The following is a 72,089-nucleotide window of genomic DNA, read 5'->3' on the forward strand; positions in this document are numbered from 1 at the left end:
GACGGGAACGAGAAATACATTCATGGTCCCCATTCCCCGCCCTACGTCATTTTTTTATATATTTATATATGTATATAGACACAATAAAATAATTATATTATCCTCTTTATATATAAGCGTACTAAAAAAATCACGTATATAATTTTCTCTACCCACCCACCTAATATATATATATGAGAGAATTAGACCTTAGAATTTAGCAATTAAATAAAAAAATTTTAAGAAAAAAAATTTATTGAAAGATAATTTAAAAATTAAAAAAGGAATTGGGGAAAAAATTTTCCCCGTAGGGAACTCGATCCCCACAAATTCTCTGCGGGAATGGGGACGAGGAAACCTTCCCCGTCCTCGCTCCGCTCCATGAACATCCGTACGAAGAATTTCATTAGGCTACATAGTAGAAGAACTTCATCAAACTTCACAGCCGAAGAACTTCATCAAGCTACATAACTAAAAACTTCAACAAACCTAAGAACTTCATCAACCAGCAAAAGTCTTCAACATGCTTAAAGTTGAATACCTTAAAAATCCTTCAACAAATTAGAAGTCGAAGGCGCCAATCTAGCTCCTGATTCAATAACAAGCTCATAAATCCTTAAATTAAAGTTTATATCTGAGAGAAATCATCAGATAATCATACATTGGAGATTACAAATACGAGGGTTCATGAAATTCGAGTTTCTTATTCACCGAAATTAAGCCATCGATTGATACATCATTTAGATCATATGAAAAAACAGTTTCTAATACAAATCTGTCAAACTCATTTCATAATAAATCTGAAAACAAGAAAAAACACAAGTCCAATGGCAGACTAAATAGTCCTTAAGATTTCAATCAACAAAATTAAGCCAACAATTCTCTCTGTGAAAGTTGGTCAAAAGATAACTTTTCCTTGTTAGTCATAAAATAACAATTAGAAACGTTTCAGGTCACAAAAATGTGGGTGATTAGGAGTCTTTGCTTTTATTATGAAATGGTATAGAACTTTAGTTAATTCTCTACCATCCATTAACTTAAGGCTAGGGGCAAAAATGTCATCTGGTCTTTTATCTAAAATCCAAGTTCAAATCTAATTTTTCTCTCTAAATTTTTATATTCATTTCATTTTGATCCCAAACTTTTAAATATTTTCTTTTAATCTCTAGATTTGCAACAAAATAATGTATTTCTTAACTTTTTTATAAATTATTTAAGAGAAACTTGAGATATATGTATGTAGTGTTTTAATTTCTTTTAGTCTCTATATTTGCATAAAAATCATGTATTTATGAAATTTACTATAAATTATTTAAGAGAAACTTGAGATATATGTTAGTTTTTTAATTTAATTATGCGATGAATAGATGTCTAGGTTAGACAAATGCTAAAAAAAATTTAGTAAAACAATTGGTGTATAGGAATTTGAACATCTGATCTCAAAAGAAGTAGATATCATCTATTGTATCTCAGGATAGCGATAAACGTTTCATTCATATGTAGTAGGTCCAATTGATTCATAAACTTTCAATTCTGTGTTATATAATTAGTTTCTTGAATTTTAAAAGTGTTTAATAGGTCCAATTTCCAATTTGTGTCTAATAGATTTATGACATATATTCGACATTTTCTAAAAAAATTCACATGCCTAGAGTTTGGTGTTTACTAGCTAGGACACAACTCCGATATTTTAATTTTGGGTCTAATACATCTTTAAATTTTAAAAAACATATAATAAATGTGAGACCTTATTTTGACAAAAAATTGAAATTTTAAGAAAATATTTATATTTTTTATTTCATAAATCTATTAGATATAAAATTGAAAGTTTAATTTATTAGATATTTTTAAAATTAAAAAACCTATTTCACAAAACTTTAAGAGTTGAGTAACTGAACCTTTAATTTAACCTAAAATATATTTGAAGATTCTAGAGTAGTTTTTAATTGAGAGAGAATTTTTAAAATTGCCTTTTAACTTGGAAAGAATCTTTAGATATTTTCTAAAGAGCAGGGAAAGCAAGTGTATAATAATCCTCCATGCATAGTTGTTAAATTATATTTATAATAAAACTTTGACCCATAACTTTCAACTTTTATACTTTTCTTTTTAATAATTTAGTTGTGTATTTCTTAAATAAATGAAATGATAAGTCTTTAACATTAAAAGTTTCATAGAAAATTTTATTAGGAGGTAATTTATGTGTATTGTTATGGGGTAAAAACGACATGCCACATGTTGAAAGGCTAATTAGGTCGCCTAGGCCGAGTTAGGAAACCAACTTGCGATGATTGAGTGCACCAGAAAGAATTCGAGCGTACTGGAAATAGAGTCGAACGCTCCTAATTAAGGATCTCGTATGATGGACAGCCAGTGAGTAGGGTGTTGTGGCATTGTATCCAAACTATTACGCTCCTTTGGGGACAACTCAGAATACCGTCATGCCCCTTTAATTTACTTGCGCAACGAAGAGAGACAAAGGATGCGGTGGTTCATGTGAACTCCTAGCGCAACATGCCCATCCCCAGTGGACGTCCATGGAAGTCGAGATCTCCCACTCAAATCATATTCATCCCATATATAAAGAAATAGTCAACACTAAAAAAAGGCAAGCTGCATTTTCCTAGACACAACTCCTTGTGATTCGGTAGACTCTCAAGTAGACTCTTACCTTCGAGATTCCTGCTCTCTCGCTCTATATCTATTTGACTCTACTTCAGTTCTAATTAGAGTGTCATTCGACAGGTATCAAATTAGTGGACGAAGACATGCGTGGCACCTATGTAGATCTCACCCAGAAATTGATCTCAACACAATATGTATGAAATGTGAAAAAGTAGGAAAGAAGATCGACCTTCTACGATCCAAAATCAAATGCGTGGTTTTATTATATATTATAACCCTAGCTTTAGAGGATTTAATTTTTTTCTTTTTAATTTGTGGAAAGGAAGAAAGAAAATTAAAGAAATAAATGATGGTGATGATGATGCATGATTGATTTGCATGCATGGGAAATAGAAAAATGGAAGGGTAGGTTAGGATATATCACAATCTTGAGCCATATTACCAAGGCCATATGTGGACCCATTCTCCTTCCATCATGGGGGACATACATTTCTTCCTTTGTCCTTTCCCTTTTACCCATTACCCCTTTACACACATAACATAGACACAGAGAAATACTTAAATGTGAGAGAACAAGACTTATACGTCGAGAGAGACTTATTGTTAGAGACAACGAACCTTCCATATTTCTGCCAGACAAATTTTAGGTGAACGAGTTACTCAGACGCGAGTAAATCATTGAAGATTTATATGGTTCTCGATTTCGAATATGATATGATATTATCTGCTTTGGCATAAGTGTTTATGAATTTTGCTTTTGATTTTAATTAAAAGGTCTCGTACCAACGTAGATGTTCTCATTGAGTTTCTCTTATCCAACTGGTGTGAAACTTTGGTGGTATTTTTCAATACTCATGTGAGAGAGACTTATGAAAGTGAGAGAGATAGAGACTTGTGAGAGAGAAGGATCTATAGAGAGAGAGTCCCGTTAGTGGTTTTGTTTTGTTTTGGTTTGTTTGTTTGTTTTTTTTTTTTTTTTTGAGGGTTAAATTATTTTATATCTTTTGCTTTTGATGTGGTTGGGTTGATGGAGAGAATACGCTGCCTTGCTTTTCCTTGCTTTTCTTTTTTCTTTCCTTTTCTTGTTTTTTTCCTTTCTCTCTCTAATTTTGCTTTGTCCGACCAAATTTCTTTGCCCTCAACTCTCCCTTTCCCACATCGTCCTATTCAAATCAAATCTTCAAACCACAAAACTCAAATATTCTATTCATTTACCTTTTTCTTCCTTCTCAATATTACCATTCAAATATGGATGAAACGCCTTTTAAGAAAAAGTTAATTACTTACTTACTACTTTTTTAATTCTAAGAGAAATAATTAAACTCGATTTGCCTTCCCTTCAATTTAATCAATTTCAAACTATGTGGCGTAATTATATTACGGTTATCTTATTTATTTGTGTTCAATGAACGGTACAAGAGAGTAAATCAATTATATAAAATAATAGTGCAAGTCCTCTTCATCAAACTCTCTAGCTTGGCTCACCCGTATTTTATCTACTCGACCTACTCTATTTTACCACATTAATTAAGTTCAATCATTAGTCCACTAAATATACTACTGTCAACATGATGTAGTTTACGAACCAAATTACTTGGGACCTCATGATCAATATACTAGGACAATATTTAAGTAAAAATATTCATTATCTTTTAGTACAACAATTTGAGGATATAGGGTATCAAACTTTCGACCTCGAAAGAAGAAGTACAAGTCAATTACCGCTGAACTATACTTAACAGAATTAAAATTAACATATTATAATTAAAATTTCTGAAGCGGCAATTTAACGTATATTGTAATTGTTTATTAGAGTGTGAGGCACGCGCTAGGGGGTGGGGTTTTGATAGCAATTATAGCTTTCTTTACAAGGTAAGAGGAAGAATAAAAAAAAAAGAAAATTGAGGAAATAAAGAAGAAGGATTATTATTGCAAACTTTGATGACTTAGGTGTTTGCATAAGTCAAAGAAAGATTTCTTGAGGAAGCGTCCAAACAACAAAAAGCCACCACACATTTTCTCCCTTTTTTTTCCTTTTTTTTTTTTTTTGTATGATCTTCTCCCATTTACCTTTTCCTTTTCAGATTCTATATCTGATTTTCATCTTTATTATTAAATTAACAGCAACACTCAACACACACTGTTCTTTTTCTGACCATAATGCCCCTCCTCAGTTTTGTAGCTCTTTTCCTTTTTCTTCAATATCATGCTAGGGCTTTATGGGGATATATTTTCAATTCAAATTTATAATGATAGGGATGTGTATTCGAACAATATTTGACGTTTAAGATTGATGTAAAATACGCCTTAATCAATCAACACATGCTTAAGTTGATAAGGTAGATATAGCTCTATCTGATGGTAGCTAGGGTTTCGTGGGATATATATTTATAAATTTAAATGCTAATAGTATTTTCAATTGAAAATTATAAAACCCTTTTGATTAGTGATAGTCTAAGTTAGTATGTGTTGCTCATGGAATTAAACTGATTCTCTAAATACTTTTTTTTCAATATTCCTCCGTATCTCAGCTATCATAGAATGTGAGAGGGAAAAAATTGAAGAAGTTTTGCAAGAATCCTACAAGTTTCTTTTTGTTCATTTTCTCTTGCAAATGATCATGACTTCCTCCTAGTTCAAATTTGAGAAAGGTCGTCTATTAGAGATCAAAAATTGTTAAAGAAATAATAAGATGTTTCTTTTGTTAAAATTTGATCGGTATTTTTTTTAATAAAGAAAAAGTCTCTTCTCTCCCAATTTCTTCACGACTCGATCTCTTTATATGTCAAAACTTAACTGTGTGGTCAATAGTATATAGTGAAGAGGTAAGTATCATTCTATTTTTAGAAACTAGACAAGTGAGAACCAAACATGTTGAAATGACATGCATTGATGATTGATCTATTATGATAGTTTTCACTTGGGTGGCACATCTATGTCATAGGGATGGGAGGAATGTGACTCTTGAGTTCATTAATGTTAGGCTTAGGGCATTACATTACCTTTTTTTGTTTAATTTTTTAGCCCTAGCAAAGCTCCACAAAAACACACATATGGTATTCATAGGGACATGATGGTACTTTTACACCCCCCATTTGAAGCAAGTTCCAAATATACTTCAATGTTAAGTTTTTTTTTTCCATCTTCTTGGGTTCTAGACAATTACAAATGTGTATCAATTTCAAAACCCTCTTTTCCCCATTAACTTTTGCTGAAGCTTCTTCACCCTCTCTCTCTCTCTCTCTCTCTTTCATCTCTCTCTCTATTTGTGTTTCAAAATCTTACCATCCTCTCTCTCTCTCTATTTTCTCTGTCTCTCTCTCTTCCTCCATAGGTGTTGGTGCTGGTTCATGGATATTGAACCCTTGTGGGGTGTTGGGGGGTGGTTTCTTGTCTTAAATTGCATGGCAGCTGCTCCAAAACCATCTTCATCCCACTTTCTCACTCCTAAATCCATTCTCTTTCTCTCTCTCCTCCTCTCCTCCCTCCTCCTTCTAACCCTCATTTCAACCCCTCCCTCCATGGCGGCCACCAACCATAGGATTCTTTCCGCTACCGTCTCCACCGCCACCGCCACGTCCTTCCACCCGACGCAATCTCGACGCCGTAATTCTCCAGCCACCGCCGGAGAATTCGGAGCTGAAGCCCATGAAGTTCCCAGCGGTCCAAACCCCATATCCAACTAATGAAAAGAAACAAGCGAAAAAAAACATTTGCAGAGGTTTGATGTTTTCGTTTGTTGTCGCTGCTGCTGCTGTCTTTTTTCTTTTTCTATTTATTGTTTAGCTTTTCTCCTCTTTTGTTGGGTTATTTTAATTGTATAGCGACACAGATACTGCAGCGTTCTTCTTCTTCTTCTTCTTCTTCTTCTTCTTCTTCTTCTTCTTCTTCTTCACTATTTGTATGTAATAGCACTCTATTTCTTGCATATATAGAAGGTAATGGTTTGGATATTATTGGATTAAATAATTTTCAGGGTGTGTTTTTAGTTGAGAATATATTAAACAATAAAATTTATCATACTCTATTAACTTAAATCTTTAATTCAAGTAGTAATTCAATAGGTAATTGGAGAAGTTAAAATTTTGAAATGTCTTTTTTCCCCTCATAATTGATGTTATCAGCCCATGTTTGGATCTCGAACCAAATTAATATTTCGAGTCCTTGAAAAACATTTTCCATGGTACAAAGCAAAAGCAAGAGATTTTAGGTTGGAATCTTGAAAATGCTATTTTTCCGAATCTTTAGTTGATATTAAAATTCATTGGATCACATATTTAAGATAAATATTCAAACAAAAAGGTAAATAGGATGTGGAGAATGGCTGTTAGATAATTAAATTTACCATAGTCCTCTATGGGAGTTCTTACTTCAAATAATTACAATAATGTCATTTCGTGATCAATTGACACTAATAGTCTATACATCGAGTCTCGTGAATTGGACAAATATATACAAGTAGTTCCAAAAGAGAGCATAAGAATATTTTTCTCCTAAATATATAGTAATGAAAGTTATGGTCACTAATTATGTAAGAAAGTTTAAAGAATTAGGGCATAAAATATACCAATTAGGGGGGATCAAAATGTTAAAAAAGAAAAAAAAAGAAGTAATTTTGCAAAGAATGACAAAAAAGTGGGGAAGGATTAGAGGGGCAGTGCTGACACAGAGAACAGAGAGGACCCCTTTTGTTTTTGGCCTTGGAAATAATTTGCACAGCTTTGGGAACTTTGGCTTTTGTCCTCTCTCCTAACACATTATCCAATAAAGGTGATACCACCATCAATATTTATTTATATATTTATATATATTTCTAGAGAGAGAGAGAGGATGTGAGAGAAACCAATGAGACCCAATAAGCCCATGATTTGATAATAATGAGGATATCATTTTACTGTTGTTGAATAAGTTGTCTGCAATCATAACTTTTATCATAGTCTTATCCAATTTTTATACATTTTCATAAACTTTATTTTCATTTTTATTTGTTTGAGTATTAATATGAGGGTGCAAATTTCAACCTACAACTTCTAAAAGAAGATATATATTTATGGGCTCGTTAGTTTTTTTCCTTATTTTTAAGGAAAATAAAATAAAGGAACTATACACAAATTTATTTAATAGAAGATCAAACCACGAAGGAAAAAGAGAATTCTGACGTCTGAGATTTTTAAGAGAGAAGCACAACAAAGTCAATACCTGTGTGCGGCTAATCAGTTCCTTTCTCTGTCGATGTGAATGAATACCTCTACCTTTCGAGTTTCAACTACAAGCCAGAGCGATTGTTACTTTGATGAATTCATTTATATCTGTAAAGTTCAGAATCTGAAAGGTTCAGAAAGTAAATAACCTCTCACGAATTAGATTTCACAGCAATCCAATGGCTTGTTAAACTTGGTCAAATTAACCATTTTATTTTGATTTTAAACTTGAATATCTATAAACTTTTGAGCTCGTTAGGATTATTTAACTAAAAAAAAGCGGTTGGGATAATCATAAGCTTATAAACAATATTTTTTTTTTACTACATGCACTATTTTCACTTATATCACTTATATGTTTCTTTATTTTATTTTTTATTTTCAGAAATATGTTGTCAAAATTCTGAAATCTTACCTAAAGTTGTTTTTGAAAATTTATTTTTGTTTATTTATTTATTTTTTAATAAAAATTATTTTTTGTTTATGGAGTCTGGCTACAATTGTTAAGGAACAAGCACAATTTTTAAAAACAGAAAACTAAAAATATATTTTAATTAGATTTGGTTAATTTTTTCCATCACTTATTTAATAATTAAAAGTTTGAATTAAAATGTTTTTTTTTAATTTACTGCAAAAAAGTGACGTTTTTGGTGGGTTTTGGTTACGTCACAATTATATTCACAAAGTAGATCCATTCAGTCAAGGTTGCATTCAAAAACACTACTATTACTTTTTTGTACCTTTTTTTTTTTTTTTTCTTTTTCGTTCTAAATAATTGGATGTTTAGAATGATATAAGGGGCAAAAGTGACTTACAATTATTTAGAAGGTTTCAATTAATGCACCCTTTAAATTTGGCCAGACATTTAAAAGTTGTTTGGTTTGTAATCATTTTCATTTTTACAGTCTTTAGAGATTAAAGGGAAGACAGGGAAAAAAAAACATTCTGTTACTTAGATATTTTAAATTCATGAAATTAATATAGAGGGAGATTTCTTAAAAGTTGGAATTATTATTTTTTTTCTATAAAAATAGTATTTCTCACTCAAATCATTTTTCATTGGACCTAAAGTCCAAAGACTGGTCCAAACCCATATTAAAGTCTGATCCAAAGTCAATATTTGATCGGCTTAACCGAATTAATCATTCTATAAAGGAAAATTATGAGTAATGACCAAATTCACGACAATCTATGAAAAATTGCCATAAATTTTATAATCTTTAATAATGGCCCACTTGTTGTCTAGAAATGGTCAAATTTCTATATTTACTCCACCCACATCTATCATCCCTTAATTATATCATGGAGACTGCTATAATATGTCACTGTTACATTTTACCCTACCCACATTACAAAAGTCACAAATGCTATTGCAAAGTCCAACTGCAAAGTTCAGTGTTGGTCAACCGTGACCTGAAGATTGCTCCAAGTCAAACATGTTTAACTTTGGAGTTCTTATGATTGAGTTACCGAAAAGGAAGGTGTGTCTTGTTGATATAGATAGTAAATTCTTTTAAATCTTTATTAACCATATTTCCATGATCTCATGATCCGTCTCATTCGGATGTGGTACTGGTTCATCCATGTACCCTTTCTCTCTACTCGAGCGTCACATAATATTACAAGACTAGAAATTAGAAAATTTTCACTTAAATGGTAGCGCTCCAAAATAAATCTCAATCGAAGTACAGACCAACCTCCAAACTTATGTACAAATTCCCTCTCTTTTCTCTGAAACCAAAAAAGAAACATAAACCCACCATATGGGCTCGAGTTGGGATTCAAGAAAAAGAGTGAAAAACCCAACAGTAAATGGTCACATAGCTCATTGTCCAGCAACAGCATAGCCAGTTGTAGCAGCTCATGCATTACCTTAACTCACATTATTTATTATATTGCCTCCAATAATCTTCTTTGATTTTGGTCCACCAAAAATCCTCTCTCAATCAGACATTAAAAGCCTCACTCGGGACAGAAATAATATAATTCAGGCAACACAGCCTCTGTATATCTTACCTTGTTTGTCTTGCTTTTTAAGGCATTAATTAGCCAATGTTTTTAATTCAAATTGATATTCTCACTTCAATTCTTTCCTTTCCAACTTTACTTCGTGCTTTACTTAATGATATTCGTGAATATTTGAACCAACTTGCACGTACTTTAACTAACATCTTGAACATTTGGTTTTTGATTTATCGAAGAACACAGCTTTAACATTCTCACTATGGGTTGATATCTCATTTCGCTAGTTAAATATATATTTTAATCCTTGATGTTAGGATATTTTTTCAATTGGTTTTATTGTCCTGAAAGTTTTCTAATTTAGTTACTTATATATGTTTTATAATAACTTTCCATTATAATCCTTACCATGGGTGAATGTTAAAATTGGCCATTGATAACTTACCGGACTTCAAATTTCTAATTCCTCCAAATTTATTTGGAAGTTGGTAGAAATTAAGACTTTCGTTTCTATAGATGGTCTAATTCGTTCTCTAACTTTTCACAAATGGTGATTCACCCAGTATCATATATCATCTAAGCTTATTATCTATCAATTTTAACACATTCCACCATAGTATATTTAGAAAGTTTTAAACATAAGTACCTAAATTGTAACTATTAGAGACAAGTAATCCTCCACATTTCTATAATCGTATGATATTTGGTCCACTTTAGGCATAAGTCTTCGTGGCTTTGTTAAGGATGAATAAATCACTACTCAACCCAAAAGCTTAAGCTGATGAATTGGATAAATTTAATTCATTTAAGGATTATCTAATCGGCTTTACTTTTGGTTTCACCCAAAAAATTTTTATACGTTCTATCACATGGTTTATGTTGGAAATGCATGCGACCAAAGTTACACATAATTTGGTCGCACGCATTTCCATAACACAAACCTCTTTTTTATTGTATGTGCCACACATTATACCTTTTCATTAATGAAGTGGTCTCTCATCTAACTATTTTTTTAAAAGTATAGGATAGAAAGATTGAATCACTGACTTTAGAGATTATAATAGTTGTCTTATCGACTTAAGCTATATTTAGATTGGTATAAATATAAATATAATATAATTTTTTAGTTCAGTTTATAAAATCAAAATCTCAAACTATATTATGGAGAGCATTGCATAAAATGTAATATAACTCTAAGTTTTATTAAGTGCATATATAAATTAATAAATTCACTCAATTATTCATATACCAATTCTTCATGCCAACTCGAACATAGTCCAATTGTTTTTTTTTTCTTTTTCATTTTAGTGTATAAACATACTTCAATTTATTAAGACAAATATTCGGACCAAAAAGTCATGGGTTCGAATCTCCCCTCCAACCACGTTAACTATAGTTGGATATGTACATCTGGTGGGGTCATGCAACAACTCTTCAATATTCCCAAACACAATCATTTTGAGTCCGCCTTGGGCATCTCTATTAAATCATTTGACCAATGAAATAAACTCACAATTAGAATGCCAAAAGTTGACCTCCACACAAAGTGGAACCGCATGTTCTATAAATAAATCAAAGGCCTACCTCGACCATAAGGACTATGTAGCAATAAAAAACACATCACTTACGGTTTATAGTATTTTGTCAATTTCGAATTATAAATTTGTTTTCATTTTAATGTTTAGTGTTTTATAGAAGCTTCGATAATTCATGTCGTATGTTCAACTTATCAAATATAGTGTTTCTAGTCTTAATATATCAAAGTGATATCGTGTGTCAATAGATTAACTTTTAGTTACTATCTAACTTAATAATCAGTAGTTAACTTAAAAATAACTCAACTAATTATGACTTATATACTTGATCAATAGGTCCAAAGTTTAGATCTCCACTCGCACGTTGAACTAAAAAATTCGATAATTAGTGTTATATAAAATATTGTTAAAAAAATATTAAGACTAAAAGAAATTAAATGAAAGGCGAAGACTGAAAATATTAAAATTAGAGTGACCAAGTATAGACTAAACTTATAAATTAATGTAAAATAAACTAATTGAATATATAAATTATAGGAATAAATTATATATTAGTTCTTTGAACTTTTGTCCTTATTAATTTTGAACTAAGCTTTCAGATATTTTTAATCTTCTTAAGTTTTGTATAAAAAACTATTTTAATTGTTATCATTTAATATAAGTTTTTTTTTAACATAAACTTAACATCGGTACACATCTTTGTTCATTTGAATAACAATTGAGCTATGTTTAGGTCGGTATTAACACAATCACTTGAATGTTAGTTAATGTCACACTCATTTTGTTTAAAAGTATTAATGTGACGCATTGATTGAACTATATCACACACGATTATTTGACATGATGCCACATATAATTTGCACCAAAAGAGTAAACCCAACTAAATAAATAAGGTTGGGAATACAAAGTTTGATGGTATAAACAGAGCGTAAAATATTTTCTAAATCGATTTTTAAGTCCAATCAAGATTGAAACTACTAAAACATGAGTAGCAACATCTTTTATGACTCATTTGATAATGTCCTTACTTCTTATTTTATTTGTTTTTTCTTTTACAATAAATTAAAAATAAAAAATTACATTGGGTAACTATTTATTGTTTCTTTTTTTCTTTATTTATTAAAATATTAAAATTTTGTAATATTATATATTTATTTTTTGATATTTATTATGCATATTAAAAAATGACTTTTACCCATTCAAATAGAAAATTTCCAAACCTCTATCCAATTTTGAAAACATTTATCTAAAGACATAAAAAACATGAACAGTTATCAAATCTATAATTTTCTCAAAAATAAAAAAACGAAAAACAAGAAATGAAGAGATTATCCAACCGCAGACAGAACCCGCACATCCAAATGGGAGATTCTTAAACATGGCATCCCTCAAAAAACATGACCTAATATGGCTCACACGTCTCTGTCTCTCTCTGTCATATCTGTGCATGAGTTGTTGGTATGCCTTTTTTTAAGTGTTGATTTTCCCATTCTACGCGGAAACACCAAAAAAAAAACTAAAAACTAAAAGCAATTCAAAAACAATAATCCCCCTTTTCTGGTTCTTCCCTCAATCCCTTCCTCTTCGCCCCTTCCTTATCCAAAACTTGTTTCTGCTTTCTTCAATTTTCCCTTTGGGAGGGTCCCTCCTCCCTCTCTCTCTCCTCTCTTCATACTTACAAATTTCCCTTCAAAATTCTCTCTCTCTCTCTCAAAGCCTGCATTCTTTTTTCTTTTTCTGAATATATATATGATTCTTTTGGAGCCCAAAGGAGGCGTTTTCTAAGGCACTTTCTTCATAAAAAAAAAACCCATCTGGGATTTTCTTTGTTTTTGTATTATATTATATTTTGATAGGAAAATACAAAATTGTGAAAGAAGAAGAGAAAAAAAAAAGAATGAGTTGCTTTCCATGTTTTTCATCTCATGGGAAAGCAGCGAAAAGAACAAAGAGCGGTAGAAAGGAACGGTCTGTTTCGTTGCATTCTCGGAGTCTCAAACAACACCAACAACAACAACCTGCTGCTCCTCCCCCTCGCCCTACGCCTACAGGTCACTAATTCCTTCACTTTTCTCTCTCTTTTTTTCCTCTCTATATTTGAGAATACGACGCGGATGGGAAGACATTCCCAACCTTGATTTAATATAAATCACTTTTTATGTATTCGCTCGGACTTCTTGAGTTGAGTGGTAGTTTAATACCTGGAATCGAAACAGGAGGTCCTTCTTATATTTGAAGGATAACTTTCACCCAAGGGTAGAGCGAAGAAGGTTGCCCCTCTTGGTTCGTCGTAGATTATATAAAAAGTCGAGATTTTAAAACTTTCTCTCTAATTTTTCCATATTCTGAAAAGTATTAGGTATATACTCTAACCTAGTTATTTAGGTTTTTGAGTTTTGTAAAATTGGAATCAAAATTGGAGGTACTCACATATTTTGAAGAGATATAAATATAAAATTATAGTAGGATGATATAAAATAATAAGTTTGTATACATTTTTAAATAGGGATGGAGAAGAGAACTTCTTCCATTGAGAGGGCGGAGATTTTAAAGCTTTCGCTCTAATTTATCCCATCTCATATACTCTAATCCTTTCATTTAGGCCTTTTGAGTTTTGTGGTGGTCTAACCTCGAATCAAAATTTTAGTAGGACGGTGGAAAATAACTTTATATTATATAGACATGTCCAGCCAAGGGGATATTTTAAAGTTTTCGCTCTAATTTGCCTTCAAATATTCAAAATTGAAATATTATAATATATAAAAAGTTTAGCTTTTAGTTTGCTTGTTAAATTATTGCTGGCTCCATTGATAAATTTTATGGGCGTGTTATTTTTAATTGATTTGGTTAAAACTAATTAATTGACAGAAAATCAAAAAGGGAACCAGCAGCAGAATGATGCAGAGAGAGAGAGAGAGAAAGAGAAAGAGGGGAGAGAGAGAGAGATTCGAGAAAAAAATAACATTGCAGCGCAGACATTCACATTCAGAGAGCTGGCCACTGCTACAAAGAATTTCCGTCAAGAGTGTCTCATTGGTGAGGGAGGGTTTGGGAGAGTTTACAAGGGCAAACTTGACAAAACCGCTCAGGTACCGTCTCGCTTTCTTAGGCCTCGTTTGATAACCATGTTTGAAGCACTTTTATGTCTTTTATACGACAAAACTTCAATTAATTTTAGATTTTAGGTTTGTTTGGTGACAATTTAACATAATATCCCTTTTGTATAATGTAAACTTTTGATTTCAAGGGCTCAATATCTTTTTAATCTTGGTGAGCCAAGTGATCTTAAAAATAGTTTTTCTTTTAATGTTTTTGAAAAACAGAATTGTTTAAAACTAGTTCAAATTTCAGGTTAAAAGTTTTTTTCACTTTAGTCCTTACAATTTTAACTTTTATTCTTTTTAGTTCCTATATTTTCAAAATATTCGTTTTGATGTTTATACTTTTAATGGTCTCTTTATTTTTATTCTCATTTTTTCTATCACAATTTCAACGGAACGTTACACCCACTATATTTATTAAATGGTAATCGTGACTTTAAATTAAATAGTTTCATGTGTAGAATTTGTGTTAAAAGTTTAAAAATAGGGACCGAAACAGCTATATATATCAAAACATCGTAAAAATCTTTACCAAATTACCAGAAACTAAAAATTGAGTACATCACTTCAAAATATGAAAATGGCTATTCTAAAAGAATATATATTATATATATGAAAATGGCTATTTCTAGAAATAGAAAAGAGAAACCACAAATTACACGGGAATATAAGTACTAATTTGTTTCAAATCCTATTTTAGTCCTGTTTTATCATTTTGGTCCTTGAAATTTTAAAAGGTGTTGTTGTAGTCTTTTTGTTTTCTTCTCTTTTTTTTTTATTTTTAATTTTACTTTGCGATTAAAATTTTAACACTTGAATAAATTTCTTGAAATATTGTCATAACTTTGTATTTATGTATCGTGTTAAGACCAAAATCTTTACATTTTAAAAATAAACCAATCAAAATAAATATTTCAAAAGTATTATGGACAAAAACTAGAGGTACCGAGATCAAAATAGTATTTAAATGTAATTTCTATTTTCTTAGTATCCAAACACAGTTTGTTATATAACAACCTAGCTAATTAATCTGACAGGTTGTAGCAGTGAAGCAGCTTGATAGAAATGGATTGCAAGGGAACAGAGAGTTTCTTGTGGAGGTTTTGATGCTAAGTCTGTTGCACCATCAAAACCTTGTCAATCTCATTGGCTATTGTGCAGATGGTGATCAAAGACTCTTGGTCTATGAGTATATGCCTTTGGGATCTTTAGAAGATCATCTACTTGGTAATCATTATCCTCAAAACCCATTTCAAAAATTTAGCTAACATTTCAAATGTGTTCTTAGACAGAGAAAACATTGATATAAGGTATATGCTATAGGTTCAATTCTTCTAACACTTCTTTCTTAAAAAATATTAGTTTGAATTCAGTCCGGTTGTCAAGAGCTTGTGGTCTCTTGGTCATACTAACTTAAAGGTCTTAAGTTCGAATTTTCCGATGAGCTTAATACCAAAAGTCTATGATGTCTCCCGAATCTTGGAGCAGGTGCGGATGCTTCTGGTCATCGATGGAGCAAAACTCTAACTCCCAGTTATTAAAATAAAAAAAAGTTTGAATCACAAAACTCAATACATGAACTTTCCAATTATCAAAATATAGAAGAGATATACTACCTTAGAATTCAAAGTACACCCCGTTAAATCACTAATAAGTTTGAAAGCTTACACTATTAAGGCTAAATGTATGTCTTTCTTCGATTTAGTCTTTCTATTTCAACAATTTTCAATTACGAATGCATTAAAACTGGTTGATGATAAGCTTAAACAGCATGATATACCTAGAGAATTGGTAGAACTTCTAAAAAGGAATTGGGCTAAGTTAAAGAGAGGAAAAGCTGAAGCTTTCCTTTGCACAAAAATAGTGCCAATTCATGATCTCTTATAATTCAATATGCATGTCATGTACTAATACGATGTTAAGGAATGCGGTACCTTCAAAGTATCTCAAAAATGGTATAATATTGTTCCCTAACGGAAATGTTATCTTTCATTTATATACATATAATCTTTCCCTTATCTAATCAATGTGAGACTTTAGTCATAATCGATATAATTATCAAATAAATGTTAAGTATATGATCCAGTAACTTGTAAAAGTTATGACTGAAAAACAGACCTTCCAGCGGAGAAAAGGGCATTGGATTGGGGGACGAGGATGAAAGTAGGGTTGGGAGCAGCAAAAGGGCTGGAATATCTACACGACAAGGCCAACCCACCAGTGATATACAGAGATTTGAAGGCATCAAACATTCTTTTGGACAGCGAATTCAACGCAAAGCTGTCAGATTTCGGGCTGGCGAAGCTCGGGCCTGTCGGGGACAAGCAGCATGTTTCCTCCAGAGTTATGGGAACCTATGGATACTGTGCTCCTGAGTACCAGAGGACTGGCCAGCTTACTCTCAAGTCTGATGTCTACAGCTTTGGCGTTGTGTTGTTGGAACTCATCACTGGCAAGAGAGTCATTGACAACACTCGCCCACCTAAACAGCAGAACTTGGTGGCTTGGGTACGTGATGAAAAATATATTTATAAGTTTTTTAACTTTCAATTATGTTTTCAACATAAATTTTGGATTATACTTCTAGTTAGGTCCTCACAGGTGAAGACCCATTTTGTGCTGATCACCGTTGAAAATGTCTAGACAATTAAAAGAAAAATGCAAAAACAGATAATTTTTTTAAAGAATATTTTTTAATGACGGTCAGCATATAGATCTGTTCTCACTAATCAGACGTAAAGATAAATTTTAACATAGTAAGGCATGATGTTTTTATTAGTTAAAAAGACTAATAGGTGCGTCGGACGAGTGTTTCAGCAATGATGGGGTAGTAGGTACTAAATAGAAATATAATCCAAAGTGGAAGAATTTAATTGAAAGTTCTTTAACATTCATGAAATGTTCAATAACATTTTTTGGGGAGTTGCCCAAACAAAATTAGTGGTTTTAAAATAGTTTTCTTTTTCTTTTTTTCTTCCTCAAAGAAAAAAATGGTTTTGTTTAGCATGTTTTTTCATGGATAGCTTTTTTTTTTCTTGTTAGATTAAATTAAATTATTCTTATCTTTAAGATCTTGAATTTGTGATTTTTACAAGGAAGAGAACTTATTTATTGTAAAAATGACTTGTTTAGTGTAAAATTGGTTTGATACGCCTCTTCTGAACTTTGTTTTCTCTTTTTACAAGATTTTACAATCAATCAAATATTCAGAATTACTTTGTAGCTTTTGTGTTATATTCTTCAAAATAAGCAACTTAAATAACCAAAACCAACCCAACAAAACCAACCTAAATTCATAAAACCAACTCCATCAACTTTCTTGTTGTAATAATATTACATGCAGGCATACCCAATTTTCAAGGAACCAAGTAGATTCATGGAGTTGGCAGATCCTCTTCTAGGAGGAGAGTTCCCTGTGAGAGCACTGAACCAAGCCGTCGCCGTCGCCGCCATGTGCCTCCACGAGGAAGCATCGGCCCGGCCATTGATGAGCGACGTCGTCACTGCCCTCAGCTTCTTGGGCGCAGAGGCTGTCAACTCGTCGACCTCCTCGAGTGACATTACTTCACCACTGTCCAATCACAATCTGATTAGTCTATCCAAATCCAACGACGATGAAAAAGAAGAAATAGCAGAGGCACGCCAGCGAGCGGTAGCAGAAGCCATCGAATGGGGCTCCCACTCGAGGCAAAATGTCGCCGCTTCGCGCCCGGGAAGTTGTTCTTCCTTGTAATTAAATAAAACACACATGGATGGATACTGATCATTCCATATATATACAATGAGAAGTATTGATATTTACATATGTAGTTGGCTCCACAATTTTCTCTCGTTTGGTTTGATGGAAAATTGGAAGGAAAATACAAAGATGAGAGAAAGAAACCTAAGGAGATACAAAAAGCAAAGCAAGAGGTAACCATGTCTCTTGCTAGCTCTTACAATCGTTGCCCATGTATGTTGGAATTTTAATTCCAATTATGTAACAATATACTAATAATAGTTGAGGCCTCATTTGATAATAGTTTTACTTGTTTAGTTTTCTGTTTTTCTTTTTTCTCTCTGTTAGTGTCTAGACCCAACTTTATCCGATAGTAATTTGAGAAATTAATTTTTAGATAGGTGGCCATCATGAATTTGAACACATTTTCAGATTCAGATTCTATTGAATCAAATGAATTAGAAATATATGTCTAGATTTATTTCTGTAAATTGTTTTTAGATGATGTGATATGTGAAAATTCTAAAAACAACAGTTTATTTCTAGATTTTAAATTTTAAATTTTAAAATACAGAATTACATTTATAAAGAAAGACAAAATAAAACTGTAATGAATATACTATTTCATGTTATAAACTCATTTTATTTTTGTTAAAATTCACTGTGGTTTATTTTTTTAAAGAGAATGAAAAAGAAAAGAGGCTACGGTTTTTGGCCACATTTTTAATCTCTATTTCATATGGCCACATTTTTTCTTATTTTCCTATATTTTATTTGTGTTGAACTATGTCGCTGCTCTTGTCGTTTTTATCACTCCAACACTACTTCATTGTTTGAGTACTCCTTTTGCTTGAGTACTGTATCTTTCATTTTTGTCGCTTGAACGCTACGTTTGAGCATTGTTTATGTCGTTCCCAATGTTTACATGCAGAAATTTTGCCTATTAAAATTACTAAATTCGGACAAAATAAAATGATTACACGTGGTGTGGTTTGAGTAAGAATTAAGTTTTGTGTGAAGCATAACAAATAATTGAGTTTTATGCGAAGCATAGTAAATAATAGAATTTTGTTGCATGCCTCAATTATATATCAAATAAATAAAAATTACTAAATATTCAAAAAGCAACAAAAATTCATTAAAAGTTTGATTTAATTTTATTTATTAAAAAATCTAATTTACATTAATTAATAATCAATAAAAAGGACATTAATTTACTTTATTAAATTAGCCATAATTTCATAATAACTTTAGTTTGCTTTAGGTTGAGTTACAAGTTTACTTTTCCCCTTTTTTTCTTTTTCCTTCGCACTAAAAAAAAGTTACAAGTTTTTCGTTTTTACTAATTAGTCATGACTTACTTGTGTTTTTTCAATTTATATCGAGTAGATCTCTAAGTTTTAAAAAGGTTCAAATTAATCTTAATTACTAAACCTATTTTATTAAACTAGTTAAGTGTAAATTATTTTACTTTATTAAACTAAACCTAATTTATTTTAATTACTAAAACTAACCATAATTTATTTTTATTTAATTAACTTAAATTTAAATACATTTACTTCATAATTAAACCTAGTTTAATCAATTCTATTAAACTAACAACCATCCCATGATATTTCTGCCCAGTTTTGGCGTATACGGATTCTGCTTGTCACCCGAGCCTTCCTCGTACTGGTTTTGGGGCTTTCGCTCAAGATAAGGACCTCAATGTCAGGTTTTTCCTATCCCGCTTTGTGGATGTCGGTTTGCCTCTGCTGCATGCTGAGTTATTCGCCATTATTGAAGCTCTGCACCTCGCACATCGGTCGGGTTTCAACAACATTCTTCTGTTGTCCGATTGTCTGGAAGCGGGGAAGCTTCTTTCATCGAATTTTGAGAGACTTGATGAAGTGGGAGTTTTGATCGCAGAGATTTGAGGGCTTATTCTCTCCTTCATGGAAGTCAAATTTGCCCGTGTCAAAAGATCTTTAAATAAAGTGACGCATATTTTGGCCAAGTAAGCTGTTTCTTCAGATCATAGCATGCTATTGAATGCTGGGTGTTCTTTCTGTGCCAACATTTGATTGGGCCCGTTTACTGCTCTAGCCTATATGAGGCATTTCTTAATTAATGCAATTCCTTTGATTTAAAAAAAATAATAATAAAACTAACAAGTAACAGCCATCATGGGTGGCATTGATCAAAAATGGCTAGGATTTATTAAAAGGAAATAAATGTATCCAAACACCATGATCGTCATCTATGCATCTTAGAAATTGCTAATTCCTATGTGTTTCTCGGCACATACATGGTTAAGTCTAGATCTAGGTTTTACTTTTTTTGAAAAAACAATCATATATGAGTTTCAATTTTTTTTTTTCAAGATATGGGTTCATATTTTCAAATCTAGGTTTCACTATTTTTTTTTTTTTTTAAGATTTGGGTTTTACATATTTTTTTTAGATTTGCATTTCACTGCTTGTTTTTCATTAGATCTCGGTGTCACATCTTTTTTCACGTCTAGGTTTCACTTCTTTCAAACCCGATAATCCAACCCGACCTGACCTGAAAATTTAAGGGTTGAGTTGGGTTGAGGTACCCATATGATTCTATTCTATCGAGTTGAATAAATGTTCAACCCGAAAAGTCGGGTTGGTCCAAAAAATCCCTTTAATCTGATCCAATCCAACCAATGTACACCCCTAAAAATAACAAACAACAAAGGGACACCACGTAATTTTCAATTAAAGCCATGAAATCATGACACAATTTCATTAACTTTTAGCCACAACTACTAAGGCATTACTTCATCGTTTCTTTCCGAGAGACTTTTTTTTTTTTTTATCAAAGAAACATGAAACAGAACCACTAAAAGTTACATCAGAAAAGTGGTGACAACGAACTATAAATATGAGCCACATAACAACTGCCCCAAAAGATAGATAAACGATTATTATACTTGGCCAATAAAACAGATTGTCTCTTCAAAGAACTAGGAATATGAACAAATTTTAGCTCACTAAACACTTTCTCCAAAGTCACAACATTTTCAACCCCATTTAATGATTTCAAGGGAGATTCATCAATAAAACAAATTGTCTGTTCAAAAAACTAGGAATATGAACAAATTTCAGCTCACTAAACACTTTCTCCAAAGTCACAACATTTTCAACCCCATTTAATGATTTCGAGGGAGATTCATCAATTAATTGAGAGATTTTGTCAATTATGGCATTCTTATTTATGATTTGAAGGGAAATAATTGTCTCCAAAGTTGCATTATTCTACACCATGATAGGTAAAGAAAGATTAGGCAAATTCCCAAAATCATGTTGGTCACGGATCTCAATACAATTAATATTGATAGCCTCCACAGATTCCAAAATGGTGTTTTAGCCAACTGCTACTGCACCTCCGTTGTCACCCACCTTCTGCTCATTATTTATCTTTGCCTCTGAACCATAGAAGTTCTCTGAACCAGAATGCAACGAAAGTGAATAATCATCCCAAGAGATCGTAGGCATTAACCCTCTCCAATTTTGTGCTTGATAACTCTTCAAAACACCTCGGTGACGAAACTATGGACCATACACAACAATGTTATGAGTTTGATTTTGTCAACCGCAACAACATTATCAGCATCCAACGGGGAGATCTCCAACATCTCACCATTGCCCGCCATCATAGAAACTAGTAGGAAAGAAGGATCCTCTTCAAAAGTCGCCTCTACAATAGCAAGATAGATCCCTATAATATCTTAGTCCATGCTACTTACTACTTGAAAAAAATCACAGAAAAACTGTAACAAAGTAGAGAGGAACGTCCTCTGAAAAAAGCTCAGCCAGAGGACTGAGTGAAAACACACACCCTTCACGGGGAGGAGAAAGAGAGGAGGGGAGTCGGCTACTAGCCACCCCTTGCTACTTTTTTCGCTCTTCTTTGAAAAAACTCATTCTTTGGGATGAGAGAAAACCCAACTCTACGGCTTAAAAAATGTAGATATTATTATAATTTTTTTTTTGAAAGGGACTTTGTTTTTTTTTTTTTCAAAGAGACTTAATTCGGGATTTAAATCCCTAGATATAGCATAAAATTATTTTATATCTTAAAGCTATGTTTAAATTGGTATTTATTAGTCTAATTGATCAATGCCCTATTTAACCCGTCACATCCATATACTTTAAATATTTCCAAAGTCACTATATTTTCAAATTAATACGTACACAATTTCAAGAAGATAAACTCTCTTTTTAGATAATAAAAAACTATTAAAAATATATTGCCATGTTAATACACAGGATCGAAAGACACATTGTCCATCTCTTACACAATAATTATGATTAAAATAATTATTTTTTTAAAGTTTAGGGATTAAAATAAATATTTCAAACAGTTTAGAGATGAAAGTAATTTTATTAAAAAAAATCTAATAACTAAAATAGATATTTTAAAAATTTTAAGGACCAAAAAATAACTTAATAGTTGAGGGCAAAAAAAAGAAAAATTACACGTTGAGCCTAAATTTAAAATCTGTTTAAATCTTATTTTGATCTGTAAATTTTCAAAATATTTATTTATATCTAATCTTTGAATTAAAATTTTTTTTTATCCACCAACTTGAGCATGACATCAACCAACATGTGGTGTGGTGAGTTCGATAAACCAAAGAAAATTAGACATTTTTGAAAATTTGGGCGAAAATGAAATTTAAACTTTATTTTTTATTTTTTAATTGAACAAAGCACATTTTAAAATGTTATTAAAAGAATATTTCAAACACAAAAAAAGTATAGAAGAATATAGTGGACTTTTCAAAGGCTTTCATATCAAGAAAGAAAGTTAATAAAGAAAAAAAAAGTGATTGGTGGAATGGTAGATTCTAGAAAGTCATAGACAATTCCAAGGGCCAATTTATTTACTAATAAATTCGATTCGCTTAACAATTTCCATTCTACGTTCTACATTTACTTGTTCTCCAGCCAAGAACAGACGCGCCGGCTTTCCCCGCTACACCTTCTTCGGGTTCGTCTCCTCTCTTTCGGATGAATTTTCTTTGTTCTTTTCTTGCATTCCACCTCTTGATTTCGAATTCGTTTTTTTTCTCCTCTTAATTTTTTTGGAATTATCTGTAAATTTTCAATTAATTTAGAATCCTGGAGTTTGTGAGGGAATTGAAATTTTCGACGATGGGATTCTTTAGAACATTATTGTTTGGTAGATTGCAATGCGGACCTTTTTCTTGTATTTGCGCTGTATTTTGGAGGAAGCCTGTGACATGGACGATATTTTTCAGTTTTTCGATGTCTTGATAATGTGTCGGGGGAGATCTGTCTCGATGCGTCGATTTCTTTGAACTATTCTATCATGCGCGATCTATTTGTGTGTTGTGATTTGTTTTTATTTGGCTGTTTACTCGACGAGATGGTGTTGATGTGCGTTTTCTTTCTCCTGATACTGAAATCTTACCGTTTTTGTTGTGATTTCCGTAGGTCATCGGTTTCTTATTGTCGGTGATCTGCTTCCTGAGCAAATAAGGATAATTACTGTTTATCAAACTTTGAGTCATGGCTGAGGTAAGGTTTTTTTTTTCCTCCAAGGCTTGATAATGTTTGAACTCCTTCCCACATTTCTTTCTTGGGCGGAGCCAAGAAGTAGTTTGCCTTAGATTCTAATAGAAAATGTATACGAATATTAAGATTTTAAAGTTTTTTCCTCTAGTTTGCCTTTAGTTTCTGGAATTGGAAGATATACAAGTTGGAATGTAAAAATTTGTCATTCCTTATATAAATTCCTGGCTCCGTCTTGAAGCTGATTCGTTTATATTTGCTTGAAATTGTGGAATGTGTGGCAGGAGGGTCACAAGGTCACCTTGAATGTTTATGATTTGAGCCAAGGTCTAGCGCGACAGCTTTCCACGGCATTCCTTGGGAGACCAATCGAGGCCATATGGTAAGCCGTTACCCCATCATGGTTAGCAGACAAAATATTGTAGCCTATTTATAATTCTGGTTCTATCATTAATGTTTTCTGCTAAATGTTTGTAATGATGCTTGCTGATGAATTAGTACTTACAAAATACCTAACCTATCTTTCCAATAGTTAGCGAAGTTGGATATTTTTGCTGAATATTGACAAGCTCTAGTATGGGTTTCTTTTAATAATTTTAGAGCATATTTTATATAGCTTTTTGCTACCACGTTATTCAATTATCTTTATTCTTTATTATCTTTGGACAATTATGAACATACACGAATCCTGGTTCTTGTTCTCTTTTGTTTCTAACTACTATAACTTTGATATTAGTACACAAAAATCTGGCAGTAGGACAAATGTGAATTTAGAAAGTATCTTAAGGGTTTTTCATATAAACTCTTTTAATTATGCGTTTGGTTATGTTTTCTTAAGAGTGTTCTAAAAAGCATTTTTGTTTGGTTGCACTACATTTCAAAGCAATTCTGTTACGTTGATCACGAATGTATTCGACACTTTTCGTATTGAAGATCTGGGATTAGAAACTAAATTTTCCTACATCTTGAACATTGTTGATTTATTTCCAAATCTCAATTCTAATGAGCTGTGAACCTTCTGCGGTTTGCTGTAATGCATGCGAATAACACAGTTTACTCCTTTGGCACTTTATTATTATACAAGCCTCATTTGATAATTGATAGAAATTTAAATTGCAAAAATCTAGAAAACTCTCCCACTTTTGGATCGAGAGGGTTCTGATTGGACAATTGACTTTGAAAGATGTGGTCAAATTTTCAATTGCTTTTTTTGGTATATGATAAATAGGCACACAGGAATTGTTGTGTATGGCAACGAATATTATTTTGGAGGAGGTATTCAACATGATCCCGCTGGAAGTACTCCATATGGAAAACCGATGCGGGTGATAGATCTAGGAACGACGCACGTTCCCAAAGATGTTTTTGAGATGTACTTGCAGGAAATCGGCCCTCGCTATACAGCCGAAACCTATAGTTTGCTCTCACATAATTGCAACAACTTCAGTAATGAAGTTGCACAGTTTTTGGTTGGTGCAACCATTCCTGATTACATTCTTGACCTCCCTAATGCAGTTATGAGCAGTCCTATGGGTGCCCTCATTAGTAAGTAACTAGTAACCACGCTTTCATTTTTTTCAATTGGGTCGTTTTTTTGTATTCGCTTAACACATATCATTTCTGCTCCAGTGCCCATGATTCAGAATCTGGAAACTACATTGAAGGCAGGTGCGGTTCCGATGGCACCACAGTTCCATCCTGCTTCAGCGGTTCAGCCAGCTCCAACAGCTAGCATCCCTAGATCGTCATCAGGGTCGTCACCTACCTCTACGACTCAGGTGGTTGTCGAAGCAAAGTCTGAGTCCAGCCGTAGTCCATCAGGTAAAAAGGAAGATGATGCCAAGCCACTTAAGAAGTCAACACCTGCAGGACCATTGAATACAAATGGGACTGCTGACCCGCTCGGGGATGCTCGTAGCAAAGTGCAGGAAGAAATCGGCCGAGAATTTGCGGCGATCATGGCAACGGGGACCCTGCGAGCAAGCGAAGCAGCAGCACTGGCAACAAAAAGAGTGATGCAGAAGTATGGGCATGCAACCCTATCACAGGGCTAGTGATTCATTTTAATTTTATACGTTTGCGGAGGAGAGGGATGTATCTCATGGGTTTAAAAGTTAAGAAACCATGCGATTTAAATCAAGTTCCATTCTATTAATGGTACTTGAAGAACTTTGGGTGGAGTCGTTTACCAAATATGAACTTGGAAGTCGGAACCCTTTGCATATGGAAATCTGATTTGTGATTTCTATGAATATATAGTTTTTCGAGGATTTTAACTCAAGTCCCTAAATTTTAGACGAAGAATTAGGCCTAAGAGAGAGGAGAGAAAAAAAAAAAAAAAAACTACTAACAAGAATTTCCCATGGGTTCAATCGATATTTGTATTATTTGATATTATATTAAAGAACTAATAATAATAAATTTTATGATTGATGGCTAATTTTTTTAATACAATTATTATATTTTATTATAGAAAAAAAATATTTAGAATCGCAATTATTATACTTAATTATAGCCAGAGAAGGCTAGATCTAGCTTACATGCCACCTTTAGTCACCTTTAGTCGAGCTCCGAAGGTCGGTCGCAGCGATTAAAATATATAATTTTAAATTAAACCCAATTAGTCTCTTAGGCAGGATATTAAATTTTCTCGACATTTACATAAACGGTAAATCAACATTTTCATATTATTAAAAAAAAACACAATTTATGAAAAATATCAACAAAATGTTACTATATACACAATCATTTTCAACTTATTTAAAAATATGAAATATTTATTTACTAGCGTAAATATTTCTTACCAATCTTTTATTTTTCAACATTTTATAAAATATCCATATATTCACATTTTCATGAAATTAAGGTTTTGAAATTTTCATGGATATCTATTTAAACCTTCCTAATTCACCATTATTGTCTAAAAGTTGACACATAGATAACCAATCGAGTGATCGACCATTTTTTTTAATTGACAAAAAAAGAAAAACAAAAAACCTTGAAATTTGACCTTATTATTATTAATAAATTAATAATTACCATTAGTATTAGTATTGTTTTAAGCAATGTCAATGTCAAAAAAGGAAAAAAAAAAAAGGGATTGTTCTTGTTCTTGGCCCTTGGGTTGATAATACCAATCAATCAAATCATCTTTGGCATTGGACAGGAAAGGAAAGGAAGCATTACAGATTTTGATTTTGGTTAGTTTTCCGTAGAGAGTAAGTACAGGTCGCCATTTCCATTTGATTATCTTCTGTTATTAATTACATGTTTCTCTCTCTCCACCGCCCTATCTTCTCTCTCTTCCGATTTTCGTCCCAATTTTGCCGAAGATTCATCTCCCTCACCTTCTCCACAAGCTCCTCAATGGCGGATGATCAGTTGCTGGACGACGTCGACTGCAACGACGTTCCTCACGCATTTCTCTGCTGCGTCTGCTTGTCGGTTCTCTCTCTTTCTTGGAATACTTGCAGTTGCAGTCGTTTATTTCAAAAGTTTTTGTAATTGTAATTTCTCTTGTGTGAAGTTTCGTATTCTAAGGTTTGGATATGTGTATGTGTGTGTCCCGTTTTGTTTTTATGTTCTATCGGTGAGGTTGGAAATTAGAATCATCGTTTGTCTCCTGACTCCTATGGTGCACAATAGCTACCCTGGTTTGATGATTTAGTTGCTTGCTGATTTCCATGGCTGGAGGACCGAGCTTGGCAAACGCAAATGATAAGAATTGATTGTTTCTTTCCGTCCATAAGCACAATATGACCAATTGAACCCATAGAGTCTCCTTATCTTTTTTTCAATGGATGGCCGTGGCCCACTAAGAGAACTGGAAGCATGAGTTGGATGTTGTTTGTTAAGGGAATTTGCCAGCAATAAGATGATAAGAGACAAGTCCAGAATTTGTAGGCGAAATAGTGACCCTGTGATTCGAAACTTCTCAGGCACATCATGCAGCAACTTGAGGATATGGCTAAGGAGGGGAGCCTTATTTTCTTTGTAATACATTTTCAGTACCGATACTATGGTGGCTTAGCTCCCAAAAGGAGAATTTAGCCTTGTCGTGATATTTATCCCTGCAAATCTTGCTGTAGAGTGCTGCGTTTTGATCCTTATTTAGGTGAGTGAGCTCCTTAGCAGAGGATTTAACTGGGAAGACATTTGTGGGGTCCGTCTTGCCAAGTCCATGTGTCATGCAAGGTATTCGAAGTGACCCACCCGTGAGAGCTTGTGGGAGAGAGAGAACCAATCAGTGACTTCATCTTGTAAACATCTATGGAATCTAATCCCAGGATAGGGAAAGTGGGGGCCAATTATATTTGGCTGTAACTGTCTTAGAGGAAGCTAGAAAGTAAAGCCTCGACTATTCAATTGATAAAGAGGTACTGTGATGTGGTTAAGTAGCTCTTCATAGCTTTTCTCGATTATTAGTTACTGTTATAGCTTTTATTTTAGTAGCTTTACTTTTACTGCACAGTAACAATAGTTACTCACGTAATTCTTAAGCTTGAAACCTCTATAAATAGGTTTCAGCCTTTTAATGAAAGGGCATTGAATCATTTCTTAAAAAAACCTTTTGAGGTGCTGCATCAAATTGGTATCAGAGCATCCCGATTTTCTGAGTTGTACGGCGGGAAAGAAGTCGATCAACATTGGTGACTCTTCTCTCGTCAACAAAGAAGTGGAGCAAGCCTCCATTCTCTCGCCACGATCATCAACCGCACGCTTGCTGTCGGTTGAAGGAGAGGTGAAAACCATCCAGCAGGATGTCGGCGAGATTAAACAAATTTTGGAGATCATCCATGACAAGCTCGAAGCAATGAGTGTACAGCAAGCTACGGTTAGAACTCCTCAAAATTCTACAAGATTGGATCAAGAAATGTGGATGGAGGATCAAAGGACTAATTACCTACCGGAGAGGTACCATACACCACCAAGAAGAGTCCAAGAAGTCAATCGGAGACCAAGAAACCTCCAAGAACAGCACCTTGTGCAGCCTAGAAGGTACCAAAATTATGTTCTTGAACCAAGAATGCTCCAAGAACTGAGAGCTGTCCGACAAGACTTCAACCAAAATCTTGGAGTTTGTACACCAAGAAGGTATCAAGAAGGTTCAAGCAACAATGTTGGAGTTTGTACGAATTTTAACAAATTAGTTTCATACAAGACTAAGGTATTTTGCCACCAAACTCCAAACAACAGCCATGAAATTTTTCTTTCTTCTTTTACAAAACTCCCAACTAGAGAAAAAACCCCAAGTGATACCTTAACCAAGATGGGAAGATTTTGCCACCAAAAGAGTGAAGACACTTCAAATGATTTCATAAGACCAACAAAAATTTCAGAGGATGCAAGAGGTAACTCAATTTTGCCTCAAGTTGCTGCCTTCGATGTTGATTTCAGAAATTGTGGAATCCAAAACTCTTCTCAGGTTGTGGCAATTGAACAAGAGGATGAGTTTTTTCTTAAGTTTGACAATTATTTTGATGGGGAAGAAGAGGTTGATGAAGAATTGATAGGAACAGATGATGATTCTACTATTTCTTTGGCTACATCGTTCTTTGAAGTGGAAATGCAATATGTTAACGGGCAAAAGAATCAACAAGAATCTTTATTGAGATGTTTGGGTCAAGAATTTCACAAGAATTGTCAAGATGAACCAATGAAGAGGGAGAATCTTTTACTGGCTTCTGATTTTTTCCAAAGAAAACTCCCTTGGATAAGTTCAAATAACATAGAGGATGAATTTCTTTTGAGTTTTGCTGATTATTTTGATGAAGGAGATGAAGATTCTCCAATTGAACTTAAGAACATCGGCTACAAGAAAATGCAAGAAAGCTCTTCCTTCCAAGTAGACTTCAAGAATGTAAATACAAGAAGAAGAAAGTGGGTAGTTTTCCGAAGGATCCCGAGGAAAAGAATGTTGATAATTTGGAACACTTTTGTCTCAACAAATTATTGCATCAAAATTTCTTGGGATTTAATTCAATTTGGTCACTTTATCGTTTTTTTGATGAGTTAAAAAAGACATTTTCGATTGGAGTATTTTTGAACCACAAGAAGAAGCGAGTTTCTAGTTTGCGGATTGTTCACCGCCTTCTAACTCCACTACTTTTCAACTCGAGGACGAGTTTCATTTTGGGGTCGGGAAAATTGATGTAGTTAAGTAGCTCTTCATAGCTTTTCTCGATTATTAGTTACTGTTATAGCTTTTATTTTAGTAACTTTACTTTTACTGCACAGTAACAATAGTTACTCATGTAATTCTTAAGCTTGAAACCTCTATAAATAGGTTTCAGCCTTTTAATGAAAAGGCATTGAATCATTTCTTAAAAAAACCTTGTGAGGTGCTGCATCATACTGGGAACCCATCTGTCATGCCAAAAACTGACTCTAGTGCCTCTGCCAATTCTGCAAATGCGTCTATCCTTGACCAGATCGATGTATTTCACAATTTGTGTCCAAGGACATTTGAATCGCTGTGGTTTAATCAAGGGCCAAAAATCAACAGTTGATTTCCAGTATTTTGCATTGGTGAGTCTTTTCCATAGCACGTTTTCTTCAGTAATATATCTCCAAATCCATTTAGCCAAAAGTTTTTTTTTTTTTAACAAGAAACAAACTTTTCATTGATAAATGAAAAGGAACAAAAATTGTTCAAAGATACAAACCCCCAAAAGGGTGAAATGAAGGGGGAGGAAGAAGAAAAAAGAAAAATAAAAATAAAGATACAAACAAATCAAACTTAGTACAAAGAATGAAAGGAAGCTTAAAAATTATACAAAAAAGCCTCCCAATTAGAACAAATCATGCTAGGAGAATAATTTGCATAGAGATTGGAGAGAGCACACCATTGTGAGGCTTTAAACTTAGCTATACTGAAGCATTCGAAAGCTGAGCGGCTTTTCCCTTCGAAAGTCCTTTGATTACGCTCAAATCACAACTCGGAAATAAGTGCTTTAAGACTGTTTACCTAAAGAAGACTTGCTTTAGGAGAAAAGAAAGGACCAAATAGCAGCTGAAAAGTTGATGAAGATACTGACTTGTCCTTTACCCAAGCTAAATTGAACATATGAAAGCAGAGATCCCAACAAACTGATGCATGAGGACAAAAGAGGAACAAATGCACTTGGTCTTCGCAATTGACAGCACACAAAACACGTATAAAAGGATGAAGGAGCATGTTAGGCAGCTTCTTTTGGAGAGTTTCTTTGATTTGATTTGGCCAAATAAGAAATATGAATCTACTCGAGCAGGACATCTTGAGAGTGTTTTTAAGGGTGAAATGAAAACTGAAGAAAAAGCTGTGATAGATGAAAGTGAAACTGTGGCCAAATAAGAAATATGAATCTACTGGAGCAGGACATCTTGAGAGTGTTTTTAAGGGTGAAATGAAAACTGTAGAAAAAGCTGTGATAGATGAAAGTGAAACTGAAACATTGGTTAGTCTAGAAATACAATTGCAGAAATGAAGGTTGCACTGAGAGCCAGTTTTTCCTATATCAACTGATGTTTACTAGGGTTAATTCCAAGATTTTATTTGAAGGAAAGATGTTGGTTTGGCACCTTATACTGTATTGCAAATTCTATTTCACATTACCTTGCTGCTATTTAAGGTTTTTTTCCCCTCTCCATCGAGTCCATCCTTTAAGGTGAATAATGATGGCTCACAGAAATTGAGAATGAAATAATTATTTGGATAGAAATTAAAAACCTCTAAGAATTACTAAGAATGAAATTGAGAATGGCTCACACAAAATGAAGTGTCGGTGCTTCTTAGCTTGTGTGCTTGGATATTTGCACAAGGCTCAACAAGTGGAGATCAATATTAAATGGGGAGGAAATGACAACATAGGGTTTTGACCACATGACCTCCTACTCCGATACGATCTTAAACGTGATTAAATCTCTAATATGAGCTGATGGGTGGTGGTATATTTAATCATTTATAGGATATCTAATATTTTGAATGCCTTTATACTCTTTTCTCTTTTCTTTCCTTGCTTCTTCTAGGAGTTTGTATCTTTGAACATTTTGTTTTTTTTCATTATTTCAATGAAAGGTTTTGTTTCTTGTAAAAAAAAAAAATGAAAAAAATATTCCAAACATTAGGACTAAAACATATATTTAGCCTTGTTACCATTATTTGTCTTCATCATCAGTTCCTTCTTACATGTGGCTAATTTAAGTTGGTTATGAATTGCAGGGATCTTCTTCACAAGCCCATAGTGCTCTGTGAGTATAGTTAGATGCTGACCCTAAATGTTTATGGGAGGTGCCATCTTTTTGTTAACTTTTGGTTTCTTTCTGTTCCAGCTTGTGGTCATATTTCATGTTTTTGGTGTGTGCACAAATCCATGAGTGGTTTTCGTGAGTCCCACTGTCCAATTTGTAGGCATCCATATTATCATTTTCCAACCATCTGTGAGATGCTTCACCTGTTGATCCTGAAGATTTTTCCCGTGGCATATAAGAAAAGGGAAAATCAAATACTAGGTGAGCTTTATATTGTATGCTGTATTTACAAGTTCAAGCATTTATTCATCAAACATGTTGCCTTACGTGATCTTATACATAACAGAAAGCGTGAACTAATGTCATGATTTCCAATTGGTGAATTATACATGCTCTTATACATAACAGAAAGCGTGAACTAATGTCATGATTTGCAATTGGTGAATTATACATGCTCTTATATCCTTTATCATATTCGAGATGAAGTGAAATGGTTTTCAGAGTGCAAAAATGAATCATAATTGGTGAAGAGGCTCTATTTGCTCTATGGAGGGCATGAATCAATGCTGACTCAAACGACTGATTTAGTTTCTTGGAAGATGGAAACAAGATCATACAATTTTTTTATTTTTTATTTTTTTTAGATAAGAAACCCAACTTTCATGGAGAAAAATGGAAAAATATACAAGGGCATAAAAAACAGTCTGACCAGAGAATAATCTCTACAGAATGGCTCCAGTCCAAAAGAAAAACACCTAATTGATAATTACAAAAACTCTTAGAAACTGATCCCCACAAGGAAGTATTAAACCTAATAAAACTCCCAAACATATTCCCTGGATCTCTCCACCCCTAGAAATTCTATTGTTCCTCTCCAACCAAATTCTCCACACATTAGCAAGGAAACAAGCTTGCCACAAGAAGCTACCACTATCTTGAAAGGGGTACAATAATACCTCCTCCATCATTGCCTGACAATCCCTATTATGAGCCAACACCTCGAAGTAATAATAAAAAAAGATCCCATAAATCCCGTGCAAACTAACAGGACCATAGAATGTGATCTAGATCTTTCGAAGCTCCTCTGCAAATTATACACCACTATAAGGGATCTTACGTGGGTTTGAGATGAGCTACTCCTCTCCTTGCCAATTGGTTTTGAGATGGAACCCCATGAATATTAATAGAGATATTTTAGTTTTCTCGTCTTTTCTTTATGGAAGGAGGTTTCAGATTCTTTACTTATTTGTTCTGGCGGTCAGTTTGTGTTAAGCGTTTGTTTTGGTATCCTCAGTAGGCAGTCTTTTCCTCCTCAGATCTTGTCTATTACTTTGTATTTTGGTTTCCATGTTTGGTTGTTTTTCTTCATTTTTTCGCTTTCTTTGGGAGCTTGTATGGTTAAACTTTTTTCTTCCTTTTCATATTATGAATGAAAAGTTTGTTTCTCGTTAAAAAAAAACTAAGAAATGATAATGATCTTTTATGTTTTTTTAGCAAATGAATAATTATTCATTGTTGATTTTTATTTGAGTTTTTTTGGTTGACTTATTCTAACCTTTTAGTTTGTTTAATCCATTTAAAATTATTCCATTTCCAGAAGAGGAAAAGATAATGGGCTACTTCTCTCCGCAATTTGATGCCCTTGCATGTGACTCACAAGCTGGTAAAAAAGTGGAACATTCAGAAGATTCTGCTAATGGCGAGCTGAAGACAAATACCAATAATGACAAAGTTGTTGCTGAACGCATATTAGAAGAAAATTCTGCAGTTGTCAGTCCTTATGGTCAAAAGACGCAAAACCATGAGAAGGTTTCAGTTGCTGACTTGCTATGTCGTGCATGCACCCAATTGCTCTTCCGACCTGTGGTTCTTAATTGTGGCCATGGTATATATAATCTCTCTCTATCTCTGTGTCGGGTTGCATGCTATTTTATCGTCAACTATAATGAAAGTTAATCTATAAGTTTGGTTTTCGAATTTTCAGAGTTGGGTCTATTTAGTCCTTTTATTTGATAGGCCCTTGAACTTTTAAGGTTGTGTATATCAGAACTTTGTACGTTAATTTTGAACTATCAAATTTGCCTAGCCGTTACTTTAACATTTAAATGACAGGGTTGCTATCTATCTATATCTATAATGTACTAACAAGCTACTATCTTTGAAAAAAAATTATTTGGATCATTTTGTCCTCCTATAAAATTTTGTGTTCACAAAATATGGCACTTACAATTAATTACCAATTATTGGTAAATTATAAATTTAATTGTTAGAATTTGAAAAGTTTTTTCTTTATCTTTTTTTTTTCTTTAAAATTTATAAGAAAGATAAAAAAAAAGTGTATTGAAAGAGGGAAAACACCCAAAAGGAGACCGCCTAAAGGCAGAGGGTAGATAAAACCCTCCCCTAAGAACTATACAATCAAAGCTTTCCAATTTTGTAGAATAAGTTGGAGGCTATAATTACAAAAAAAACTTCTTGTGGGAAATAATCCACCACGAAGCAACATGTTTTATATTCACACAAAAAGAATCCACCAAGGTCGAAATGTTCTAAAAAATACGGCTATTCCTCTCTTTCCATAAAAGCCAAAGAAGAGCTCGAGCAGCACAATTCCATAAATCACTAGCTTTTCCTTTGAGCATAGATCCCCCAAAAACCTCGGTGATAAAACATTCAATTCTCCTAGGAAGACAGAAGGAAAGATCCAGTTGAGAAACAATAAAAGACCAAGCTTTTGTAGCATAGGAATAGGAATAGTGATGGAAGAGATGGTCCACCACTTCTTCATCCCTTAAACACATGCCACAGATCGAAGGGGAGAGAACCCATGTAGGACATCTCCTGTGCAACTTATCTGCCGTATTAAGACTTCTGTAAAAAAGGTTCCAAAGGAAAAACTTAACTTTCTTTGGAACTTTGAAATGCCGAATATGATTTGCCATGGCCGAGCTTAATTTAGGAGAAGGACAAGTCAGGGCCAAAAACATGGATCTTACCAACAACATCCCAGAATTATCTGCTTTCCACCACAACCTGTCTCTGCCTTGCCCAATGACCACCCCTGCAATCTTTTCGGAAAAAATCCCCCATCTGTAAATCTCCCTTTAAAAAAGATTCCTTCTAAAACCCAAATCCCAGGTTGAAGAATCAGTCGACCAACACTCTGCTATTGAAGAACTCTAAAGTGTGTAGATGTCCGGAAAGGAGGCTGCAAGGGGAACACTATCAATCCAAGAATCGTCCCAAAAATGCACAGAACTTCCAGAAGAGACTTTGAAGAAGGAGAGCTTAGTGAAGTCCCTGCACAATCCTTGAATATCAATCCAAGGTCTCCCAACAGAAGAACCTTTAGCAAGCTTAGGCAACCAGCCAAAGGGCTCCTCTCCATAAATAGCTGCTATGACTTTACCCCAAAAACTCTCTCCGTCGTAAATCGCCAAAGCCATTTTATCAGTAAAGCCTTATTCCTCTCAGCCAACGAACCGATGCCAAGACCTCCCTTTTCGTGTGGAAGAGCTGCCCAAGTTTTTTCTATATCTCAAATGACGGAATTTCAAAAGTTTTGTTACTTTTTCATCATCTACAATTATCAAACGGCCGCCCCCGTGGGAAAATTTTCGCCAAAAGAGGTTTAAGACAAGGAGATCCTCTCTCCGCTTTCCTTTTTACTTTAGTTGGTGATTATTTTAGAATAATGGTCCATTTTTGCAGTAAAAAAAGGCTGATTAAAGGTTTTGGCGTTGGTAGACAGGAGGTGGAAGTCTCTCATTTACAATATGCCGATGACACAATGATTTTGTGCCCAAACGAGCTAGGCAAGTTGGATACTTGGTGGATGATCTTAGATATTTTCCTCAATGCGTCGGGGCTGTCTCTGAATTTAACAAAAACTGCCATTATAGGTATCCATGTCTAAGAGTATTTGCTCCAAGAAAAGGCTACGAGACTGGGTTGCAAAGTGGAAAGGCTCCCTTTTTCTTATTTGGGAATCCCTTTGGGGGGCAACTATAAGAAAAAAGTTTTTCGGGATCCCCTGATTGACAAAGTTGAACAGAAGATCGATAAATGGAAGAACCTTTTCCTCTCAAAAGGTGGTAAACTTACTCTTGCACAATCTGTGATCACAAGTCTTCCCCTCTACTTCTCGGTTTTAAAAGCTCCTTCGAAGGCTGTTAATGAAATTGAGAAGCTGACTCGAGATTTCTTTTGGAAAGGGGGAGGAAATAGTGGCCCTACTCACCTTGTGAGTTGGGAGAAGACTGCACTTCCAATGCAATTTGGAGGTCTCAAAATAGGGGCTCTTCACCAGAAAAACAATAGTTTACTTCTGATGGCTTTGGAGATTCACACAAGAAAGTAATGCGTTATGGAGGAAGGTGATTGTTAGTATCTATGGGGAAGATTCTCATGGGTGGAATACCCTTCCCCCAAAAGGCTGTCCCAAAGGAAGACCGTGGTTCAACATTTTTAAAAACAGCTCTTTTTTCTCCAAATTTCTTGCATTCAAGGTGAGTAAAGGGAGCCGGATCAAATTTTGGTCAGACACTTGGATTGGGAATGAACCTCTACAGAAAATGTTCCCAATTATGTTCAATCTTTCTACTAAGAAGGAGGCAACAGTCTTGGATTGCTGGAACGTACACGAGAATGATTGGGCTCTTGGTCTGCGTAGAGGCCTTTTCGATTGGGAGGTCGAAAGTTGGATGGGGATGATACAAGTTATCGACGTGGTGAGATTGGGGGAGGGAGAAGATCGGGTCGTGTGGTCCCTTGAAGGAAAATGTCGGTTTTCTGAAGATGGTGGAATGTAGATCTTTTTACGATCTCCCCTCATCTCGGCTATATGGTTCAAGCCCGAAGAAGATCAAAATTTTTCTTTGGTCTCTTGCTCATAGAAGCCTTAACACCCAAGAGAAATTACAGAGAAAGTGCAAAAATTGGGTGTTATCCCCATCGGTGTGTTCCCTTTGTCTGATGCATAGTGAAGATTTAGACCATTTGTTTCTTCACTGTCCTTTTGCGACCAAGAGTTGGCTTTTCCACTTAGAAACTTTTGATATCTCTATCTGCTTTCCAAAAAAGATTGATGATTGGATGAATGAGGTTCTATTTGGTTGGGATCTTCCTAAGAAAGACTACTTATGTTTGGAGATGTGCTTCAAGAGCTCTTCTTTGGAATTTTTAGCTTGAAAGGAATTCTCGCGTTTTTGAAGATAAGCCTTCTACTTTGGAGATTTTTTGTAGGACTGTACAGCACACGGCCTCTTGGTGGTGTATCAATTACAGTAAATTCTTTTGTAACTACGACCTTTCCATGTTTATGCACAATTGGAATACGGTTGGTTAGATTGTTGTTCAGTTTTTGGTGGGGTTTTCTCTACCCTAGGCTTTAGTCTGTACCTTCTTTTTCAATACAAAAATGTTTCTTATCTAAAAAAAATTATCAAAGGGGGTCTTCTTCCACCAATTTTTCACCAATAACTTGAGCTAATTTTTTTCCTTTATTTTTAGTTTCTCTTATTTCCTTACTTTTAAAGTCTCGAAAACAACTTAGGATGAAAACCCAACCTAATTAAGTAATAGTATCTATTAAATACAAAATTGAAAATTTAGGACTTACTAGAATTATTTTAGAATGTTGAGATTAAACGGAAAAAGTTTAGGAACTATTAGAGGCTTTTTAGAATATAAAGATTAAATAAACACAAGCTTGGAAGTTCGAGGGCCAAAGGTATAATTTAACCTAAAATTTAAACTCTTTTTAAAGGAAGAGCAATTTCAACTTTAATACCATTCCCAAAATATCTTGACTTTAGTGCCAAAAGCAACTAAACTTATTAGGTAAGTTATAAGTTGATCCTTGAACTTTCAATGGTGTGTCTCATAGATCTCAAAACTTTTACTATTGTGCCTAATAGGTTTTTGGTATTTTAATTTTATATCTAATAAGTACATAACTTTCAATTTTGTATCTAAAGATCACTAACTTATTAGACACTTTTTAAAGTTCAGGGACCTATTAAACTCCAAAATTGAAAGTACAAGAATCTATTAAACTTAAACCCTTTTAAAAGTTTAGGCTTGTTCGACCAAACCGTAATTTAACTGACTTATTTTTATGTTTACAGCACTTTGTGAGAGTTGTATCAACTTGCAAGTTGAGACACTCAAGTGTCAAGTTTGCGAATGTTTGCAACCAAGTGGATTTCCAAATGTCTGTCTAATGCTGGATCAGTTTTTGAAGGAACAATTTCCTGAAGAGTATAGCCTCAGAAGAGACTCTGTTCAGCTTAAACTAGCCAATATTTTTAAGCGTGAGAGTCCAACTTCTTGTACGTGTATCTACGCTTGCCTAATTTATCGTCTTTAGTGTTATGGCAGTTGTGATCCTGGAGTAATCTATTCCTTGTGCTTGTAGTGCTGTTCATTTCATTCTTATTTCCTTCTTTTTCTTTCTTAATTTCTAGTTCATATAGTTTTTGAACTTTTGTTTGTGCTTAATTTGTTTGGATTAGGAAGTTTAGCTGTCCAAACTATGTATTTGTTAGAGATGTTGTGGGAAAATTGCTTTGTGAATCATTTTGAACATCTTTGGACCTCAAGAAGTATGTTTGTATAGCTCGTTTTATCCAATGCATGCTAGACTCCGCAACACTGACTATTGCTTGCCCATATCTTAATAAAATTTTCTTATTGTAGCTCCATGTATATCTTTAACAACGACAATACTGCATTAACATGTTCATCTCAGGTCACGTCTGTTGTGTTTATACAATTTTCATCTAAACAATTGCTTGTGCACGTGCAGCATTTAGTAGACACTTGACTGAAGACCTTGTTTAATTTGATACTCTTATTCATTTTTATTTATTTATTTCCATTTTCAGAAATCATTGGACCATTTAGAATTTTTGGTTTTTCTGTAAAATCTTTGAAATGATGCAGTTTGCTTTGTTCGGTTTACCTGTGTTTTTAGGTCCATTTTATTGATAGAACTTAGAAGAGTTATTCAACTACTATTCATACCGTATTCATCTCTTTCCTATTGGTAGTTTCAGGAAACCATATTCTATACACATAAGAATTTGAAAATGTGGTGTTATTACAATTTTTTTTCTGCAATACTTTGGATTAGGTAGAAATGTACTTATAATGCTTGATGACATATGTGTGCTCAATAATGTAGTGAATTATTCATTGTGTCATTCCACTAATACAAAAATAGTCTGTGTATTATTATTTTGGTGTTGAGTTTGTTATTTGCTTTCAGGTTCCGATGAAAGGGGCAAGAAGGGTGAAGATCTTTCAAGATCGGGTGAAGTTGCTTCTAAAGTGCATTATGGAGCTGGATGCGATTCTTGTGGGGTAATTTCATTGTATTACCAACATTCCTCTCGTACTGTCTCCTGGATCTTTGTTGCTGAACTTATGAGTCAAACCACTGTTTTAAAAATGTTGCTTTTGGAGAAGCATGGTAAGGACGCCTCGCTTCTTTGAAGCAAGGTGTATTGAGGCACACACTTCTCTGTATGTTTGCACACATGTTCCAATGCACCTTGACTCATTCCTTTTTTTCTTTTCGTTTTTAATTATTTTTATACATAAATCAATCATACTTCTATAAAATGTTTAATTTTTCTCATTAATCTCTTAAAAACTGTCTAAGATTTATTTACATTTTTCAATTGTGCTTGTCACAACTAAAGTGCTTGAGCTTCGGAGCACTATTGTGCTTTAGTTTGCCTCACAATTTTAAATATATTGGTTTAAACGAAAATGTTTAATCCCATCCATCTTAAATGAGGCTGAGGACATTCTGTATGGAGACTTGCTGGTTTATTGTGCACAACTAAATTTTCTGACTGGGATTTACAACGTTTAGCAGTTGTCTGCCATTATTTGGAGATAAATAGACATTGAATTCCATTGATCAGGGACTCCTGGAAGGATTTCAAGTTGGAAATGATAGGATGTATATCTCTTCCCTTCAGTTTTTGGACGATACCATTTTATTTTGTGAGAAGGATTGAACCAAGATATAGATAACTTGTTTAGTATGTTGAAACTATTTGGATAGATCTCGGGCCTCAAAATTAATCAGGAAATATCCCTAACGTGTTTCATAAACATGGCAACAAGTGAAGTTACAAAGTTGGCTGATGAGTTGGGATGACTCAAAGTGAACTCCCTGTGTCTTGGATGAGCCATTGGAGGATAATCCCAAGAGGGTGGTGTGGGTGCTAAGAAAGCTTGGTAACTGGAAAATTTTTCGGCTATAAATGTTGGTCAATCTTACTCTTAACTAAAACAGCCTTACCTACCAACATGAGCATAGTTCAGTGGTTAAGACATCTTGCTTCATCCCTAGAGATCGGAGGTACAATCTCCCATCCCCCACATTTGTTGTACTATAAAAAGCAAGCAGCCATAGCTAACTTACATACCTAAAGAAAGAAGATAAGGAAACAGTTGAAGCCATATTGCTAAACTGAGGCATGTTATTGGAAATTCTCCATCCATCTGTTGGTAATGGAACATCGATTATTTTTGGCAAGATAGATGGGTCGGACCCAACCTTTGATGAGTGGAGTTGGATTCTTTTGAAATTACCCCTTTAGAAAATTGTACGGTCATCAAAGTGTGTGAGGACGCAAGTTGGGTAGAATCTGATGGCTAGAAGCCTAGAAGAAAACGACAGAATGGGAAGCTGAATGATTTTGAAGGTATTCTAGAACTCCTAAGTGGTGTACGGTTGAACTGGGGGATGGTAGGAGAACTAGGAATCTTCACTCTTCAGGCCATTTCAGTTGAATCATTCTTTCCTAAACTGGTTGGTAAAAAAGTCAGTTTGCATGAGGAGGTCGCTTCAGCTTTATGGAAAGCCAAGGTGTCTAAGCAAAGTAAAACTTCTTTTCTTGGACTGTTTGTAATGGAGTGATTAATATGTTAAGTATCCAAGATTGTATTCAAATATGGAAATAACAAACTTGGTGAAAATCACCATACAAAATTCTCAGCCGCTCGAGATGGCTTTAACTCTCCTCATTCTTGGTCCTTACCCAAAATGATAACTACCCTCCCTATTCACGTTCCCTCTCTATGTAACATAGGCGAACTTGCTACTAGTTGTACTTCTTCCTTTTTTACCCCTCCTAGTATAAACGTTACTCACATTAGCTCGGCTTTGTAAAGAAAATTAGGAGCCAGCTAGGTTGTCCCTTGTTTCTTTCTCCTCCTCCCACCCTGTTTCTTTCTCCTCCTCCCACCCTTTGAAATGTTGCATTTTTTCACCTATGGATTTTCAGTTGCTCTTTAAAAAATGTTGTGGATGAGTGTAATGAAATCTTTACTTGGGGTCTTTGGCTTGGAGGTAACAATAGACGTTTTAATGAAAAGGAAAGAGGATGCAAGTTTTTGACTTGACTAGTTTCATCGTGTTGCTTAGTGTTGACTTCAAATTCATTTTGTTGGTCTTCTTTTGTTAATGACTCAAATTGGAGTGTCTTTTTGCAAACTCGTGTTGGGACGACTTTGTTTCTGGTCTGTCTATCATTTCAATGAAAAATTAAAAAGAAAAGTTCTCTTATTCATTATGCCTAATAAAATAGTTGCTTTTTATACTCTGCCAACTTGATGAATATATTTATATATAGTGTTGAACAGGAAGTCTCATGTAACCCCATAGCTAATATGCCTGACAAAAATGGGTCTTGATATTTAAACTACTTTACAGTTCAGAATTTCATTGCCAAATTAGATCACTTGGCTAGTGAGTGATATTACTCTTATTGTTCACTGCAGATGTGTCCAATCGTTGGTGATAGATACAAGTGCAAGGATTGTTATGAGAAAATAGGTTTCGACCTCTGTGGCGATTGCTATAATACATGTTCGAAGCGTCCCGGTCGGTTCAATCAGCAACATAGACCAGAGCACAATTTTGAGCTTATAGGACCTAGTAATGTTATGTTTCCAAATTTGATGCTGGAGGTAGTGACAGGAATGTTAGAGGAAGGTCCTAATGACGACGGTTCAGAAACCTCAGAAGACATGGGTGGCGTTCTCGATTCATCTAGCGATGCTCATGAGAACGATGAGGTCGACTCTGATGCTAGAACCCGTGCTAACTCCAACGATAATAGAACGGATCAATTTGACTCTAATCCTACTTAAAATGTCGATCTTTAAGCTGGAAAATGACATTTTTTTCAGATGGAGTTCCACTCCGGTTTCTGGATGATCCATAAACTGAAATTTGTGTGTTTATTCCCAGGCCAAATCCAGAGAGAAGGCATAAAAATATTCGACATCTATGTACAGAAAAGGACCCCTCATCTCCTATTGAATATGTAGAGACAGTGAAGAGGGTGGTTTCTTGTTGAAAATATAACATTTCCTTTATCAAACTCTGAAAAGTGAGTTTTATTAACTCAAGTTTGCAGTGTTCTTGCATCAACACTTGTCTTCTAATTGATGCCATACTCTACATGCTTTTAAAGTTGTAGGTTCAAGTAATATGAAAGTTCTATATGGTTTTCTGGTTTTAATGTGATGGTTTTGATAACAATTCAACCCAAAAAAGAAAAAGAAGATTAGTACATTTTTTATTTTTTGAGTTTTTAGTTTTATATCTATTTTGTCACTAAATGATTTAATCTATGAATTTTGCAACATAGTTTCATTTAGTATTATTTGTTTGTCAGTAGTAGATAAGCAATTTAATATTTATATATATTGAAAATTTTCTAGTCCTATTGTTGTAGGGAAAATTTCTAATACTACTACCATTCACGTTATGTCACGTGTAATCTTATTTTAGAAATAAAATAAAGTGAATCTTAAATTTTAAAATGAAAAAAGTCGACGTACTATTCTCCCTCGTACACTACATTCTTTCTCCTTCTTACCACTCTCTCCCCCTTAAAATATATTCTATCTGTTTTATTCTTATTTATACTTTCTAGAAAATGCATTTCATCTTTTTTTTTCCTTTCATTTCTTCATCTTCTATCATTTTTATTTAAATATTTTTACAACAATATCACATGATATTTTATTTTTATTTAGAAATTTATTTTAAAATAATTAAATAATTATTTTTCTTATAATGAATAGTATAATTTGATTTTATTGGTTAACCATTTTGATATGTTATTTTATTGTTAATTTGTTTGGTCCTATTTAATCAATATTGTAATTAAATTTTATTTGTTATTTATTTATATATATTCTTTTTTATTTGTAACTTTATTTTAAAATAATTAAATATTTTTTTAATTTAAAATATTATAATTAAATTTTATTTGTTGTCTATATGCATCAAGAAATTGTAAGGATCATATTGTAAAAAATAAATTGTAAGCATCATATTATAAAAAAAAATCTAAAAATTAGATATTTTTTTAGTATAAAAAAATTAGAAATTTAACAAAACAGGGAGAAAAATCTACGAATAAAAATATTCAAATAAGAATACAGTGTCCACTTTATTTTATTGAAAGTATAAATAAGAATAGATGGGAGAGAATACGACTCATGTGCCGCTGAAAATCTCTTCAGCGACGTTATTAATTGACGGCGTCGCTGAAAGTGCATTTTCAGTGACATTTTATTGACGGCGTCGTTGAAAATGGATTTTCAGCAACATTCTGTTGATGGCGTTGTTGAAAATGCTTTCAGCGACAATGCCTGTGTCGCTGAAAATTGCTTTCAAGGACATATAATTTATCACGTCGCTGAAAATGATATTTAGCGACGCCGTATATTGACAATATCGCTGAAAGCATATTTTAGTGACATTATTGCTAATATGTCACTAAAAGTATGTCGCTGAAAGCTCCATTTCTTGTAGTGGAGAGAGAATGGCAAGTGTGCTTTTTTCATTTTAAAATTACGTATGTTCACTTTATTTTATTTCTAAAATAAGATTACACATGACATAATGTGAATGAAATTAGTATGAAAACTTCTTTCCCACGAGGTAGAACTAGAAATTTTCCATATATAAATTATAAAGTCAATGTAGAACTTGCTTACAACCTTAATGAGACTTGGAGATTACATGAACAAAACATTGGCATAAAGTCAATGTATAATCTTGGTATTTTTAAAATAGGAGATCGATAGCGAATAAAACATTGAAGAAAGATGTACCAAAAAAAAATGTCACAGGGAAGTCTCGAGTTGAAATTCAAACAAACAAGGTATGCTGTATATGAAGAACATATGTCTTCGTAGGTAAGCCACTAATTACTTTTCTTAGGATCGGAGGTTCAATTTTCTACCTTTACATTGTTGTATTAAAAAAAATTAGAATTTCTTTAAAGATTCTTTTAACCAATTATGTACGAGCATAGCATTGGACTAACTAGTGAGAAAAATCGAATGCATGAGTAGAACCATCCTCACATTTGTTGTACTAAAAAAACAAGACAAAATTTGCGTAACACTTTATGGACAATTTAATTCCTAAATTTTAGTTTCTAACAATTTAATCATTATATTTTTAAATTGGTAACAATTTATCCCTTGTAATTTAAAGTTTGTAATAATTTAGTTTTAACCGGAAAACTTTTGAGAATTTGGGTTGAGTAACCTTCTTGCAAAAATGAATTTTGCCCTGCTTTGAAACTTATTATTATTGTTATTATTTTTACATTTTTGCTAAGTTATTTTTGTGTTAAATTACACATTGCCCTCTTCAAAGCTATATATTCTCACTATTCTCCAATCTTCTCTCCCCAATTCAAATTCTTTTATTTTTTTCATTTTTTTTCTTTTATCTGTTCTTCTTCCCCCAATTCAAAGCTACTTTGAAATTTATTTTTGCGCTATAGCGACGAAACTTCCTTTCGTTGTAATGTAGGTGATGCGAATGCCTTTTGTCGTAAAATATTTTGTTGCTGAAAGTTATAATTTTTATAAAGTGGTGCATGGATGACAACCAGCCATATGCAATGAACTGCACAATAGAGCATGATACAAGTTTGGATTTATGGTATATGGCCTAGACTCCAAGGGTCAAATTGGACCTTGTTCTGGCCCTTCTTTTGACCCCTCAAGATATATCTACATGTAACTAAACTTTAGACAGTATCTAATAAATCTTTGAATTGAATTTTAAATTTCTGTCTAATAGATAACCATGAATTTTTCAATTTTGTGTTTAAGAATCTTTTGACATATTCGAAGTTTTAAGAAATCGATCAACCTATTGAAAAAGAATTGAAAGTTTAAGATTTCGATCATTGATGACTTATTAGATACAAAATATTGAAAGTTTAAGAACCTACCAAACACTTTAAAGTTTATAAACGTATTAGGTACACAATTAAAGTTTAATGACCACAACGTATAATGTCAAAGACCAAACTTTTAATTTAACCTTAAATTAAGATTAACCTATATGTTGTTAAACTGATGAGAACATTCAGAACCGAAACCGATTTTTGAAATAAAAAAATTCAAAACCAAACAGAATCGAAATACATAGCAGAACCGAACCGGTTCGGTTCGATTTAGTTCTTGGCAGCTTGGGCACTGAGTCTGCTTCTGTGGGCCTGTGCTTCTGGGTTTATGGGCTTGGATTTCCAATTTATTTATAGCAGCGACGGTCTGGCGAACGGCAACTACGGTCCGACGAAGGCAGCAGTGTGGATGGATGATGCCAAGTTGAGAAAGAAAAGTTTGGAAAAAAACGGAAGAGGAAGAGAATGGAAGATGAAAGGAGGAAGATAATGGAAGACGAAAAAGAAAAGTTGGGAAAAAAATGGAACAAGAAGAGACTAGAGGAAGGGAATGGAAGATGAAAGGAGGAAGAGAATGGAAGAAGTTTCAAAACCTTAATTTATATTTTTATTTTGTAAAAATATAAAATTAATAAAATATTGTTTAATTTTATATAAAAATAAAGAAACAGAGAAAAAAAAATTTGAATGTTTCAATTTGAAAGTTTAAACTTAAATTGTGAAAAGGATTGAAAAACTATTAAAAAATAATAATAATAGCAAGGTGGCGGACTATTATTGGGCAATGTGCACTGCTGCCACTGCCAGTCCATCAAACCTGCTGCTGTCGGCCTTGTCGTCGCAGACTGCAGTGAGGTTTGTAATTTTATTTATTTATGTTATTGATATTAACCATATATATATATTATGAAATAAAATTATAGGTAATCGGTTCGATTTTTTAGGCGGTTTTGCTTTGGAAAGTTGAAATTGAATCGATTATTTCGGTTCTGCTTTTCTACTGAACCAAATCGAACCGCCAAACCAAAAATTCGGTTCAGTTTCGATTCGGTTTTTTTGATTTCGTTGTGCACTCCTAGTGACAGTGTTTCTTAATCCAAACAACGAACCTCGATTTTAGAGATCCAATATACTTTAGCATTTAAATTTTTAAAAATGGACCTATTTTGACATTTTTTTATTACTCTATTATCAACATCATTTTGAACATGTTCGGTAATGTATTTACAGGAATATAAATTCAAGCCACATATATTATGTCATCCATGATGTTAAAACTAAAAATAACCGAACCATCACTTTTCCACAGCTTAAAAGCTACTTTGAAAATCAATGGACTAAAACCTGTGGAATAAATAATGACGTGGTTGGGTTGGATTGGATTGGATTTGATTTGCTTAGATCATTTCATTGCAAGACCGAATGGGCGAATACTGGCAGGACCTAGTCAGCGGAGACAACACCGCGGCTTGGCAGACCAAATGGGCAATCCACGGGACTTGCTCGGCCACGGTGTTTGACGAGTTCAAGTACTTCTGCATGGGTTTGGATACGTATGGCCGCCATGCTATCCTATCATTTCTGGTGCACGGCGGCCTGGTCCCGAGCTCTGCTCAACTGCACCACAAGACTAGCTTTATCAAAGCCATCGCGGACGTGACCTCGAAAAAGGGCGGCGTCATCTGTGCGGCCGACCAGCGGGGCCGAACACAGCTGAAGATGGTGGTTTTGTGTTATAGTAAAGATGGTGCAACAATGATCGACTGCCCTGATAATGTCAGTAGTTCCTGCCCTGATAAGTTCTTGTGGCTTGCCTTGGGTGATTGAGAAGTTGAAACTAAGGATAAAACTATTTTAATCTCATGTAATGAATAAATTTTTCTTCTGCCCATCAATACGTAGTAATGAGGCAGAGGGGAAGCTTTATGTGTATTTGTAGTAATAACTAAATATATGGTTTAGTAATTAAATCCTACACCGTTTTGGTTTAAAATATTTCAATTTAGTCTTTTATGTTTTCACACTTTCCAATAATACTTTCAATATTGATAAATATTAAAATTGCCCAATAATAATATTTAAGTGAGTTAATGTATATAGTTAATTATGAGCGTAACTGAACTGTAAAAGAGACATTATTTACCCAGTATCTTACTGGGTTCAAATCTCTACATCTCTTTTGTTGAACTCGAAAAAAAAAAAAAAAGTAGAAATTTCGAATTTTTTTTCAGTGGCCTAACTTTCATTTAAATTTCTTCCAACTCGTTAAGTATCTATCAGGTTAGTTTATCTCTTGGATCATTTTGACGTTGACTAATGACGATATAGTTGAAAAATGTTACATTAAAACATATAAGACTTAAATAGAAATTGAAATTAAGCTATAAAGGGTAAACTGAAATAATGCATGAACGTAAGAGATTTATAACACATTTATTTAACCCATACTAATATATTTGATTGGAGTAGCATTTTTTACCATTCATAACTTTCATGGTAGACCAGTTTTGTGGTGGTATCTTGATTGATAAATACTTGATTAAATAGGAAGTTAGAGAAAACATTTCATATTATAGATTCAATTTTTCATATATGAAGAATATAGATTAGCAATTTTCTTGAGCAATAATTCAAAATTATTTAAAAACAAAATTCTCATATATACTATACACATGTAGTCAATTTTTGGGTCGTGAGCACCTCTTTCATTTCACGCACAGAAATTTCTCATCGCCCGCAAGAAGATGAAACCTGATGACCCAACCCGATAAATTTTGGGTTGGGTTGGGTTGGGTTGAGTATTAAAATTGGTTCTGTCGGTTCGCTAGTCTAACCAACCCGAAAAATTGGGTTGGTCCAAAAATTCTCCTTAACCCGACCCAACCCAACCCGTGAACACTCCTAATCAACATCCATAAAACAAGTGAGTTTGATGAGAAGATCACATAAAATTAAGAAATCTCGAGTGTCATTGTATTTTAATATAACGCATAATTATTTTGAGTGCAACCCTATACATTATATAGTTGGAGAATGAAGCAATTGACATACTTTATCGACACAAAAACTCTAATTCCGGCGAGTTGGGATAAGTCATCCAAATCTTTAATTGCAAAATCCGAATTTAAAGAGGACACAAATAACTCAATAAAAGGTAAGTTATTGCCAATTGTTGGGTTTGTAAAGGAGTACAAACAAAGTCCCACGGTAGTTAGAGAAGATGATGATCATAGATATATAAGATATGACAATTATCTCTATTGGTATGAGACTTATTTAGGTGGAACTAAAAGCAATACTCGTACGTAATCTCCAGTATATGGTAAACCTGCTAGTTCCATTTAGATATTGAATAATGATCCCCACAACACTAGTATACAAAATATTGTCCATATCTTTCCTTTTCTTATTTATACCTTGAACACTATTCCATAGTTACTTTGAAATGGGAGCTAATGGACTTTTCATTCCATTTGAATTAGCCATATTAAATCTGCTCAACAATTTTGAAATGTACTCGTTTTGAGACCGAAACAAATATTTAGGATTCTAAAATCTCTTGAATTTTCAATACCTAGAATATTTTTTGTTGTCCCAAGTCGTTCATTTCAAATTTTGAGCCCAACTCTTCCTTCAATCTATCTATCTTGGTTTTATCTTTACAAGCTATAAGCATTATCATCAACATAAAGTAAAAAGAGGTAGAGTTCACTAGTAGAAATTTGGATTTCCGTGACTACGTCACGAAATGATTTCATGACGTTTTTTTCTAGCATCATGTAGTGTCCACCATCACGAAAGAGCATTTGTGACGAGGAATTATAGACATCACGGAAAATGGATTTAATGATAGTTAAAAAACATCTCAGAGAAGGTATTTCATGACGGTTTAAAAACACCATGGAAAAGGAATTGAATGGTAGATTAAAAAAAACGTCACAGAAAAGGGATTTAATGATGGATAGAAGAAAGTCACAAAAAAAAAAAAACGAAATTAATGACAGTTAAAAAAACGTCACAAGAACTTTTTCACGACAGTTAATAAACGTCAAAATATAGTCAATTTTCATCATATGAATGTAACAATGACGGTTTTTTACTGTCACTAAAAATTTTTAGTGACAAATTTTAACCGTCACGAAAACATTTTATTGAAATTTTTTTACCGTCACGAAAACCTTTATATTGATAGATATTATTTGTCATGAAAACCTTTACATTCACAATAGATTTAGTGTCACACAATAGTATCGTGTTTTAGTACCGCCCAATAAATTTAATGACATAGTTTGTTCACTAACATTGCATTCCCTTATACTTGTAAATTCCAAAATATAACAAAATTTTGTATAATAAAATCCACGTATTCATATACGTATACGAACTAAGTATGATAAAATTTGCTATTACAATATTTTTTACACATACTACAATTACCCTGAGAGGAGTGGACTGAAACATATCTTTCACACACTAACCTAACAGAAAAGTTCATAAATCAATTAGTTACATTCATAGTTCTTTACTCCTTTAAGTTGGTGCAAGACCTAACCAAGATAACAAGATCCGATTGGGTAAAATGAATAAGCTAGAAATATATAAGGGAAAAAAAAAGTCAATTCTAAATGCATCCATGGTATATAGATAAGGGTAATGCAATATCAAACATATATGAAGGAAGTGGTTCACTTCTTCCTACACATATAACTCTAAGTAATTAAAGTTCTGTCATTCCCCTCCCGAAGATTAATGTATATCTCTAATGTCACTGGGATTATTAATATATAGATTCCTACATTCAATAGAGAAAGATCATTCAGAATAATATTTCTAAATATAACCCAATGTCCAATACACAAAGCTACACGCAATAAGACAGATATAACAGAAAAATAGGAATAAGGTTTATATAGAATCTATAGTTATAAAGTTAAGCTTTTTACCTTCAAAGACTCATATGCAAGATGGTAAGTGGAAGCAATACTTACATTAATATCCATAATACGAATACTTTTGTCAAAATTAAGTGTCCTCATCAAGCGATTCATCAGTAATGTATTGCACGACCTAGTGATCAATACAACAATTTCAAATATCAAATACGAAACATGCAAAATTTCAGGATGGAGTGATCAACAACTAGGTAAAATACTGAGATACTTGAGAAAAAATTGAGTGTCAAAAGCAACCATTATAACATTTGCCAAAAAATTCTACAATCTTGCAAATACAACGGAATCAAATATTCTAGAAAATGATATTAAAGTGAATTAAAGTAAAACACATCATAATTCAAATACAAATAGTTGGGAGTCCACACACATTGTTGCATTGATTTTTTGATTGAATGTACCTATATAAATGTATATATATATGATGCATGATTCCATATCAGAATTCAATAAGTAAGAATCAGCTGCACCGACGTCTTCATGGACTAAGATCGAAGATAAGATGTTGAGAGCAATTTACGTGGACCACGCTTGAAAAGAAATCTAGACAAGTAAGTGTTGCGAAAAATATCAGCCAACAATTTAAATTGGAGGAAACAGAAACAACTAACTGGAACCATTGCTATTGCAACAATCATGGCTGGAACTTGGATGTTGACTTGATGGTAGATCAGAAAGAAGGTTGCACTGAAGGCCAAAACCATGCAAACAATGGAGATGAACAATGATGCAAGTCCAAAGAGCAATCTGGAGGGCAGTGAGTGCAAGAAATCATCCTCTGCATAGCGTGAAGTTAGAATAGACATGAACGTGAGAATGGAGGTTGAAGATGAGACAAAAGCAACGGCATCCATTATCACAAATACATTGAACCACAGCTTTCGTTGAAAAATAGGAATGCCCGTATTATCATCACTGCCGCCAGGAACTGTGAAGGCTGCAGCAAAAACCACAGTGGCAATCAAAGTTGCAACAAGCATGCAGGAGTTTGCTGTACTTTTCATCCATTCTTCTCCATCTTTGCGAAGATCTTTGTGCTGTTCTGTGAATAACTCACGTGGCGTCAACTGATCATCACATTTTGCCTCCAGTTGGGAAGGCATAACTATCTTCTCCACCTCCTTAAATCCGACTAGTTTAAGTTTAAGCTTAAAATGTGATGAACGGATCGGAATTAAGAACATAGTTAATTAAAAAAGTAAGTACAGTACCTTAAACCAAAGCAGTTCACGTTGCATTTGAAGGGCTGCTCCGGAGACCCTGTTCAGATGGTTTGGAGCAGCTATTTTTGCAACTAAGTGCAGTATGTTGTACTTTCCAGTTATAACTGATTTAAACTTTGAGGAGAATTCCTTCAGCGAAACAACCTCGTGTATCAGATTGAACACATTTTCAAGTCGATTTTCAACAGCTATGTGAAATATGCTCTTACCATCATCATCACATTCCCATGCAAAATCTGGGTATGAGCTAATAATCAGAATCAAGAACTCAACATTTCCTGCCCTTGCAGCATCATGCAGTAATGTTTGTGGAAGTATTGGAGTATCTAGGAGAACAAATTGCCATAAGATCATATAATCTAGTGCACGCGGAATTACTGTCTTGGCCACATCTTTGCTATTGGTTCCTTTGATGCCTATGGTCAAAATTAAAGATCAAGGAAATTAGGTCTTTGAACATTCATTAAGAGACAAAAACAAACTAACAAGCGTGGATGAACTTTTCCCAAATGTTTAGCTGCCTTTTTATACCGCATGCTGATGGACATGTAATGCTGTCTCATCATCCGCATTTTTCATCATTGTTATTTTTGGATCTGACTCCATATAAATCTTCCAACATATATCCGTGCACGTACAAAATATAATATAAGCCAATAATCAGATATTGAAAAGAAAGGGGACTTAATATGGTAGAGCTCCATCAATATTAATATGGTATTAGAGTCCCGAGTATCCAATTCAAAAATGAGATCCGATCCGACCAAGATTGATGAGCCAAAAGAAACCATCCATTATATTTGAGATTCAACCCATGAATATTAATATAATCCAACGTCATAATTCATAACTAAGATCAAATAAATAAAAAAAGTAAGTTATTACCATAAAAGTCGCTGTGTATGGCGGCAATAAGAAGTTCACTCTTTTCTTTGGAAGTTAGCTGTTTGATATCAGTGATACTCCAGAGGTAGGAAGCCATTTCTCTATGTTTGTAGGATACTGCCATGAAAAGTGGAGTTGTGTTGTTGAAGCCAGGAATAAGTGGAAGATTTTTGTTCTTTTTTACCATTAGCTCTGCAATTCTTACCACTCCCGATGCAGCAGCGAAGCACAAGGCGGTGCTTTCATCCTTGTTTTGTATGGCAATGTCGTCAGTGTCCATTAAACCCACCAACTTCTCCACGAAATCACTGTTCTTGGCTCCCGCAGCAATGTGAAGGGCAATGTCATTGTCTCTTGTTATCGATGCTCGTAATAGATATGGGTACTTATTGATAACAGATTCAGCCTCTTGCCACTCACCCATCAGTGCAGCTTGGTACAGAATCATTCTACTCCGCACAATATCTACTATTTTGTCCACTATACACAAAACAATACATTAATTCGTTCAATCGCTTCTATTTCTAACGTATAATACAAACACACAGGTTTTAATAAAGTTATTCTTAATAAAGTCTTTGTAAGAGTTTCTAATTTTGTTTTAATGTTTCAGATATAAAATATAATTTTAATTTTAAAATCCCCTTTTTTTTTTTTTCAAATGTTGATGATAAAGTCTCACATTGATTAAAGAAAAGAGTTTATCATCTCTGGTATATAGATAAAAACAATTATCTCTATCGGTATGAGGCTTTTTGGTTTAAACGTCGACAACGACGACGTTATACCCAAAGCAGACAATAATATTCATTTTGGTCCTTGTGCTCTCAAAATGTTTGTTTTAGTCCAAATATTTTCAAAATGTTCATTTTGATCCGAATATTTTTTCTCCCATAATTTCAACGTGATACTAGAATCAATATATTTATAAATCTGTAAACATTACTTATACTAAAGAGTTTCTAAATTTGTGTTAAAATTTTATAAAAATGGACTAAAATGATTCTTTTTAAAGTAGACATCAAAAATCAATCTTTTACAAGTACATGATCTAAACAAAGTATAGGATAAAATTAATAGAGACCTGAATGAATATTTTCAAGGTAAAACGACTATATGAACAAGGCTTTTTAACCAAAAAGAAACTTAAATTTGGAAAAGTGTGGTAATTGTACCTTCTAGTTTTAGTTTGTTCATGTCGTCGGTGGAAGCCAGAGTGGGGTCCCATGGACGATCGTCAGCCGTGGCCGGCGGAGGAGTGGAGTTGTGTTCAACTTCAATAGTAACTTGCACTTGGTGATTGGATGAAGAAGCATGATGTGAATTTGGCTGTGAAGGAGAAGCAAAATTGATACAGAAACCAGATTCTGATTGTAGATCTGACGAAAGGTCACTCTGAAATTTTCTCAAACGCTTCTACTTCTCAATTCTCAATTCACCCTACACAACCCAAGTGGAACCACACTAAAACAGACTCAACAGTGTCGCCCACATTTCAAAATATGTCATAACTTTTTTCAGAAACAACAAAAGAAGAAGATGAAAAGGGAAAGCAAATTATACTCTTTGTTTCAACTCAATTTTAAAGTTTGGTTCCATTAGCGTTTGGATTTAGTTTTTATTTAGTCCTCCTAGACTTTGGATTTAGTTTCTATTTCTATTTGATTATTCTTGAATTGAGTTGAACATGGAAAGAGAAAGAGAGACATTTAACAAAGTTGGTAACATCCAGAACAACCTTAGATCAGGAAACTGGAAAGAGAAAGATAAAGGAGGGAGGAAATAAAAAGATAGAAGAGATCAAGTAATTAGTTACCTGCAAATGAGGAACAATAAATTTTTTGCCGCGGAGATATGAAAGACAAGAAAGAAAGGGGGAGTATTTATAGGAAATAGAGTTTAATTTTCGGTTCATCTTTAGATTTCAAAAGCATACTTATAATTTTACTCATGAGATTTCAATATTGCTTTCTTTTTTTTTTTTGAGATAATATAAATTTTAAATGTTGTCTAACATGTTGATGGGATATATTTAATATTATTTAATACTTTTTTTTAGTTCAACACGTGGGTGTAGGAATTCGAAACTATAACTTTTTAGTCAAAAATATAGATTTTAATTAGCTGAAATATGCCCGTAAAGTCATTTATACAATACAATAATTGAGAAAATAGCATATATGAATTGGCCGTCATAAGGACCCTGATGGCTTCATATCTATATCAAATCTATTTATGACATAAAGCTGAAAAATAAAAACACTACACACAAACTATAATAATAAAGTGAACAAAGTAAAAAACATATTACTAAAATAAAATACATTTTACTTTAGTAGAAGAACAAAACCATAAATGAAAGTAGTTACAAAAACACGTACCCAATTCTTGTGCGGGATTTTCTTCGACTTCATCTTCTTTGGATAACTAATATAATAATAATCTTTAATCTCTTCTCTAATGTCGTCTCCTACTTTCTAGATTATAGTCATCTCAAAGTGATGAGGAGTATAAGATAATGATAATACGAGCTTACTCTCATCGGTCCACTGCCAAGATGTTTCTAATTAACAGAGCAATTTTTTTTTCTTCTAAATCGTGGATCCCTTATTTCAACTCCTCCATTAAGATTTTGATGAGAAACTTGTACAAGATGGAAAGAAAATTATATGTGTGAGAATGTACAAGAAACTGGAAATATCTACATTCATTATTATTATTATTATTTTAATCGAGAATGACTGAGTCATTGCTCAATAAGGTTAGGTATCACATGTAGGATTGTTGAGATCATAATCCATGAGAGGATCAATTTCTTCGATGTCACTTTTGTTGGGTCCGTATGGCAGTGTTGGATCGGTATGGAAACATTGGAGAGTGAGAGAATAGTGTTGAAGATCAATTTACTAAATTCTTTCGAATTTAAGCACACATCAAATAACTAAGTAAACTATTTAAGCAAAAATAATTTATGCAACATTTATACCAACCAAAATATCACAAAATAAATATTCAAGATGAACACAATAATTATTTGCAATAAAAGAAAACATACTTGAAAATGAATTGCAATAAATAAAAAGTATAGGGATAGAGAAAACGTCACACAAAGATTTATAATGGCTCGACCAACTGTCGCCTACTCTAGTACTCCCTAAACAACTGTCGAGATTATCCAATAAACATGATCCTTTTTTGGTGCAAGATCGCAAACCCGACCTTTTTACGGGATCAAGATCAAATCTTACAAATCGCTTTTTTTACGAGATCTAGAACTAAAGCAAACCTTTTTCTCTGAGACAAAGATCAAAACACATACTCTATTCTTTTTACCGGGCTCAAGAACAAAACCCAAATAAATATGGAAATAATGATTTTTCACCCACTAAAATTCTTAAATAAAGTAGATTAATTACAAATATGAGCTTACAACTAACTCAACTCTTCACAACAAGAAAATCTCTCACAATAGTAAAGATGAAAGTAAAAATTGAGAGATTGGAGAGAGCAACAATGGATCATGGATCATGGAGGATTGAGAAATAAGAAAAATTGTTTTGTTAAGATATGGGATAGGAAAGGAATTTAAATAGGAGAGGAAAAAGCGTAAGAATTGAATTGAAATTAAAATTAATTTGGGCTATTGGATTTTAAAGATTAAGAATGAACAGTGGAAATTTAGTTTGAAAAAGTAATGATTATATTATAATATACTATAAACTATATAATAATAATAATAATAATTGTTGAGGGAGAAATTCGAACAGGACACGCGTAGAAATCCGGGAGTGACAGCAAAACATGGGACCATAGATAGTTATCACCGTACTCCGTACAAACGTACAGGACTCGCCGCCACCACCACTATACAGGGGAGACGTCGAGGACTATAGCCTGAAACCTGCAAGCTATAGGTTTACGGACCTACAGATGAAGGCACCACCCATTGTTTGTCGAGAACATCCATCCCTCGGTCAGAACCTCATACAGCTCAGGGCACTTGTACGTCCACAACCATTATCCTTCGTGGTTGGCCATCTGCGCTTATATAAAAGGACTCCCACGAACACCAAGTAAGTGAAAAACTTGTCACTTAAACTTCAAGGTGTCTACTCCTATTTTCTCACTCCGATTACTGACTTGAGCGTCAGAGTGTATTAGGCGGGACACCGCACCAACGTCGAGTTTTCTAGTTGCAGGCTCATTTGCTCCTCGGTGAACACTCTCATCCGAGGGACATGTGAACCTCTCCAAAATTCACCATTAACAATAATAAGAATACTTCTCTCTCTCGAACTGTAACATTTTTTTGCCTTCTTCTAACTAATGTCTTTTTCTTCTCTTTCTTTTTTTTCCCTTCTCTCTTTCTCTCTTTTGTTTTTTTTTCTTTTTAATAATTCAGCTCGTCATGTATCAGCATATGATCTGCCTACATCATCATTTAAGGTATTTCTCTTTCAACTTATTTCGATCATAACTTCTTCATTTGCACTCTAATTTCAGCGATTTAAATTGCGTTTGATTTGTCTTTTCAAGCTCTAATTATGGATACTTTGAAACACTAAAATCATAAATAGATTAAGTTTGTTGTCATTAAAACATATGGTATGATTGAAACTCGTTGAGCCAACCAATCTTTCTTTTTTTATGATGACAAACCATTTAAGAAAAATACCTTCAAAGTGACATAAAAAATATATTCAATAAAACAATTTCATTTTTCTCCTACCTTCCCCCCTTTTGGAATCAATAAAAAATGATAAATAAATATTTTCATATCAATTTGATATCAATTGTAACAAACATATAAATTCAACAGGTCACTTTCCAAAAAATGCAATTACCATAAATAGAAAAATATATTATTACGTGAAGATAAACCATGATATTTTGTGTCCATGGATATTGACCATTAACAATAAGTCAATCCCTCACGGGTGCTTGTAACTTCAGGTTGACAAATTACTGTTTTACCCCTAAATTATCTCTTTCACCTTAAGTACCACCGATCCTCTAATGAACAACCTATTTATGGTCTAACCATTAAACAAAAGTTCCTCTCGAGTAAATGAGAGGGTGGGACTCCTTATTCAAATCCTGAAGTCAGCACTAATCTACTTACCAAAAAGTTAGGAATGAGTGAATTCCATATTGTATTATTATGTTCCCAGCTCTCCACTTGGCCTTGTCTCTAAAGTGGTAGGCCTATTGAGTCCGCTAGCACCAGGTCACTCTCACCCATACAAATCAAGAGGCAATCCCTCGTAGGAAGAAGTCCATAATACACATCCTATGAAATTTTAATCTAATTAGTTAACGGTGTTACAACTAAAGATTAATAATTTCGTGGTCCGATCTTATACAACCTCATTGTATTGCATGTCTCCACACGAACGACTTGGATCGAGTCATTTGTAACTTTTAGATAGTGTATCATATCCATTGTATTACCAGGATGAGGTACCCAATCTTATCCATATACTATAGACTATCTAGGTTATTACTGGAACATAATCCGACCGTAATATCCACTATATACCATGTATATCAATTATATACCATGCATATCAATTATATACTATTTCAGTTACATTAAATAACCTCATATGTTAGTTTATTGGATTTTGGTCAATACAATGCTAAAATAAACCTCAATAACGACTTTATTGAATAAATAAAAATTGATTTCATTAACTATCCACGAGTTTAATGCATAAAACCCAACATAAGTAAGCAATGCTATAGCATTTATCTCATCACTAAACATAATCTTCGAAGATGCCAACTAAGTGATCAGATTAGTGACCTCATTATGTGAGAGTTGACCCATGTCTTGTCATCCATTCGAATGTTGAAATATTTGTTCATAGAGAGTTGACCCACGAGATATACCTTGTTTATGATAGAGAGTTTTTCATATATGTTCATCAATGCCTCAATCTGACCTATTGTCGTTGTCTCACTCGCCACGTTCATCGATAAACACAGTCTCATAGTTGCAACTGCCTGTTCATCCGTTTCTGCACATTCTTTATTTATTATCCTAGCTTGTAGTTCCTTCAAGGTTTTATGCATCTCTTTGCATGTCAAGTAGTTTTTCATTTGCATCTTCAAAAACCAAAGTTCTATCCATCGAATCTCCTTCGAAAAGAGACTTCTCACTGAATCCCATGCCTTTAAATCTTACTACTCTAATACCACTTAGGGGGAAAAACTATTGTGATGCGCACAACCAAATAGCTAATAATACTAGTTCTCAATACGAGCACCTCAATCAAGAGTCTAATTAGGAACCCTTTTTCCCCTTTCACAATTATTCAATGAATCCCAAATCCAAACAATACTACAAATGAATAAGAGAAAGCACACTAAACGACATAAGATTTTATACTGGTTCACTCAACTATGGCTACATCCAGTCTTCCGAGATATGCAGATTCTACTATGCTAGAGAATATTACAACATGTCTCACAAATGCTCTACAAATTTCTCTCTAGATGCCTCAATAAAGGCAACCTATCTTCTAAGCACTACAACAATGCGTACCTATGAATACAAGAACGAAAAACCTCATCGAGACACGAGAATAGCTTGCTGATAATGCGCCACAACCCAAAAACTTGTTTTCTTCACCTCTGCTGTAAAAAAACATCGTTGCCTTCTTTTAATTTCTACAACAAAACCTAAAACGGTGAAAAAAGTCATTTTTATATATTGCGACAACACTGCGGTGCTATGGACGCGAAACTGTGTCGCCCGCGCATTGTGATTCCTACGCTTGTTTTGCGGGAATGTAGGATACCCATACAAGAGGCATCTAACGAGTTTTAGATGCCGTTTTGAAACATGGGTTTCCAAGATTCCCATGTTTAGGGCGTTCACTGTTTACATTTTTGTCTTTAATATTTTTTCATATATTTTCTTTATGTTTCCCTAAAAAAATCTTTATTTTTATTTCCAATTTATAATTTAAATAAATTAAGGTTCTCATCGTCTAATAAATAACTTTATGCAATTAAGTGTATTTGTACATTACATTTACGTATAGAATAAATTGTAATTAAATTATATAATATGTCTTTATTTATTTTTAATATTTTGAAGGAATTGTATTATTAATAATATTTATTATCATAAATACATAATTATATTAAAAAAATAATAAAAAATAAATACTTAATTTTAAAGATTATTTTTTGACTGTGATATTTTTCTTCTTAAGATAATATAATGTGATAATAAGATAAATAAATTTCATCCACCAATTATATATTTTTCCTCTTGCAAGATAACACCAATTATATAATTGACTTTTTTGAAAAATATTAAAGTTGAAAATGAAATTTATATTAAATTAATGTGAATTAATTTGTTCCACAAAATAGCATATAAAAACTATGGTAAAAAATGAAATATTAATTTAACTAAAATAAATCTATTATATTAAATGAATGTATAAATTATATAAATATTCGTAAGGGTATTTTTTGAACATTGTATAAATTTAACAAGAATAAATATTGCAAAACAGATTTGACTATCCAAATATTTCTAGACATCCTTATAAATCTTTATACCAAAACAAACGTGACTATCCGGAGATGTTAGACATCCAAAATTATGAGCATCTATAGGTATCTGTAGATATCGGACATCTATATTTCCAAAAAACAAATGGCTCCTTAGAGTTTTATTTACTAAATCAAACATTTTCTATGCATTTCTACAATTTATGTGATTTAAAAAAAATAATTCTCTAAAATTATGGGGACATCGAGTTTCTACCGACATCCACAATTTTGAACGTTGATCATGTTTGGAAAATTTGGATGAGTAACCTTTTTCAAGACCATATTTGATTTTTACCCATCTTTTAAAGATTCAAATTTTCTAATCTTTCGCTTTCGTTATTTTCCTATGAAATTATGTATTTGGCTTAGTTTTTTTTAGTACAACACGTGAGGTGGAGTATCAAACTCACAACCTCTGAATTTGAGATGTATATCAATTATCGCTGAGCTGTCATAATTATTATTGTTTAGTCGTCTCTCCTCTCTCTTCTCCATCCTCCTCTCTACTCTTCCATCTCTCCATCTCCTCCATTTTTTTTCTTTTTACTTTTTGAAAAATCTTTGCTAATCACACTTATTTTATCATTAAAGAAAAACGAGAAAAAAAAGGCAATATATCTTCCCTCTTCCTATTTTTTTGCCCTTGTTATTTCTAGGTCATCTCCCGTTTTTCCCAACCACGTGTTCCCTCTCTCCCTACGATTCACGCCTCCGATGGTGGAAGATTGAAGTTCTAAAAGATGACGGCGACACAACCAATGACAATATGGACGACGGCGGCACAACCGAAATCCATACCATTACGCTACACTATGGGTTCCTGGATCCACTGGAAATAGGTAGAAATAACAATAATCGATGTTGGATACAAATCCAATGCGTGTCAAATCAATAAGCTTGACAATGAATAAAAGTCAGCAGGCTTCCTCTTTTAAAAAAAGAAAACCAAGAATTCATGGATATTTTGTCAAATCTCTGGAACAATAAGAGATTGAAATATATTTTTAAGAGCTTTGGTGAGATTGGTTGCGTAACTCCCCAAGAGTTTATCTCATGTACCTCACTCCTTCTTTGAGCTTAGCTGGAGAAATTTGATGAAATCATCTATATAACCACATGTTATTCTTCATGGAAACGTTTTTGTGGTCCATTTTGAAGGTAAAGATCTTTTTAGCCTTAGCTCTGAAGTGTCGTTCTTTACGGCAATATTGTTGCAGTCTACTTATTGAATGTAAATGAATAGTCCTTTTAGCCTTCAATTTCAAAATGAAGTTCTTTATGGAATGTTGTATAACAGCCCACTTTTTGTAGCGAAGGACCTTCAAAATTGAAAGATTTCATGCAAGAGAAATGAGATCTCCTCAGTCTGAAGATGGTCTTTGTCTCATGACCCTACCCCAGCTTGCAAATGATAGTTTTGCTCTAGTGTAGCAGATGACGGCTTTTGCCCCAATATAGTAATGATCAAATTTGCCCTAGTGTGGAGATTTGCAAAGAAGACCTTGAAGTCTTTGAAATTATTGTTGTAGATTACTGTTGATTGCCCCAGTCATTGAACTAAAATAGGGTGCAATCATGTATAAAAATGTGTAGTCGCCTCTACTGCTGTTCCAAATTATGTCTTTACTACTGCTCTAGTAAAAATTGCTCTCAGACGAAACTCATCCAAGGAGATTGAGATCTTGAGACTATTTGTCAGGTCGTTAACTTCCCAATTCTCAAAATCACTATCCTCGATCTTGGAATCACTTTTGCTCAAAAGAAGAAAGTAGACGAAGGATTAAGATAGGAGAACAATAGAAAGGGAAAGAAGGAAGTCAGAGTAGGGAAATTTTGAGCAGCTACAAGTACCAATTCATGAAGCAGTCAATCATAAGAGTTCAGTGTTATTTCAGTTACCTTCAAAGTTCTCAACATTATGTGGATAATGATGTGGTAGGCCTAGCAAAAGGCTTTTATGATGAGTAATATTTGGATATTCATCACAAAATTGTATGTGACGGGCTGAGCAAATGATTTTTTTTTTACAACAAATGGTCAACTCTCAATGTTGACTATATTTATCATATATCGGTAAGCTAGGCTCAAGGTAGATTAGGCTTAAGTAGGCTAAGCTCAAGGTTTTACAGGGAGTGAGTAATTTTGGTTCCTCACCTCAATAGGCATGCTTGCCCCAGTATGACATTTGATGGTTTGCTGGTTAGCACATGAGAAGCAATAGGAAGACTAAGATAAAATTGGTTTGAGTTACGGATTTAGCCCGACAACAAAGTCCGGAAAAATGGTTGAGTTTTGAAAAAGATTATATCTCACTGAGGACCTTGAAAGCATTCGCATTTTCATTTTTTTCCCATTTTTCATTTCTTTTTTCCACTTCTTTTTTTGTTTATTTTTCCACTTTTTCCCATTTCCTCCAAGTGACTTACAATGATTGTTTGATTCTTACTAAAATCTCAACTAACAAAAATGATAAAAGTAGACCATATTAAAAATATTATTGAGAAACTTCAAAACATATAATTTCCTTTTTATAGCGAGCATTTAAAAAAAATATTTTTTGTTTTTGTTTTTTGTTTTTCAACCGATGACATCATATGAGTGATGCGTGAATGAATGTATGACTTTAATTTTTCTCTAGATGATGTTACGCAAATGTTAGATCACAAATTAGGGGAAACTTTTTTTTGAAATTATTATCAACACGTGAACTAACGCATGCATGGGAACGATAGATGTTTTTTTATTCAATTTATGGACGACATGCGGAATGATGCATGCAAGATATATTCTTTTAGTTTATGATAGGGGTTTTTAGTTTAACTTTTCTTATGGGAAGAAAAAAACGTATTTAAATATGCTACAAAGTTCCCTAATGATATGATGCATATTCCATGCCATTATTTGTTTTTTAAAGCAATATTTCATGGAATTATTAGTGTATTTAAATGCATGCAAGATTCTAACTCAACCCAAGGGAGAGACATGAATATGCATGACATTTAATTCTAGGGTTAAAGCTTAACTCCTAAGTTTTGGATCGAAAATGAACGAATTTGAAAGTCTTTGGCATGTCTACATAGAGACATTTATAATCTTTTTGAAAGACAACACTTTTAAATTCACTTAGAAGTAAAATGTGATGTAGTGCATGTTGAAAGTAAATAAATAATGAAAGGAGTGAATAAAAGGTAAATGATTTTTTATTTTATTTTTTTATTTTTAAAAAATGGTTAATTTTAAAACCTTATAATTAAAACGTCAAATCAACCCTAAAAAACAATATGCCATGAACGACATAACAACCCACATAAAATGCAATATGAATATGGTGTGAAGTTATGTACTAATGCATCCTAGAGGATAATGGCCCCCAAATCTTCCATATGCTTTGGCAGTATGGTCGACTTGAGTGGAGAATTTCATGCGCCTGCACGGGAACCGAAATTTCACGAAGGTCACACTACTCAGTCTCCGATCTAATCTTAAGGGCAAAGCCTGGGTAGGAGGCTTGTGAATGTGTGTGAGATGCGTGATGATGCAAAATAAAATCATAATGCATATAAATATTTACAAAAATTGAAAAAAATAACAAATAACAAAAATGGACCCAAAACATATTACAATAGGATAATAAACGACAAAATAAATGGCTTGACTCTCTTAATACTCCCCAGTGGAGTCGCCAAGCTGTCGCAACGTCATCGCAACGTCATCGCCAAGCTGTCGCCAAGCGGCCGACGTCATCCCCAGAAGGGGCTTTTTCGAGATAAGAGTTTGGAGTCGCCACCAATCATCTACGAGGTGTGATTGGTCACATATTTTAAAAACTTGGTCTACGAAAAACAGATTTTGGTTCGGGAGTCGACTGAGCGTAGGGAAGGTGTTAGCACCCTACGACACCCGTTCAAAAACGGTACCACATTCTATCATAAATTATCCTATTATTTTATTTGGTTCAAGAAAAAAATATTTTTGTTTTGATCAAAATGTCCCATGTTATATTAATTCACACCTTGTTATAAGATATGAATTAATATGTATGAGTGACACGAAGGCCATTAGAAAAATTAAGCACCTCGAGTAAATTGGAGGGTTCCAATTCCCGTCATTGGAGTTTTCAAAATAATTATTTAGTAAAAAAAAATAATAACAAAAAAATTTTATTTTAAGGCACATTGAGACTTGAGCTCGTGACTTAAGTGTTGACATTTAAACATCTCACCAATGTGCTAACACGTTAGAATTTAAGCTATGACCCCTTTTAAAATACAAAGTTTGTATTTTTTGAATTTTGTTTAAAAAAAAAACTCTAAACGAAATCTTTATTTAAAATAATTATTTGATAGAGACAATGATTAAAAAAATAAGAAAATAATAAAATAATTTTAATTTAAGGCATGCAAAGACTCGAACTTGGGGTCATATATATTATAACTCAAGCATCTTACCACTATACCAACACCATAAGATGCAAATATTGTACACTTTTAACTTATGTTTTAAAACTAAAAAAAAAACTTACGAATTTTGTTTAAAAACAACTTTTTATTTATTTCGAAATTAAAGAGATTCTTTAAAAAAAAAATTATTTCAAAATAAAGTCAAATTTACTTTAAACAAAATTTATTTGTTAAAACTGATATTTTGTTAAGATTCTTTTTCAAAAGATGACTATTTATAAAAACTAAAAGATCATCTTGAAATCCTATTTTTTATTTCCTCCCTTTAAATCTCTGCAGAAGATAATTGAAAAGAAACTTGATGTCAGGAGAAAAAGAAAAAATCATACTTGGAGAAGGAAGAGAAATTTTTTTTTTTACTTTTACACTTCTTTAAAAAATTATTTAAAAAAGAAAACTTGTCTTTTCAAGCTTTCTTTATTTACCTAAAAAAATCATTAATTTTAAAATAAATTCTATTTATTTAAAACTTTGATTTTTAAAGGCTTATTCTCTTTAAAACTTTAAGAGCTATTAAACACAGTCTTTTTATTTTAATTATAAAATAATAAAAAAAAACATAAAACGGTAAATTAAATTCAAAATCTACCAATTTAAAAAAGAACAAAAGAAAAATCTACCAATTTTAAATAAAAACTGAAAAAAAAATCTATACTCAAAATATGGAATTTTTAACAAAATACAACCTCTAAATTAGCTCCAAAAACTGCCATTTATAACAAAACACGGATCATAAACCTTCAAAAATCAACAATGAAAAACAACCTTAAGTAATGGGGAAAAAAGGTTCCAAAAGCAATTGAAATCACAATGAAAGCAGTGATTATAAAAACACAAACACAATTTACTCACCTTGGTTACCAACGTAGGAGAAAATGGTGATTTCTAGAGAGAGAATTAGTGAAAAGAAAGGGAGAAATGACTGAGAAAAAAAAAACTCTTTTGTTCTGCTCTTTTCTGCACTCCTCTATGCTTACTCTCTATATCCCTGTTGGTCCCTCTATATCCCTGCGTGTCCTCTTGTGTTTCCCCCAGACTTTCTTAAATAGATGGAGATGGCAACCGTAATATAGAGAGTGTAAAAGAGAGTTAGAGAAAAAGAAGGGAATGAAAGGGAGAAGAGGCCACATACGTGGCTTTGATTGGAAAAAATCATAGAGGAAAAAAAAAACTGTTATTAAAAACAATCATTTAAATTAAAAACCTAATTTATAAAATAAAACTAAAAAAAATCAAATCAAATCAAATTCTTTTTTAAAACAAAATTTATTTTTTTGTTAAATTTAATTTAATTAAAACTTTACATTAAAACTTATAATAAAGTAAACTTATCTTATTTTTTTAATAAAAATTAAAAATAAACCGGACCAAATATGGTGTCTACACACAGGACTTGCTCGGCCGTGGTGTTCGACGAGTTCAAGTACTTCTGCATGGGTTTGGATACATATGGCCGCCATGCTGTCCTGTCATTTCTGGTGCACGGTGGCCTGGTCCCGAGCTCCGCTCAGCTGCACACAAGAATGGCTTTATCAAAGCCATCGCCGACGTGACCTCGAAAAAGGGCGGCGTCATCTGCGCGGCCGACCAGCGGGCCCGAACACAGCTGCAGAAGGTCGTTTTGTGTTATAGTAAAGATGGTGCAACAATGATCGACTGCCCTGATAATTTCAGTAGTTCTTGCCCTGATAAGTTCTTCTGGCTTGCCTTGGGTGATTGAGAAGTTGAAACTAAGGATAAAACTAATGTAATCTCTTATGTAATGAATAAAATTTGCTTCTGCCCATCAATACGTAGTAACGAGGTAAAGGGGAAGCTTTATGTATTTATAGTAATGACTAATTAATATATGGTTTAGTAATTAAATCTTTCCACCATATATTTAAAATATTTTAATTTATTCTCTTATTTTCACACCTTTCAATAATATATTTTAACTAAACTTTACCTTATATGAAACTTATAAGTGAGTTATTGAATTCTTCATTGAATCTATTGTAGCATACAGCAACAACATGTCCAACCTTTCCACACAATTGACAAGAGGGTCGTGAGTTGTTACCTCTATAGCCATTGTTTCTACCTCGACCTTGCCCTCTGTTTCTACTAGTCCCCCGTGCACTGTTGTTGCTTTCCCGTGACAGTCCATGGAATCGATTTGAAGAATATTGCTGTTGTCTATTGTTGTAGGGTTGGCTCTGTCGGCTGTAAACATAATTGGCAGTGGCATTTCCTAGATCTCCACTTGTATTTACCAAGTTGAGTCGCACAAGAGTATTTTCAAACGTTATAAGAGTAGAATATAAATCTTGCCAAGATAGTATACCTTTATCTTCGATTGTGCAAAGAATCGGTAAATATTCTGCCTCAAAGCCCGTCAATATGCATGATGACAAATAGCTTAGCGTAACGGGTTCACCAGCGAGTTTCAGATCTTCGGAGGTCTGTTTCATGAAAGCGAGATATTCTGTCATTTTCATGGCTCCCTTTTTGGTGTTTTGCAGACTGTTTCTTAATTGATTGATGCGTGCCTTGCTGGTTGACCCGAAGAGCATTTCTAGAGCAGTCCATACTTCATTTGAGGTTTGGAGATTGACAACATCAGCAGCGATGGATGGTGTCATGGACCCGAACAGCCATCCACAAAAGGCTTGGTCTACAGCGGACCATTCTTCGTATGCCGGATTGAGTGTTGGTTCTAACATTCCAGTGTCACTTGTTGTCGTAGTGTATTTGGAAGGACATGTTTTTGTCCTGAGAACATAGCCGTCGACTTTTTGACCTGGCAAGACCGCAAGGACCATTCCTTTCCATAGTGTGTAGTTCTTGTCGTCAAGCTTTACTGTGAGAGCAGTGCTTAGAGGGTGGCCGAATGATATGTTGATGGCTGAAAAGACAGTGGCTTGTTGAGAGTTGTTAGTGGTTGAGCCAGAGAATCCTTCGTTTGCCATGTCGGCATTGGCCTTTGCTTGCTCTGATACCAACTGAAAATTCTAAAAGTAATAAGATTTGTAGAGAAAATGTTCTTTTGCACACTTTTGCATTAAGGTGCAGGTGGGTGATATATAGTCCACCATTGGAGTAATTACAATGATCTAAACATAAATACAGAATATTGACAGTAACGGATAGGAGGGAGAAAGAAATCAATGTCTTGATTGAAGATGACCTTAATTGAAGGAATCACCATTTTCGGAGGTATTGTAACAAATCATAACCGAACTAGTAAAGAAACATTATATTACTTATTTCACTGAAGATATCAAAGATTCAAATCTCCAAACCTTAGCTTCCTTATTGAACTATAAAAAAAAAATGCCATAAAATTTAGAAATAATTTGGCCATGGAAAGTATCTAATTTCTCTCACTAAAATCTTAGAAATTTTGAAATTTCTTCCTTTCCGGTGACCTAACTTTTCATTAAAATTTCTTCCAACTCATTGAGTATATGTCATGAGTCTATAATATAGAGTTACTAATATCTTAACTAATTAAGGATAGACCAATAATTTTATAATTTCGAAGGTAAATATGTGATGTAAAAATGGTATCGTCGTCTTTTTTTCCTATTAAAAATTAGTGTATATTTATGTTTAATGATCATGTTATTGCTTGATAGTTTTTAGAAGTTAATGCAGTAGTCTATAGTTAATAGTTAATTCCATATTAATTGGAAGTAGTGGTGAGAGGATGTAAAGTTCAGGAGAGTTTTTTGGTACAGTGGTTTAGTGGCATCTTAATTTTATTTTATTTCAAAGTATTCAATTTTGAACTTTAAAATTTTGATTCACTGTTTTATTTCCCAAGATCAAGCTATAATAAAGAGCTATTTCAAGAATATCTTTGTCACAAAATTTCAGAGGTAACAGTAGGATAATTTTAACTATTGAGGTATATTTATCAACATTAAATTCTAGTCTTTAACTATAACTTTATGGTAGCTGTTTTTATAATATTGCCCATTTTTCAAGCTACACTATTTAATATAGTTTTTTCTCTGGTTGTCCTTTTTTTAACTACTAAATTTTATCAATAGAAATTAAAAAAAAATAATAGAAATTAATTAATTAATTTGTTTTCAAATTACAAATTAATCTTTTTTAGGGACAAATTAAAACAAATTATAACAACACATTTTTGTTCAGTTAGTTTCATATTTTCATAAACTTAAGTTAGAAAACTATACATATCTTTTCAAAAACTTGGGCTTTTCTCCGGGTTCAAGGCCCAAACTTAATTCTGGAATAAAAACATTTTTCCGCAGCCAGGATTTGAACCTGGATTTCACCCATAGAAATTGCCAATGTGCTACTGCGGAGTTTTAATAACAGAAAGCAACAAATATTATAAATACAGGTTTATTTCCAAAATTAGGCTAATTTCTTCTTCCTTTTTGTTTAAATAGTATACCGTTACTAATATAGGAGCTAAGATCCGAATTTTTAATTAATAAGTTTTACTAATATGTTTAACTAATTAAGGGTAGACCAATAATTTTATAATTTTAAATGTAAATGTGTACTGTAAAAATGGTATTGTCATCTTTTTCCGGCTAAATATTAGTGCAAATTTATGTTTAATTATCATGTTAGTACTGGATAGTTTTTATGTGTGAGTGGATGTAAAGTTGAGGAGAGTTCTTTGGGGCACAATAGTTTAGTGGCATATTTGAAGAGAAATTTAAGGTTTAGTGGCCCTAGTGGGTTGATTGAAGAGAAATTCAAGGGTAATGACTTAGTGGTCAATTTTCTTAGTTCGCTATAAATATATGTAACTAATTCTCCTTTTAATGAATCAAATTCTTCCTTCGTAAATGTTTTATCTTGTTTCCTTTCTATTGTTCATCTTTGTTTTTCGTTACATTGTATCACATCAAGTTTCTCTATCTCATGTTTGTGTTTGAGTTAGTGCTCGTTGTTTGAGTCTAGTACTAAGTGTTTGAGTTTACTATCCGCTGAAGATGAATGGTGGAAGCAATATTTGTGTGGACAAGCTTTACGAGTGACAATTATAACTATTGAAGGCTATGTATGGAAGTTTTTCTACAAGGGCAAAATTTGTGAGATCTTATCTCTGGTGATATGTTGAAATTCTATAAGATACTTAGGAGAATATTGAGGTACGAAGGAAGTGAAAGATCAAGTGTGGTAAAACTTTATTTTGCCTTTGAGAACTTCTATTGGCAAGGAGTATATAAAAAACAATTGTGTGATACACTTGAAAGGTTGTTCACTCAAAAGAACACGACGAGAAGGTTGGGTAAATCAACTTTCTATCAATTAGTTGGAAAACTTGCTCTCAAATCAGGAAGCCTTGGTAAAACAAATCCTTGACAAAAACAAGCAAACTGCACAAGTGGAAGATGTTTTTTATACAAAAGACAAAGGAAAATACAATTCTTATTTCAAGCATTCTCCGCAAAAGACAGTAAGCATTCCAAGACTGAAGGGCAGTCCAAAGCTAATATAAAATAAAATAAAATAAGTCCCAAAGGGATAGTTTGGGTGGCTTGGGCCTCAAAGAATATCTCCTTGCGTAAATAACAGGTATAGGGACAGTGCGCATACCCCCCAGGTATAGAGGCATAAAGGTCAAAGGGCCGCCAACTCCTGGGTTATCAAAAAAAAATGCGGCAAGTCGGGACTTTGTTGGGTGAATCTCAAATTGCCGAGTCATTATAGGGGGCAAAATTCATATTAAGATAATGAGAAAATATCAATTTTAATTCTAAATACTTGACAAATTTGTATCAATTTTTACCTTAAACTATAATTTTCATTAAATTCTTACACTTCGATAACTGTTGCATCTTAAACTTTAAAAAGTGCTGCAAATTCTATAATCTCATTTGAAAATATGTTGAGAAAAATATTCTCATATATGTCAAAATTGGTGATTTAATAGTGGATTTTGTGCATTATAATCAAACTTAATTTGAGAACATTTTGATTTTCATTAAATTAGTGATTTTTTTTTCCATCATTTTTTGTTTAAATTATGGGCGAGTTAGAGAAAATTGAATAGATATGGTAGATTTTGAGACACTTATAAGTGTAGGATTCGATGAAATTAAAAGTGTCAAAACTAGTACAACTCGACCATTTTAGAGGTAAAAATGAATTATGTTCCAAATATAATCTTAGATGCATTTATTATGTACTCACAAAAAAAAAGATGCATTTATTATAAATATTAATTAGATTAAGTAATATTGAAAACTAAACTAATTAAACTTTATATATTATATTAGTTTCTTGAATACTACAAAGTAAATTCTGGTTTAAACTAAAAGATAGGATTGAATTATCTACCTAAATAAAATTAGATAATAGAACTCGTAATATTTAGTAAGGTACTTTGTAATAAAATTTAAATTCTTTTGAAATAAATAGTTTGAAGAAGAAGATAAAATAAATATTAAGACGACACTATATATTTTTGTCATTATTTCGTAGGTTATCTAATGATGAATTTGAAATTATTAAAAAAATATAGTCTACCATATCAATTTAATAGATATAAAAGTTAAATTATTTAATATAAATTAAAAAATATATAATTGAAAAATTTTGAATTGAAAAATGAACAAAAATATATAAATATAATTAAAAAACCATTTGGGGAGTGTAAGGTATAGGTGTCTGAAAGCGATGGTAAAATGAGTAATTTTTTAAAAGTAAATTTGAGTAAAATTAATATTTCAAAATCACTATCCAAATAATACCTTAAAAATCAATTTAAAGTCATTTTAAAATTTTCTAAAATTAATTTTTTAATGTGACAAATATAATTAATGGATAGTGAAGTGATTTTGGTCATACCAAAATTACTCCAAAACACACCTCCGAGTCCAAAGCATACACGAAAGCACCCTAAGCCACCAACCAACCTAGCGACTAATACTACTAGTACATATATATATATATATATATATATTTAATATTTATATAATTTTAGGGGCATGTGCACTTTGGTTCCAACATAAATCGGTCTTTGACAGTGACTAAATGTAAATTGTTGAGAACTAAGAATAGATACTCAAAGTTTTTTTAGTACAAATAGATACTTAAACTTGGGAGAGTTATTCTCCCGGAGACCTAAATGTAGCCGAAAGAATTATAAATTAAAAGAACTAAACTATTACACATATTAAAATTATGACTAAATTGTTACTTCGATGAATTTATGAAAATAAATTTTTTTTAACTTTTTAATGTATTATCAAAACATGAATTAAGGATGATTGTTACCAATAGGGATGAAAAAAAATGCAGTCTAATATATCATATTTCATAAGTTTAAACCATATTTTGATGTCTAAAACTTTCGTACTTATTTTGTTTAGTGTTTTAGCGTGATACTTAAACCATTCAAATATTCTATTTTAATTTCTTTAATCTTTTACATATTTTATTTGTAATCATTAAACGTTAAGAAAAATTACTTTAGATCTTAACCAAATATGAGAGTCTATTAAAATTTGAACAAGTGGCATAGCAAAATTAAAATAATGTTTTAATTAAATTTGAGAGAGTAAAATAAAATTTTAAAAAAGCAAGTATAAGATTTAAATTAAAAATCGTATCCCTCACCAACGTGCAGCGCAGCCTATGGATTATTATCTGCATACATCGACCATTAAGGAGGCCGCAAGTTTTGAAAGGGACTCAATGACCGTCCTCTGTTTGGTTACAGGTTCAACAGTATCCTGATCCGGAATTGAAAACCTCACTCTCAGATTAGCCAACCGAGGACCACTCCCCGGCTTCCTCATGCAAGACCTCAACGACGTCGTTTTTCGTTTGCCTCCACCGCTGCCACCACCGCCATCTCCGACATTCTCCCGCGACACT

General features: G+C 33.2%; 5 protein-coding genes across 15 annotated transcripts; 4 read left to right on the forward strand and 1 right to left on the reverse strand.

Annotated features, from left to right (window-relative positions):
- Positions 1-12,827: 12,827 nt before the first annotated feature.
- Positions 12,828-18,424, forward strand: LOC111018838 (putative serine/threonine-protein kinase PBL25). Its single transcript, XM_022295084.2, has 5 exons — positions 12,828-13,353; positions 14,171-14,391; positions 15,441-15,630; positions 16,520-16,911; positions 17,747-18,424. The coding sequence occupies exons 1-5, from the start codon at positions 13,200-13,202 to the stop codon at positions 18,134-18,136; spliced, it is 1,347 nt and encodes a 448-aa protein (XP_022150776.2). The 5' UTR covers positions 12,828-13,199; the 3' UTR covers positions 18,137-18,424.
- Positions 18,425-22,968: 4,544 nt separating this feature from the next.
- Positions 22,969-25,943, forward strand: LOC111020707 (uncharacterized). Its single transcript, XM_022297448.2, has 5 exons — positions 22,969-23,122; positions 23,590-23,673; positions 23,952-24,049; positions 24,896-25,212; positions 25,297-25,943. Exons 2-5 carry the CDS (start codon positions 23,665-23,667, stop codon positions 25,719-25,721), a joined length of 849 nt encoding a protein of 282 aa, XP_022153140.2. The 5' UTR covers positions 22,969-23,122; positions 23,590-23,664; the 3' UTR covers positions 25,722-25,943.
- An 808-nt stretch (positions 25,944-26,751) lies between these two features.
- PRT1 (proteolysis 1) lies at positions 26,752-42,352 on the forward strand. 9 transcript variants are annotated; one of them, XM_022292418.2, is made up of 8 exons: positions 26,752-26,867; positions 27,000-27,107; positions 31,868-31,896; positions 31,978-32,157; positions 33,494-33,781; positions 38,025-38,228; positions 39,167-39,261; positions 41,698-42,352. In XM_022292418.2, exons 2-8 carry the CDS (start codon positions 27,034-27,036, stop codon positions 42,067-42,069), a joined length of 1,242 nt encoding a protein of 413 aa, XP_022148110.2. In that variant the 5' UTR covers positions 26,752-26,867; positions 27,000-27,033; the 3' UTR covers positions 42,070-42,352. The 9 variants fall into 9 exon arrangements, 8 of the variants coding, with proteins under 8 accessions (XP_022148110.2, XP_087973296.1, XP_087973297.1 ...); XM_088117170.1 differs by lacking the exon at positions 27,000-27,107 and having other exon boundaries at positions 26,773-26,885; XM_088117171.1 differs by lacking the exon at positions 27,000-27,107 and having other exon boundaries at positions 26,777-26,867.
- A 4,213-nt stretch (positions 42,353-46,565) lies between these two features.
- Positions 46,566-46,970, forward strand: LOC111013449 (ribonuclease 1-like). The gene has a single exon (XM_022287899.1). It carries the CDS (start codon positions 46,566-46,568, stop codon positions 46,968-46,970), a length of 405 nt encoding a protein of 134 aa, XP_022143591.1.
- Positions 46,971-50,434: 3,464 nt separating this feature from the next.
- LOC111013443 (uncharacterized) lies at positions 50,435-54,146 on the reverse strand. Of its 3 annotated transcripts, none has more exons than XM_088117165.1 (5): positions 54,020-54,146; positions 53,379-53,532; positions 52,204-52,683; positions 51,307-51,734; positions 50,435-51,216 (listed from the first exon to the last, which is right to left on the reverse strand). In XM_088117165.1, exons 1-5 carry the CDS (start codon positions 54,116-54,118, stop codon positions 50,581-50,583), a joined length of 1,797 nt encoding a protein of 598 aa, XP_087973291.1. In that variant the 5' UTR covers positions 54,119-54,146; the 3' UTR covers positions 50,435-50,580. The 3 variants fall into 3 exon arrangements, with proteins under 3 accessions (XP_087973291.1, XP_087973292.1, XP_087973293.1); XM_088117166.1 differs by having other exon boundaries at positions 53,379-53,643; positions 54,020-54,124; XM_088117167.1 differs by having other exon boundaries at positions 53,379-53,667; positions 54,020-54,090.
- Between the last annotated feature and the right edge of the window lie 17,943 nt (positions 54,147-72,089).

This window comes from Momordica charantia, assembly GCF_013281855.1.
Source record: "Momordica charantia cultivar OHB3-1 chromosome 9 unlocalized genomic scaffold, Mcharantia_2.0 BLBB01000009.1, whole genome shotgun sequence".
Classification (NCBI taxonomy): Eukaryota; Viridiplantae; Streptophyta; class Magnoliopsida; order Cucurbitales; family Cucurbitaceae; genus Momordica; species Momordica charantia.

Bases quoted from the DNA above. Each gene is read 5' to 3' on its own strand.
- LOC111018838 (XM_022295084.2), top strand. From the start codon at position 13,200: ATGAGTTGCTTTCCATGTTTTTCATCTCATGGGAAAGCAGCGAAAAGA. The intron at 13,354-14,170 runs GTCACTAATTCC...ATTAATTGACAG, and splicing joins CCCTCGCCCTACGCCTACAG to AAAATCAAAAAGGGAACCAG. The intron at 15,631-16,519 runs GTAATCATTATC...ACTGAAAAACAG, and splicing joins TTTAGAAGATCATCTACTTG to ACCTTCCAGCGGAGAAAAGG.
- LOC111020707 (XM_022297448.2), top strand. The intron at 24,050-24,895 runs GTAAGCCGTTAC...TATGATAAATAG, and splicing joins AGACCAATCGAGGCCATATG to GCACACAGGAATTGTTGTGT. The intron at 25,213-25,296 runs GTAAGTAACTAG...TTTCTGCTCCAG, and splicing joins TCCTATGGGTGCCCTCATTA to TGCCCATGATTCAGAATCTG.
- PRT1 (XM_022292401.2), top strand. From the start codon at position 26,935: ATGTTTCTCTCTCTCCACCGCCCTATCTTCTCTCTCTTCCGATTTTCG. The intron at 31,897-31,977 runs GTGAGTATAGTT...TTTCTGTTCCAG, and splicing joins TCACAAGCCCATAGTGCTCT to CTTGTGGTCATATTTCATGT. The intron at 38,229-39,166 runs GTACGTGTATCT...ATTTGCTTTCAG, and splicing joins GCGTGAGAGTCCAACTTCTT to GTTCCGATGAAAGGGGCAAG.
- LOC111013449 (XM_022287899.1), top strand. From the start codon at position 46,566: ATGGGCGAATACTGGCAGGACCTAGTCAGCGGAGACAACACCGCGGCT.
- LOC111013443 (XM_088117165.1), bottom strand. From the start codon at position 54,118: ATGAACCGAAAATTAAACTCTATTTCCTATAAATACTCCCCCTTTCTT. The intron at 52,684-53,378 runs GTACAATTACCA...TTTTGTGTATAG, and splicing joins GAACAAACTAAAACTAGAAG to TGGACAAAATAGTAGATATT. The intron at 51,217-51,306 runs GTACTGTACTTA...GTCGGATTTAAG, and splicing joins GTGAACTGCTTTGGTTTAAG to GAGGTGGAGAAGATAGTTAT.